At 32.5% G+C, this 72,089-nt stretch overlaps 1 protein-coding gene and 1 non-coding gene across 5 annotated transcripts; one reads left to right on the top strand and one right to left on the bottom strand.

Annotated features, from left to right (window-relative positions):
• Positions 1-14,194: 14,194 nt before the first annotated feature.
• LOC100776966 (uncharacterized) lies at positions 14,195-22,953 on the bottom strand. Of its 4 annotated transcripts, XM_003530117.4 has the most exons (9): positions 22,811-22,953; positions 22,634-22,696; positions 19,089-19,221; positions 18,118-18,382; positions 16,663-16,791; positions 16,534-16,583; positions 16,222-16,319; positions 15,792-16,079; positions 14,195-14,865 (listed from the first exon to the last, which is right to left on the bottom strand). In XM_003530117.4, exons 2-9 carry the CDS (start codon positions 22,682-22,684, stop codon positions 14,383-14,385), a joined length of 1,497 nt encoding a protein of 498 aa, XP_003530165.2. In that variant the 5' UTR covers positions 22,685-22,696; positions 22,811-22,953; the 3' UTR covers positions 14,195-14,382. The 4 variants fall into 4 exon arrangements, with proteins under 4 accessions (XP_003530165.2, XP_014633404.1, XP_006583545.1 ...); XM_014777918.3 differs by lacking the exon at positions 22,634-22,696 and having other exon boundaries at positions 22,811-22,947; XM_006583482.4 differs by lacking the exons at positions 22,634-22,696; positions 22,811-22,953 and adding an exon at positions 18,782-18,863 and having other exon boundaries at positions 19,089-19,132.
• A 29,785-nt stretch (positions 22,954-52,738) lies between these two features.
• Positions 52,739-62,556, top strand: LOC100812781 (uncharacterized). The gene is made up of 7 exons (XR_005892180.1): positions 52,739-53,151; positions 54,640-54,736; positions 55,503-55,599; positions 56,533-56,612; positions 58,446-58,548; positions 61,049-61,316; positions 62,200-62,556. It is a non-coding gene; the product is annotated as an uncharacterized protein (transcript).
• Positions 62,557-72,089: the final 9,533 nt, after the last annotated feature.

Below are 72,089 nucleotides of genomic sequence, written 5' to 3'. Positions count from 1 at the left end.
AGAGATGGGGATAATGAACATAGAAAGAGGATTTCCTCTATTTGAGATACTCGGGCTTAAGATGTATTCATTAGAGAGCTCTGAGTCTCCATGTCTCGGTGTATGTTTCTCCTTTGCTTCCTACTCCTTTTATAGGTCTGAGGTAGCTTAAAATTCACGCGACCACACGCTAAGCGATCCTTTTGGGCTTAGCGAATATGACGGTGATCACGCGCTTAGCACAGGATTCGCGCTAAGCGCACCTTTGGGCTTCTTCGTGGGCTTTCTTCACGCTAAGCATGAGCTGGCCACTAAGCAAGGAGACGCATTGGGTTTGTCTTGTGCGCTAAGCGAGCTGTCCCAATCTCCAACTTTTCTTCAAGGTTTTTTCTTCCAATTTTTGCATCAATTTTCCTCCAAAGCACTTGAAATTTTCTTTTTTTGATTTTTGTTGATAAAAAATTACAATGATATTAATTTCTTTATTATTTCATTAAAAACAAGGTTAAAATGAAGAAATTATAATAATTCTTAGCCAAAATTGACTATCAATTTAACTCAAATTTTACAGTTATCAGTCTCCATCTGGAAAAAAGGTCATTTTGAGTGAGCATGTTGCTTGTGACAAACTTTCTGTGTTGCATTCTAAATCTTATGAAGATTTGGGCAAGGCTAAGGATGTCACTAAGTAATTGGAGTTAGAGAGCCCATAATCAAAAACATTAGTTATCAAAAGTAGTTTGAATTACCTGATGAGATTGATCAGGATCTTCAAATGCACCCTCAACATCAAAATTTAGCACCAGTTAAGGGAACTAACTAGACAAGTCAAAACCATCCGAAGCAACCCTAAACCAAAACACCCAGAAAGTCACAAAGGAAAATCAAAGCTCTTGAAAGATATGACTTTGATATAGTGTCTTATGCACTACATATAGCGTAATAAATCGATTCATTTAAACCAACCACTTATCATGAAGTATTAATTTCTTGTTTTGAAGCTAAAGAATAGACGATGGCTATGAATGAAGAGATGAAATCCCATCAGAAGAACTAGACTTGGGATTTAGTTGAAGTACCTAAAGGCAAACAAGTAGTGGGGTGCAAGTGGATCATCCACTAAAGAAATCTAGATCTTCAAGTGGAAGTATCTTCTAATATGTCACACAATTTGGGATATTATAAGATGTTGGGGTGAAACTTGTTAGTATTAGTGGGAAAGTTGGGCTGGGTTTTGTTTCCATGGGAGGGATTTTCTGGACTTTTCCAGCCTTGTTTAGTTACACACGCACCTTGCACTTTTATATTTTTGTCTATAAAATAATGGTGTCTGCATGTATTTGGTTTGAGACTTAGGTACCAAAATCTGTTTGGGTAGTTTGATAGCCATTATCACCTTATGTGCTATATTGTTTGGGATTAGGCTATATTAATAAATTTGGATGGTTAAAGTGGCAAAGCTTTGGTTCTGTGTTCGATGTTTATATTGTTTTTGGTTTTAAACAGTATCATATCTTAAAGGTTCTTGGTATATTTATTTTGGGATAGGTAATAATGGGTAGCTGAGCTTTTATGTTTTATTGTTGGTTAGACAAGGGACATTGACTGTGCTGAAATATTTTGTGCTCTTTTAATTATCAGCAAATGCCTTTAAAACAAGGTATCTGTACATTTAATACAAGTTTACTTTGCTAATAAAAAAAATAAACTAATATTTTTTTTACAAGCACGGGACGTAAAGAAAGCTTTGGATGTGTCTTCTTGTGCTTAACTCCTGAAAATGGGAAAGCTTAGAGTACAATAGTGTTGGCTTGTATACAATCATTTCTTTATTGTATTAAAAATACTAAACAACTTAGTTTCTTTTAGTGTATTTATTGTTTTTTATTTTGAATCCTCACACATTTAATTATTTAAAGTCACCTTTTCTATTTTGGTTCCGATTCATCTCACACATGAAGGAGGTTAATTAAGAGGTTTTTTTAAATGCATATATATGAGCAAATACTATAATATTTTACCGGGACTCTATCCATTATTGCTCCTAAGATAGAGTAATCTTTGAGTTGGATTCTAAATTAGAGGTTGATAGCATATTATATCCAACTCTGAACCCTAACCGCAAGAGTGGATACTTACTCTTCATGATGATCTTGTTGAGTTGATGGTAGTCGAGATACATAGTCTAATACTTTCGTCTTTCTTTTTTACCAACGATGTTGGTGCTCCCCAAGAAAGGTTATTTCTGAATTTGGTGTCATTACTCAAGAGTGTTGAGAATTTCTTTCTTCGATCTAATACACTTCAAAACGTTTTCCTTAAGTTCCTAAGAAAACAAACTAATCTATCTTGCAAGCACAGCTACATCTTTTGCTAGTCCTCATACTTTCATAATATTTCAACTGAGAATATTTTTTCTACTAAATAAAAAAAAATTGTCACTTTATTTTTTTCTACACAAGTTATTAAACAACCGACAGTGCAAAATATTATTTTTGTAGTAATGATCATTTTCTTTACCATAAATTACTAATGGAAATGTTTATTTTTAATTATTATGCGGTACACTAATTCAGCACAATGTTATTCTTTTTTGGCTGAATGGCAAAAAAATAGGGGGGAATTTAATCATTGAATTAATTTCGTAATACTTCCTATATTGTCCATTTAAAAATATGACATAGAAATAATTAATATCCGCGTTAATAATTATTATTTTTTTAAAAATTCTAATATGACTTCCACTTATTATTTATTTAATTTATAATTAGTATATAAAATATGTAAGGATTCAGTATAAAAAGGGAATAATTAACAAAATAGTAATAAAATATTTTAAACTTTTAAATAGATTAATAAATAAAATATTCTAAAATATATATATTTAAATAAAAAAAACGAATGAATATTACATAATTTAGTTTATTCATGATTCCTTTTATATCCTTCAAAATCTGAAAACTCTTATCAAATTCTGAGGAGTAAGTATCAATTTATGTATAATTATTTTACATATAGTTCCTCATGTATTTTAATTATTATTCCTTTCGTTTCATTATAATTATCATAAAAGAGAAAAACATTATTCTAAAATAATTTTTATTTTAACTTTTTAATATAACATTAATTAATTTTTTTACTTGTATTTCTTATAATATTAATGATAAATAATAAAATTTATAAATTAATAAATGATGGCATAAGGTTAATTCTATAATATTATTATTCTCTATTATTTATTTATTTATTTATTTATTATTTATCTATGTAAAATAAACTAAGATGACTATAATTATGAGGTGGAAGAAGTATTTTTATTTTTGTCAAATTGTCAAGACACAAATTATTGATTCTATTTATACAAATCTTACCGTACTTCAAGAATACCTAACTTTTTCCATTCAAAAAAAAAAACCTAACATTTGAGTTTCAAAATCCTAGAAAAAGTATGTTTCACAAAATCTTCTAGAGATTTATCTCAATGATAAACATAAATAAAATTATTCTCATTTACTATAGTCAAATATGCCAAATTGTTTTTGTTTTTTGTGTGTTAGTTAGTATTAGATATCAATTCAACAAAATAATGAGTACGAGATAGATTAAAAAAAACCGCATCTTTTAAATATTTTTTTCTCGTTTTAAAATAATGATTTATTATAGCAACAGATAATTGTCCCCGCTCTTTATACCTTTTCATTTTTTAAATTTTATTTCGTTGATCTGAAAAAGAAAATAGGAACTTTTATATAGTGATTAGCCTTTTTTTAATTTTCTCCAGTAAAAAAAGCCTTTTTTTTCTTCTTCTAAAATCTATAGTTCAATTATGAGAGTATTTATTGCGCAAGCATGATTCTATCCATTTTGTATACTTGAGAAAGATGTGTACATTTGATATATGAGTATGTAATGATTATGGGCATGTCATAGTGTTAAAGTATATTATAAAAAAAAAATTATCCGTTGTATATTATTAATGTAATAGTACGTACTAGCATATGCTCTTTCATATTAAATTTTTCAAAAAATAAAATTAAACACGTCGACGTCAAAACTTAACATATGTTTGTAATTAAGTTACCAATTTTATCATTTAAAAAATTTCCCAATAAGTTTTTTTTTGTTATTAGTATTAAGATATTAAATTAGTCTTCTTTCTCCATTCGTCTAATAAAAAAAAACGGAAAATCTCGTTAGACTTGTGATCTTTTTTATTTTTATACAAATAAAGTAATTATTTACAGGTTGGGATTGGGGTTAATTTCAAAGTTTAGTTTGGATGTTATGCTAAAAAAACAGGAGGAACAACACCACATATAGTTATTGACTTGTTTTAAATTAAAGCATATTTTATTTTTTGAAATATTTAATTTATATGTAAGAATCCACAGATTCTAAGACCACATATTAATTTATTCATATGATTGCATTAGTTGTTTAGTACTGTAGTAACTAGTAACCATCCAATAAAAGAAATGTAAAACAATGCTTTCCACATAACATGCATATGTACTATGTATTTAATATATTGTTGTAGTTTAAATTTTTCGTACATTTTAAGTCTTCTTATTTAAGATCTGATTTTTCTCCTTTGCCCTATACCTACTAGTCTAGGAATATATTCCAAGTCTAAGATATTTTTAATTTATTTTAAGTTTCGTACTATAAGCACATTTCATTCTAAATTCAAATACTATTTAAATACAGTAAAAGTTTGGGCTAATGTACATATGTAACAATTAGAAACCAAACTAGTTTTTCAAAAACGTGTCAAATATAATTCAGATCCTCTTTGATAAAGGATTGATGTATTTGACGTCTTCCATTCTTTCTGTCTTGCTTCTTTTTTCTTTTTCTTTTTAATAGATTTTGCTGGAAAGATATACCAATAAGGTTAAATGCATCATATAGTAATGATGCCTCTACCAATTAGTTTATAAATTAATCTATCAAACATGATGTTGTGCACTTGTGCTAATATAAATTAGTACCCAGAAGGATCTAGATCGAATAAATTTTTGCTTCTAAGTGTCACTTTTTGCATCATGATTAATCATAAGAAAATTCAAGTCATTCTCATTCTGTATGTATACACATGTAAGAAACCAAAGAAAGAGACAACATCATCTAACCAAAGAAAGAATATATGCAAATAGTGTAAATTAGCATATCCAATGTCATTGTTTCCTATTAGAATCATTCAAAACCACTAAATAGAAGAAAGTGCTAAATGACCTCACTATGAGAAAAAAGTGAGAGAAATAACTATATAATAAAATAATGGGAAAATAACCACTTTTATATATAAATGTGTAATTCGCTGATAAATGAGTCTTAAAAGATGAAAATACAAAATTTAATCCCCGAAAGTATAAAAAGTGTGACAAATACATCTGACTGTTAACTTTCATCCGTCACCGTTAATAAAATAGCCTAGTGGCACAGATGAACAAATTTGTTACTGAAACAATTACTAACGTGACCATCTCCAATTGTCAACATAGAAATATATTTATCATATAATATTTTTTTGATTTTTTATCTTCTCACTCTGCTAACAAATGCGTCTTTGAAAGATGAAAATACAAATTTTAGTCTTTGAAAGTGTAAAAAGTGTGACAAATATATCCAAATGTTAATAATAGATTGTAACTAATTATTATCATTTGAAAAAATTTATAATAATTACGACAAAAGTATCAAATTAGTAATTCAATATTTTTTTTAACTTAACGCATCTCAAATAATAAATAAAAGTCATTATACATTTAAAATTTTGATTTGGTTGTTAAGTAAAATTCAAATCATGGAATTAAGGTGAAATAAAAAATTTAAATAAGAAAAAATATAATAAATAATTATTTTTGTATTTGTTTTATTAACTTTAAATTAATGATAAAAAATACATATTGTAAAGCATTATAGTTAAATTAGATCCATGAATAATTTTTAGGAAAAATTACAATTGTAATGACACTTTTAATTTGCAAAAATACTCACCTCCTTTGGATGATTTTTTTAAAGGTTATGATTTTTTAAATGACAAGTAAATAAAAAAATAATTGCGTATGATTTTAAAATATAATTTAAAAATCAACAAATTTTTATTATAATTTATGATTTGATGTCATTACATATACTAATAGACATACATATTTTATTATGAAAAATTTATTAAAAAAACTAATTAAATACATAGTGTTTCATTAATTAGAAATAATTATTTTTTTTATTGTTTACAGAATTTTTTTTTTTTGAGTGTGTTGATAACTTGAAAATTATATAACAGAAACAAACATGTACTGGTGTAGTATAATTCTCCTAAAATTTTGTCACAATCATTATAAATTTTTCCAAAATATAATAATCAGTTATAATCTATTATTAACGTCTGGATATATTTGTCACATTTTTTACACTTTCGAGAACTAAATTTTATATTTTTATTTTTCAAGGACGCATATGTCAGCGGGGTGGGAAGACGGAAAGTCAACAAAATATTATAGGACAAATATGTCTCTAACAATTAGAGATGGTCACATTGACAATCATTTCAATCACGTATGTTATTTTATTAACGGTGAGAGACGAAAGTTAAGACTGAATATATTTATCGCATTTTTTATACTTTCAAAATTTTATATTTTTATCTTTCAAAGACACATTTATCAACAAATTATACATTTAAAGATAAAATTGATTATTTATCCTAAAATAATTGAATGAACAGTAGTGAGAGGAAGAAAGGAAGGACACCTCACTAGTATGTCTACTACTACTCCCTTGACACAGTAAACAATATAAATAATTGAACACGGCATGTTTTGCTATTGGCCAATTACATTTTATAAATGTCACCATCGGTTAAGGATTCAAAGTACAATGATTATAATTTCTAGCTTTATTTTCATCACATATAAATTCTGCATACACAAACAACAATGCTAATTAACATACTGTATTAGCTTCCAAATTACTAAATAAAATACGAAAGATTACCACCCAAATTAGAATAAGCTTCAAATTCATGAAAGCGACAAAAATTGAAGGAAAATGATGATGTCTATGTGGAGTCAAGCTATCGGTAAGAATTATTACAATCTTTCTATTACGATTATGACAGATAAAGATGAAATTAAGGAATAGTAACATTGTTGATTATATGATAACTGTATTTTACCAAATATGTAATATATATATATATATATATATATATATATATATATATATATATATATATATATATATATATATATATACATATTGAAAACACTATTTAAAAAGCAAGTAAACAGTATGGCTAGAATATTAACCTGTTCATTAATTACAGATTACTTGCAGAAATAAACAAATTTTATATTGGAAATATTTAGTCCAAAAAAGACACAGACAACACTTGGCTTCAAGTTCTTTTTTTCGTGCTATTATTCAGGACATGAGAGTAACACGCATGCAGCAGAAGGTATCTTCATGTTTGGTGATTGGTTACCTTAACACTAGACACATCAAATTTCACATTGTCCAAACCATGTTTCTACGTGTGATGAGGGAGAGGTGTTCATGAAAACGTCTACATATCATAGACCATAAAATTTACTTAAATTGTTATTATTCACGTTGCCATCAAAGTTTAAACTTTTTTGTCCAATTAATACATAATTTTAAAGGGGGTGTGATAGTGCTTCGATTTTTCCCCCATTCTGTTGACTTTTGCATTATGCTCTTTCTCTAAAATTCAACATTAAGGAGAGCCTTCAGCAGATAATAATAACAATAGGAGTTTAATTTATGAATATTATTAATGTAAAATATTTTTATACATATTAATAAAAATATGCTCTTATATCACATCATATTAATAAGTACGGTAACGTGGTAAAGTAGTTAAATCTTATTAGATATGATGTTTGCATAATTTTATACCAAGAGTACATATAAATTAAACTTTAATAACAATAACAGCTCAACAATTTCTATTGAGAAAATTCTTAAAGAGCGCCTAATAATCTTTTTATTGTTATGTAACTATAATTTCTATTAAGAAAAGAGAAGTACAATATATCAACACATTACTAAGCACATTTTTTATGATTGATTGAAATATATTGAAAATTATAATATTAATTTGTGTGGGTCTCATCTCTTACTTAATAAACTTATAATTTTGGAATTTTTAATAAATCTTAAATAGTAATAATAAAATGTGTGTTAAAAAAAAGTACATTAGAGTGTGTTGCTAGCACTCTTAATCATATTCATTTACAAGTTCGTAAAATACAACCGGTAGAATTTATTTCCGCTAATTTTTCAAAGAGAATCTCTTTACTTATAAGGTAAAGGTGAAATGGTTTTAAGATAGGAGATGCAAATTCATCTGTTTTCTTTGCATGTATTCATTCTCATCTGTTTTCTTTGCATGTATTCGTTCTAGGTCATTTTGTTAAGTTGTTTTCGTATTGATCCTTTGAAATGCATTAGAGGTTTTGATGTCTAATTTGGATTTGTGTCACTCATGTGTTGTTAGAGCAAATTATGTGGTTATACTGTCACCTTCGTCATTGATTCCAAATGGTACTGGTTTGAACAATATTACGCGAGTGCGATGTTATAATTAGATGGGTTTGGTTATGTATTAATTATAACTTTGGTTAAAGTTATTTATTCTTTGTGAAATATAAATACGTTTTAACCAATAGATGGTGGCTAACTTGTAAGGATTTTATGGTTCTACTTGTACCATTTCTCTTATATACAGAGAGATCCAGAAATATATTAGACGGGTGGTTGTTTTTTTTTTTTCTTCCTTTGTAATTTTTTAAATATATAACTTTTAATAAATAATATTCTTTAAAAAATATTTATTTTTATAAATAAAATTGAAATAATTTTTTATTTTAAATGATAATAATTTAATTTTAATCATTATCATAATAAAAATAAACACAAAATTAATTTTTATACTATTTTATATTAGTTATCACCTTAACAATTATCGTAATACCAATAAACACAAATAAATTTTACATTAGCCAACTTAAAATTAATGCATATGTATTAATATATATACATAAGAAGAGAGGAGGTCTAGAACCTAAACCCCTGCCAAGGCACCTCTACATCTGTTTATATATATGCTGATAAAAAAAACGTGAATGCGATGTTGTTAGTGAAGAAAATGTAGGGGATTGATATTAATGAATAAAAAAATTTGAATGAAATAAGATTAAAAATTGATTAAGAAATAAAATCAAAATTAGTCATTTTATAGGAACTCAAATTAAAGTCGAATAATATTTTTAGGACAAAAAAACATTTTTAAAATGATACATGCATTCATCGATAGTCAAGTCATAGATATCAAGTGTCAGTCACATGTATCAATGCAACACGAAATGTCACATGATTGCTATGCCATCCAAAATTTCTGTGTGTACAATATTAATATGTACTTTCATTAAAAGCATCTTTGACGCCAAAGTCAGAAACTACTCATTTTAAAAGTCAGAAACTAAAACTATAAATAACTAATTTTTTCAAGAACTAAAAGCACGATTAACCCTTCTTTTTTATTCTTTAAATCAGTATCTTACATCTGCTAATTATATGGTAACTTTCAGCATCTCAGCCAATTGCTAACATTGGCAGGCACATATACGATGTAGCATCAAGCATGTTGTATGCGATTCTTAATTAATCAGTATGACTCAGTGTTACTGTTATGTACAGATATGCGCAAGTGATCAGGCCAAGCACAGAAAATGTGATGTTCCATCCCCGTGTATTGCGTGCACCTATGGGTTTGTTTGGACAAAATTGTAAAAACCGTGTGAAATTAAAAATGATCGTCGAAATAAAATTTGATTTTTAATAATATATGTATCTAAAGATTTGAAAAATGTGCGTGAAAATTTAAGATTAATTAGATATGGTGAAGTTTTGCACAAATTTGGAAGTGTCCTTTAGGAGTACTCAATTTCTTTCCACAAATTTCAATTTGTTTTACTGTTGAACACACGTATCGATTTGTTAGTCAAGAAAGGCGAGAGAAAGATCAAAGAAGAAATATAAAAGAGAATAAAATCTTTTAATTATTGAGTCAAAATACGATGACCACGTGATTCATATTGAATAGATGTTTGTTCATATAATACGATTCCCAATAAAGGAATAGAATAATTTGTATACAATGGAAAAAAAGTTTGTGAAGCTTAATATAAGTGCAACCCAAGATTTGTACAGTGTATATTGTAGATTGACACTAATAAATTAGCAAGTGCAGGAGCAGAACGCATGAAAGATATTGCAATGATTAATTAGAAACCCTAAAATGGTTACGAAATCAGTTGGGGAGATAGCAGATTGATTAATTAATATCTACAGTTAAGTATTCTAAATCTGAAGACCAAAGGGTCACTCGGAATAATGACTTTGGTGTGGAAATTAAAGTATGACTTTGGTGTGGAAATTAAAGTATGACTTTGGTGTGGAAATTAAAGTAGGACAATATTCAGTTTCATTTTTTTCTTTTACGTCAAATGATAAAAATACTTGTATGCTTTTGATGCAAGTTTCTTTCTTTAATTGCTAGTCAAGAGAGAGAGAGACTTGGGGGTATAGAAGTGATGATATGGTCTAAAATTAAAGCACCTGAATATAAAGATATGTATTAATTGAATGTGTAGATGAATTCATACGAAGATGTTTTAATTTTATTATTGTCTCGAATTTAAACTTTAAATATGTAATGGTATATATATATATATATATATATATATATATATATATATATATATATATATATATATAAAAGAATAAAAAATTAATAAAACTTGTTTTTGAAATAATTCGCGAAGCATGCATGAAGAAATAATGTAAAGGAATTTTTTCTAGCTTGTTAAATGATTGACTAGTAAGCTATTAATTACTAAAACCTTGACTTGTGAATTATTCTTAGGTAGTATTTAATTCAGGTTAATTATTTTAGGTTTTCTTCGCTCTCAATGGAAAATTGTGTTAGTCATCTATAAAAAATGTATTAAATTAGAAACATTTACGAAAACTCTAAGCAACAAAATTTTATTAATGAAAAAAAAATAAAGAGCTTTAAAGCAAATAAATTTTATGAGCGTGTCCTTATACTATTTTAAATGCCAAGATTCAATTTTATATTACCAAATAGTTTTTTAAATCTAAAAGTAAATTTTAAAACTAAATAAAATTTAAAGAGAAATTTTCATTTATCTCAGCCAAAAAGATAAGTATGGACTTAAATTTGTGACATGATAGATGCGAGATTTTGTTTTGCTCGATTTAGACTAATTTTTTAAGATTGCTTCAAACTTGCACCTGTACAGTAAATAATAGAGAAACAAATATAAAGAAAATTAAAAGAAGAAAAAATTGAGTAAGCCATATTTCAAAAGGTATAATGAGAGCGTGTGGTTTAATTTAGTTTAGTTCAATTTTATAATTGAAAACCAGAAACTGAATCAAATTACATTAAAAAAATGGCTATTTTCTATTATTTGTTGCTGGTTTTTTTAACATTTATGGGAAGCTTTTCTCTCTCATGACAAACCAAGAAAAGTAGCATGTATCTCAACCTTGTTATTGGTTGAAACAAAATAAAAAATTTGTAATGAAAAGAAATGTTTAATTGTCTATGAATAAGGTTAAATTCATTAGTTTCCTGAATACAACAATAAGCAAAAGCTTTTAGCGTTTCCGTGGCCAGAGAAAATGGATTAGTTGTGTGAGAGAAATTTCATGAGTGTAATAAAATTTTTTGTTAGTGTAATTTTTAATGATTTATAATGTTATAATTGTAGTAGGAGAATATTGTCACACTAGTGGTACTTAATTGTAAAATAGTGTGGATATGATATTGTAATTATTCTTGGTACATTGGATTATTTGTTGAAACTTTCTTCTTTATAATTATCAGGAGAGTTTTCCACGCTAAATATTGATTAATTAGCGTTGTAATCTATAATGACAAGTGAATCACATTGTGAAAATATCATTCATGTGTTCTAATTATCTGTCCAATTCTTCACAAACTTTTTTAGTACGTTTTTATTCTCACATGCACAAGGTATTCTTCTAACTTATTCTGACAACTTTGAATAATGATTTTATTAGTTTTCAGTTACTTAAAATCGGTTCAATGGCCTAAACTAATTGAATCAATCTATGAACACTTTATTTTCTATATCAATTCTCAAAATACTATTCACGTGTCTAATTTCATATTCATCACAAGCTTTGATCAGTACACTTTTGGTCACATGCTCAGGGGATTTTTCTAACTCTAATATTCTAACAATTTTGCTTAATGATTTAATCACTTTTAAATTTTTTAAAATTATTTCAGTGGTTTGATTTAATAGTTTATAAGAATTTAGATCGGTTCATGAATACTTTTTTTTAATCAAAGTATATGAAATACCGTTTATTCTACAGCGTGGCATCTAATAAACTAATAATCAATCAAGACTTTCTTTTTTTAATACGTGTTCTTCTTTTTTCATTTTTTGTTAAACCGACAGAAAAATTAATATATTTCTAAGTAAAAAATTTCAAAATATCGAAAGAACGATGTTTCTTAAAGCTTCTTTTCTTTCGAAGACTACTGATTACTAATGAACGGCAGATTTTAAGTTCTAAATAAACTTGTGTCGGACAACATGTTCAGACATACCTGTCCGATTTGAAATATTCAGGCATTGTCATGATCATTTTGTAACAAAAAGACACTGTCAAGATAATTTAATATCAATGTCTGGTTTTCATAGAATTAATTTCATAGAAGGAAACTTATATCAAAGTTCAAACTTTTACTGATTTTGTTTGTTGAACCAATACCTAGAATGATATTCATTTAACTTACAAAAGTTTAGATGAATCAAATAAGTACTTGATAGAGCATATTTCAATTTCAATATCTTTTTAGACAAATTCATTTAAATAATGAGTCAATAACTTGTTATGTGGTTTTGCTATTAGATTTGATTTGTTCTATTATTAAGCTCTTTGACAGACACATCAATGAATGACCATTTAACTAACAGATATTGCGTGCATTAAGCAGATTTATGTACATATATAAAAATAATAATAAATAAATTTAAAAATATTTATGAATAAATTCTTCAAAATGATAGAAATATAACTTAAAAAGAAAAGCTACTCGTGGTACGTAACTCATCCTATCTAATGAGTGTTTAACATTCGTTTTATCATTAGGTAAGGACAAGATTAATGTATATTTAGTTTAGTTTGTTTTAAGAAAAAAAATATTCCCTTAAAAAAAAAGAAAAAAAATATTTAGATCTATTTCAAAAATTAAAATAATAATGATTGTTAAAAAAAACTTAGTCTTGCTCAAGTATCTAGTTTAGACTTAATTTATGTCCTATCCCAGATTATTTAGTATTTATTTAGATGATATTGCACTTTCGATTTAAACTAAATTCCAAAAGAATTAATTGAAATCAGCGTATACTTTTCTTTTTTCGTTGATAAATTCACAAAATAATTATATTTCAAATATGATTGAACAAAGTAAATATCTCTTACATTCATTTTAAAAAAAAGTAATGAATATACTTTCATGAAAGGTGAAAGCACATGTCGACTAGAGATTAAGTTTAAGAATAATTTTATATTGCGAAGCTTGTAAAAACATTATTGTTATTATTATTATTATTATTTAAATAAACTAATTCAAGTATGCATCATGCATCAACTCAAAAGTTTTACCTATTAAATCATGGTTGCTTCACAGTTGTGTACAAAGACTTCTGTGTATAAGGAGAATAAAGGATTAAGTTGATGTCATATATTTCAAACAAGAAAAGTTTATTTTAATAGGTGGCATATTTATTGTCCTAAAGAAGAGTTGATCTCTTTTTACATAAAAATAAAAAAATAAAAATTTTCACCAGTACCCTCGGCATCAAAGGATATTCTTAGAATCATGATTGAGTCCACTATAGTCCAAAAGGAATGAAAGAATATTTTTTTGACATAGGAATGAAAGAAAATTAGTACCAACAAAAGTTCCCTTTGGTAATTTTAGGAGATTATTATATGAACTTAACTACATTTTATAATTTTGGGCGTTATTTTACACATTGTATGACCTGATTCCATTTCCATCCCATTTGATGTGTTTTAAGTAGGCAAAAGACCAAGAACTGCATTGCATCATCAATTTCTTACCTAAATCATACGAAGGTTTTGCTTAAATATGTTGTTCTACATGTATGAATGTATATTCTTACATGTATGACCTACTTCAACATTTTTATCTAGACTATAAAAAATAAATTAAATATGTAGTTTTGGAGAGAAAAAAGAAAAATATGTACAGGTACAACATAAAATTGGAATGCTAATGCTTCATTCATCTTTCATTGCAAGCTCATGCATCTTTGTTTGCCCGATTTCCACGAGTAGAGTCAAGAGAGCCTCACACACCTGAGATGCATCTCCTTCAGAAGGGTCATCATTTAGTGATGAATAAACCATCCAAGCGTGGTCCAATTTTCGTTTAGGTCGCACCACAATGGATCCAGGAACTTCTGCGTCTCGGCAGGTAACAAGTCCGTCACTTTTCTCTCCATACCTCACCTGCAGCAATTGTGCACAAGCAGCCATAGCAGCACCAAGCGGCATCACCAAAGGGAGTTTTCTAGACTCGCCGCCTGGAGCAACCAGGGGTAGTTCGGCATGTGCAACGTGGGATAACGTGGCTAAAACAGCCGGGGAAATGCCAGCTTCGGTTCGAAATGAAACAATTGGGACTTCTTTTGGCAGATGATGCTCCTTTAAAAACTCTCTCCTCCTTTCGTATGTCAAGTCTTCTAAGGCTCGCATGTCACCCTTCAAAAATAATAGATGATAAGTTGTAGCATGCAAGTTAAATACTGTCCGGACATTGACAGGAACTAAACAAAAATGTCTTTCAATAAGAAGATATAACATAATTATGTAACTTACAAGGCAACATTAAATAGAACAAACTTAATCAAGTTACTACATCAAATAAGTAGAATAATATAATGACACCTTGCAATTTTGTTTGCGTACATTTTCAAATATATAGGTAAGTGGCAACTAGTTGAAACAGCTTGGGCGATATCCTTAGATTTCTGAAATAATTTAGCAAGAACTAAGTAATCCCAGTTTGTATAGAGGTTGAGAAATTGAAAATACAACCTGCATGAATAGACAAGAGGATTCTAGAGTCCTAATCCAGTAGTCAACTCTATTGGACAAAATGCAGATCACCCCTAGAAGGGCTAAGCCATTTTCTCAACTATGTAAATTAACCAGAGGAGGAAGCAAGCATTCGCCTGTAGCTGATCCATCTTCTCAGCTATGCAAAAATATGTTTACTTACTTACAAGATATACATCTTCATAATCATATAAGAAATATATGAAAAAGAAGTATTTTTTTCCCTCACAAGGGACCCTTGTATGTCACTTAGAAAAAATGTCATTCCATTTCACATTGCTTCCATGTTATACCCAAAGCAATCAAACACTGTAATCTGGACTACAAATGACCATTGACTTCTAGCCTATTCCATTAATTCCTATTCCCTTAAACCACAACTCTGCATACCCAGCATGCCGCAAGACTCTGAACTCTTTCCACTGTTTTTCTTAGGCATCCAATATATCCCCCCAACAAAAAAAAAATTGAACTAAGTAGCCTCTCATTCCTATTCTTTCATTAAAAATATTTGCATCTATCAAATACTTGCATCTCTCAAAAGGTTACAACAGAAAAACTTAACATACCTTAATTACTTTACAGATAAGAATCTCTGTAAGTTTCCGTAAATTTACATAATCACCAAGTTGTCCTTCTCGTAGAAGATCTGAAGCTATAGGAGTTCCACCATAGGGACTTTGTGCTAATGCCAACCCAGCAACTTTATCTTTCAAATCAGACCAATACAATGATAAAGCAGCTGCTGCATCTACTCCTCCTTTGCTGTGTCCAAGAAGCATAACACGTTTATTTGAACCCCAATAAATTTCCTCAATGTACTCTTTTAGCTCTTTGGCATTTTTCTCAACTGAAGCCTGATAATAATTACTCAAAATTCAGTAATAGAACATAAAAAAAGAAAAACACCAGTAGTAGAATTTTTCATATGAACTATTATCATCATCGTTTAGTACTCTAATTTATTATATTACTACTACAATGACTATTATAATATACCTCACTATGAATCTTTGCGATATGACAGGCCAAACCCATTTTTGAAAAACTGACTTTTGTACTGACAAAGTAAAGTGGACCATGATTACTGAAAAGACCTGTCATTGTAAAAGGCATGATAGTTAATAGCAAACAAAATATGTTGCAACAATGAACTTCCGAATTTTTGCGGTTTACATCCTATAGACCAGGTGCTAATAAACATTAATCATTCCAGCTGCACCATGGACTTTAGGCTTTTCCTGTATATGAGGACTTGGAAGTAGAGTTGGTCATGATTATCCTGATCATATACATAGTCAGTCACTTTACCTGGAATTAACAAATAAACCACCGAATTTGGTAACCTGTGAACACCATGCCTGACATGGAAAGAAAAACAGAGTTAACAAAACAATGATAAAGAGAAAATTGAGAAAAATAAAATACTAGGATACTTACTTGATGTTGTCCAGAATTTCCAGGAACCTCACTGTTCCATCTTCAACTGACGGCATTCCAGGATCACGTTGAAGCCATCCTATATCATCGGCAGATCCACGCACAGTCCTTCGAGCACGATCAATTAGGCTGAAGTAATAAAAACATAGTTTACCACCCCCATGTTAATTGTCAATAGGGCTTTACAATTCGGAGTTTAGATGGTTCTATAACAAAATTTAAAAATAAAAGAATTGGAGTAAAGAAGGAGAAGCCAACATCATAAATTCCAATGATGTGTACAACAAGGAAAACAGAAGCGTTTAATCTTAAGGTGGCCTTAACAGTAAGCACAGTGGCAGAGCTTAAACCATATCTTTCAATCATTTGGGCACAATATTTGATTAATTGATTTACGATACATTTTAAAATATTTAGAACAGAAAAGAACCATTTTAGAGCCTGTTTGAATACTGTTTTTAAAAAAAAAAAATTTTTTTTTTTTAAAAAAGAACAATAAAACTTGCTCACACAATTTGTTCTCATTTGAAGTTTTGCAAACTGCTATAAGTTTATAACAGTTGCCATTTACTTCTCCAGTATGATAATATCTATGCTACCTAGTATGGCTAATTCCATTCTTTTAACTAACTGAGAAAGAACCTGCAAATTGATAAAAATGATGGACAAATTTTTACTCGTTGAGAATATAGTATCCTACATTCAAATTTTTGTTTTATCTATGATTCCTGGAAAGGAAACAACTTGGAAAAAAACAGCAAAAAATAAAAAATAAACAAATAAAGACTCGAAAATGGCAGAATAAAAATTGAATGTGGATACTTTAGAAAGAGAGGATATAATGTTTTTGTACAAGTAACAGTAACCTACCAGAAACAATTAATAAGAGATACCATGGATTTTTCTTATTAATTGATTTGAAGGTTCCTGAAAGTCAATACTCTTTGAGTTCATGCATCTCAGTGCATTTCTCAGACACAAATGATGTATGGAGAACCAGTCAATTTTCCTGAAAAGTCTAAATTTGTAAACTTACAGTCCACATACCATAGTCTGTATAATAACTTCACCACCAAGCAATGATGTTTCCTATTTTACACCTTTCTATTGCAGCCACAAAATGCTTCCTAGCAGCACTTAAATGTAACTTTTGTTAATAAGCCTTTCCTGTCACTTTTTTTTTATAAGACATTTTTTGAACCCCTTAAAAAGGAAATAAAGAGAAAAAAAAATGTATAGCAACACCTTCACATACTTTTGCCCAAATACATATATTGTAATATAAATTATTTTATGAAATACTCGCAAAAATACAAATCGAACAATAAAATAACTGTACCCTTAATTCTCAACAATGGAAACGATTCAGCTTCATAATTTTTTTCGGTGGGTGGGGGGGAATTTAAAAGTGCTTATCTGAAAAAAATCATATTTAGATGAGTTGATAAACAATACCTTTGTAAAATGGAAATGCCACTTTGTCCAGTACGATTTGATTCAATAAGTGCACTAGAACCAGAACTACCAGTGATTTCATCATGCATATGTGGAGGAGCAGAAGTTGAGGCGCTTGATGATTCAACACAGGTTAAATGGGTTCTGTTTGAAGCAATATGCTCAATTTCAGTAGATGAAGATGCATTAGTTTCAGAAGAAGGAAAATCCACAAGCTCTGGTGCACGAGTGTCAGAAGCACCAAAAAGTCTGGGGGAATGTTCCACTGAAAAATTATCAAAAGCTTTAAGAACAATTTACAAAACAGACATGAAACTAAGTCATTATAAATCAAATGCACAAGTTTGGGAAGAAATCAAATAAGATAACATGAGGAAACGTAATGCCTCAGAAAACTGTATAAGGAATAAAGTCATAAGCAAATTCAAAATTAAGTGTAGATGAAATTTTACAAAGTAGTACAGCAACATATTAAACAAAATCCCAAGTCCTACAGTACCTAGACTAAAGCAGATTTCCAGACTCAAATTAGACCTACAAACAATTCTCAAGTGAAATCCACATAAAAAGTAAAGGCCATATAAATAACAAGGATTTTGCTATAGTTGGGTTTCTACAAGGTTTCACAAGAGCACAATAAACTTCTAACATAATAATTGCATACTTTGTGGCTTCGTCTATCCTTTGAAAGGTATGTCTTTGCTTCCCAAAAGATGACCATAACTCCAAAGCAATCAGATTAGGTTCTTCAATTTTCAACATCCATGTATACATGCAACAGTTGAAGTAAAAAAATTTAAGAGCCACATAACATTTTTAATTTAACCTCCATATATCGAAGATAACCACATTATTATTTTATATATGACACAAAATAACTCAACTTCATTATTTCCTTTTTGTTTATGGAAACTAATGACTGGCTGCATAATTCCTTAAACTTCTAAAAGAAGAATCTAAAAGAAGCTTGCCTGAATAATCAGAGAAACATCCAGTTATGTATGATGTTGTTTGTGCAAGATAAGAAGCTGCATCATTGAGAGCTGGCATAGATGAAAATATCTGAGGAATAAACCCATCATTTGTCAAACCCTCTCCCTGTACCTGAAAAAAGATAAACTAAATTTGATTTTATGTAAAACAAAACTAATAAAATAACATTTATTATTGCTTTAATCATCAAGATAATCATAAAAGGAAGGTGCAGCTACTAGTAAAAAAAGTACAACTAAATGCAATAACAATAATAATTACGCATTTGAACCAAACTAACGTTAACAGCAAGATCCATATTCAAAAACAAATCCCCCTCCGTATAAATCATTAAATGCGGGCCTCAAGAAGCCAAGAATTTAAGTAGAAAAAACAGATCACAAGTCAAAGATGCTTGATCACACCCATGAGGCTTTTTCTCACCTTCCCTTTTTGGCAGGGGTGAGGTGGGAAGAAGGGAATGGACTGTCAATCAATGCAACATAGGTAATATAGGAAATTTACACTTGTAAAGTATTCCTCAGTAAACATTTATCTCATCCCTATGTTTTTTTAACACAGATCCTTACTATTACTCAGAAGAAGCACTTTAGCTAGAATACAGAACAATTTTTTATTCTTCAGTGTGTTCCTCCCCTAATATGAAGATACCTTTGGTAATAAAGCATCTTTCTCCCACTTTTTAAACTTAGCTTCCAGAACTCAATTATTTGTTCAATAACTAACACTTGCACACACATTAATTATCTCACTGTTCATTCACCTAGCTATTTGAATTTAACTTCACCATCCTTGAACACCCACAAAAAATACACTTGTCATGATAACAAATCCAGTTTATTGGAAAGCAAGGAATGAATTGAGCATAGCAAATGCTCAACTTTCACTCCAAAGACACAACACTTTGTTCCTATAAATTATGAAAGAAATCACAAATACCTGATTTACCACCAATGGGGTGCTTGATTCCCCATTCTGTTGGCTTCGAGCTTGCACCATCGAAACCAATTTAGGCCAAATGCAAGGAATAAAGTTCATGACAGAATTAACAGCATATGCCCAGAAGATCAGACAGAAAAAACAAATCAAAGAAAACTGAATCCAACTCTGATTTAATAAATTGATATCTGATGAGGAATTAAAATGATTGCAATTTAGAGAATGGATTACTGAAGGAGCTGTTAACCAGAACCCTCATATAACTAATACTATGAGAACAATGTGTATAAGATGCAGAAGAGAAATTTGGATTGTAAAGGGTTGTAAATTGTAAGAACCTTGCATACATGGCACAAAGTGATGGAAAAGGAGGTGAATGTGGGGAATTGGTTAAGAATAAGGAGAAAAGGGGAAAAGAATGAAGGAGGAGAGGCAGGAAAGAATTGACTAAGCTAGAGAGATTTTGGGAGGAGGGGGATATTTGGTGAGTCTGCAGAATTTCAGTTTTTATTTCTTTCCTTGTGTTTCCATTATTTCATTCCCTTGACAGAGGGCTACCTCTGCTTGTAAATAGCTTTATCTCAGGTATTTCTACTTATATCATCCTTAATAATTGGTTCATCTTGAACAATCATTTTATTTCAATTATCACTGTCTTGCAAGTGCTGAAATTGTTTTTTTTTTTTTATAAATATATCTTATACCAAATCTGCCTATTTAAATTTAGAATGTTAAATGTTTATAAAAAAAAAAGAACAAAACAACAATATCTTTGATGCACAAAAGTTAAGACTACAAATAGTTAACTCATTTTCCAATGTTGTCATTCGCATATAAGCTATCGACACAATATAAGTGTATAACATGTAACATACAATATGACAATATGATCTTAGCAATCAAATCAACATGCATTAAATGCTATAGAAACAATCTTGGTTCAAATATTGAAAAGCACACTTTTTCCTTTCTTTCTAAACTAGATGCACTTCATATACTATATAACAAATTATGCGAGCTTAAATGCTATAGAAAGAAGCACACTGTAGAAGGCCAACATACAGGCACTGGCCCAAAATCAAATTGTGGAGACCAACATAAAACTCAATCTTGTGACAGGCTGGATTGGATTAAGTCCATTTTCCCCATACTTTAAAGCCTTTTATGCCACCTTAAAGAGTAACAGATTGATTCAGTATAATGGCAACATCTTTGCTTTCCAAAATAAGCTGAGAGATTACCATTCTTTCTCCCCTTTCAAAAGAGATTTTTAAGTACATCGGGTGCATGCTAATTCCTTTACATTGTATCATTAAGCATGTAATACATGAACCATGCAAACCAATATAACCTTCTACTATTAATACACCAAAATCCTGTTTGGTTTAAGGGAACTAAATAGGAATGGGAATGACATATTCCAATTTCCGAGTTTGGTTTAAAAATAAGGGAAATGCATTGTATTGTTAATGGCCATTCTTTTCATTTAAGGAAAAGTGATTCCACAGTAGTATAAACGAAGGAATTGCAAGTCCTTCGAGGAATAGCTCTCACCATGCTTGCATGATATGCATAAATGCACCAATACCAACCATTACCATTTCAGTTATGAATATATTAACTAGATATTTTTTATACCTATATTTGTATAAATAGAGGGCAAGCCCTGACACGGCGATAAAGTTGAACCTTGGTGACCGGTTGGTCATGAGTTCGAATCCGGAAACAACCTCTTTGCATATGCAAGGGTAAGGTTGCATACAATGACTCTCCCTCATACCTTCGTATAGCGAGGAGCCTTCAGGCACCGATGTACATTAATTTAGTTTTTATTTCTATAAATAGTTCTTAACATGAGGTCTAGCCGCTTACACTTGATACATCTGTCCTTTAACTTAAAGGACAAAGTTCTGTTTAATCAAGACACGTGAGTAACTGAATATCAACACATTTAGTTTTATAGAGATCAGGTCTGAGCATCAAAATTTTGTCACTATTCACTTGCTGCGATTAACCTAACTCAGCAAATTCCATATAGCATGCTTTTATCAGCATCTCATCTTCACGTTTCACATCAAACTCACATTAAGTTCATAATAAAACCCAAAAGCTAGTATTGGTAGCTTCTGCTTTAACAGACGTACATAATCATGTGGCACGGATCCAAACACGCGAATAATTAACCTATCTCAGCATATCTCATAATTAGTTTTGTTTAGTCATAACTAACTGTGATTGATTAGAAGCAGGCAAGCAGCTATCTGTCCCCCAACACAAGTGGACACATCGCAGCTGTATCTTATAAATGTTGCACACCAGATTCACCCAAAGATCATGTATGCATTTCCAAACTTCAAATAAACTTCTGATTAAAACTCTAATGTATAGTGGTAGGAAAATAATTTTACCTAGTAATATTTATTTACAAAAAAAACAAAATTAAGCAAATAAAACTATTTCCAATACAAAATTCATAAAAAAATATAAACACATGAAGCATGTACTTCGCAGTTTTCGTCCACGAAATATCAATTTCGTATCCATACGATCAGGAAAAAAAAAAAAAAGCAAATACGTGACTCACGACAAAGGGCGTGGTCGATTCCCGATGCTCTGGATTCGGAGCTCGCACCATCGAAACCAGTTTCTGACCAACGCGAAAATCAAGCTCATGATTATATTTAACGAATAAAAAACGCGATAATTGTAAAAGTAAAGAAAACTAAAACGAAAATCGGAAGCATGTGTTATGAGATTATACCTTCCGAATTGTGATGCGAAGAAAAGTGGGAGCAACTTTGAGGAAATTGATTCGAATTGAGGACGAGGGAAGGAAGCGATGCACAGAGATATGGCGTTGTATTGATTAGTTCGTTCGTTCGCTTCGGTCGTTACTTCCGCGGTAAGAAGAACAGTGCTTTTCATTCAGTTTTCACCAACAATTCAAAGTGGGCCTTTGTTAGGTGCACCACGCATATTGCTTATGCACCCAGCATTAAAATAAAATTCCAAAAATACCCTTAAGTGTTTTTTTTACAGATTACATAATTTATATTACTCATACGGATTACATACTCATATGGATTAGGTGATCCGTAAGTATTTTTTTAATTTTTTAATAAATTAATTTTTTTAATAGCAAATATTTTTTATTTATAAACAAAATAACAGATTAAATAATTTGTATGAGTTATATCAAAATTAATTTACATGCAGATTAAATATACATTAGAAAATTTAGTGTTATATATAACAACATTATTTATTTTATAACATAATTGGGTTATTAGTTCAGTTGGTTAGAGCATCATATTAATAACCTAAAAGTCACAGGTTTGACTCCGGGGAAAATCACAAAATTACTGGGTGTACCAGCAATTTTGCTGGGTGCACATAGCAATGCGCTTCAAAGTGGATATGTTTCCATTTTGACGGCCCAAAGCCCATCTCCATATTCTTTGTGCTGTGTTGATTAATTTTGTTTCTTCTTTTCCTTTTTTTAAGGACAAGCTGATGATAAATCTTTAGTGGTATTTTGTTTTAGGAAAGAAAGTGAAAGAAAAGAAATAGAAAAAGAAATTAATTTTTAAGTAGTTTGAAAGAAAGAAATGAAAATTATTATTTTCTATTATTTGGTTTCATAGAAAGAAAGGAAACTTTTCATTACTAATAAAATGAAAAGAAAGAAAATTTTATTATTTGATTGTATAGAAAGTAAAAAAAAAAAATTGTATAAATATTCTTAATAAAAGAGAAAAGAGTGAGAGAATCAGAATAATTTTCTCTTTATACAAAAAAAAAATTACAAGATCTTTTCCACCTATTTTTATGGTATATTTCATTAATTTGAATTGTTTTTCTCACTCATTTAGTTGAATGTTAACTTAATTTGGCCAAAGTGCGTCTCTGATTTAGGTACTAGTATTTCTGTGAACTCATAATATTAAGTAACAATATTGTTAATATAATGGAAAAAATGCATGATAAAGCTAAAGTTGGATGAATCATGAATGTTTCCATACATTGATTACTTGCTGCATACATGAAGAGCATTGTAATAAGCAGAACCAACAACTGTCCAACAATATAAGAAAACCTGTTCATTATAGAATGATAATAACTTAAATCTTCATATCTTCTAAAAGGCACCCATCTCTTTCACATCTCTAACTTTCTCTTGATCTTATTCTTTCTCTTTACAATTTCATCGTGGCTATTGTTCATTTTCTCTTCAGGATGTTTACTTTTTTGGCCGGCCGGTCTTCTTCATTTTTTCTCTTTTTGTCCTTCCTTTTAGAAATTCTTCTAAAAGGCACCCATCTCTTTCACATCTCTAACTTTCTCTTGATCTTATTCTTTCTCTTTACAATTTCATCGTGGCTATTGTTCATTTTCTCTTCAGGATGTTTACTTTTTTGGCCGGCCGGTCTTCTTCATTTTTTCTCTTTTTGTCCTTCCTTTTAGAAATGAAGAAGTATGTTTGAATTTTTTTTATTTCAATTCTAGTCCCTAAGTATTTGGTTAATAATTGTTTTGATAAGTCCTTATGTTGGGTATGTCGGATTGATACAGGGCGTGTAAAGAAGGGAGTGGCATAATACTTGATGATATTTCAGTGATGTAATACTTGAGTTGAGAGGCAACAACTGTTAATTGTTATGGCATCAACACCACACCTATTTGGAAAAAAAAACTCGGGCATTGAAGTCTTTTTTGTTCATCAGAAAATAATATCAATAAATTAACCATTATAAAATTAGAAGGAAGAACGAAAAGTTCTAAGCCAAGTTCAGTTATATTTCAGTGAAAGCATTTGTTTGCTCTTAAGAAGGTGTAAGTGATAAGTCAGAGACCATTCAATTTCAGGTTCCATGCATGTTTTTGCTAGTTATATCTAAAGAGACAAATTTTAAAAATTATATAGTATTATATCTCTACATTTATTATTTTAGATTTTTTCAATTTATACATTTCATATAAAAAATAAACTTGAAAATAAGAAAATAATTGTTTGATTATGTTTTTTTTTTCTTTGCTTCATATTGATTATGTGAGTAAAAAATTATATAAGTACGAAATTATTCACACTATTATTATGATTCTTTTTCATAATTTTTTTGAATCAAGAAATGAATTAATTCAAAAAAACGATAAACACAAGGCGATCGCAACCGATCCAGCCCCAACAAGCCAAGAAAACAAAAAAACCAAGGAATTGGTTCTAAGCTAAACCAAAACCCCAAAAAAGAACCTATGTCATCAACTCAGCAATATACCTCCTATACCTCTTTCTATCCCACACTCTATAGATTATCGTATTGATAATCGAATCCTCAACTTTCCTGTTATTTACATTTCCACCAAAAACCCTATGGTTTCTATAAGCCCAAATATGATATATTGTTTCAGTAAAAGCACATTTGAGTAACATAGCACGCCATCCCTTTCCTTTACACTTCCTAGTAATCCAATTCAATTCTTCTGACCAAGTACTTGGCATATGAATTATCTGCAACCAATTAAGAACCGCAGTCCAAATAGTCTTCAACTCAATACAACCAAAAAAGAGATGTTCATGGGATTCCATAGAGGAACAAAAAGCACAGTTAGCATCAACATTCAAACCAAATTTTATCAGGCGATCTTTGCTAGCAAGCCTGAAGTGACACGCCTGCCACAAACAAAAAAGAGCCCGCGGTCTGGCCAGATTGTTGCACATTAGAGTCCTCCAACTCATTTTCTCACTTTCCTCAAACAGAGCCAAATAAATTTTTTTCATTTTAAAAACATCCTGCATTCTGGACTGGTATTGCAGCAACAGGGGCCTCAACTTCATCATGCTGCTCATAATCCAAGAGTGACTCTTCTTCAAAACCATGCTCCAAATTGATTGACCTCGAATATAGTACGTGTGCAACCATTTAATCCAAAGATTATCAGATTTATTACAGACATTCCAAAGTAATTTCAGGATACTGATTTTATTCCATATAGCTAAGTTGATGATGTTCAAACCACCATTAATCTTCGGACTACAGACTTTTTCCCAAGCAATTGGAGACTTCCTAGAAATGTTGCTATTACCTATCCACAGAAAACTCCTACAAATAGCATTTATTCTCATGATCACAAATTTTGGCAGGGGCAGACATTGCATCCAAAAATTGATTGTAGCAAAGATGACACTTTGAATAAGTTGCACTCTACCAGCATAAGAGAGAAGACCAGCACTCCAATGAGTAATCCGACCAACAATTTTATCTATAAGAACTTGATAATGCTTTATGTTGAGTTTCTTGCTGGATAAAGGAATACCAAGATACCTAAAGGGCATTTTTCCTTCTTTAAAACCAGAAATCAACAATAATTGCTCTTTGACATTAATATCAACAGATCCGCAGTATATGTTGCACTTTGAAGGATTCACATGAAGGCCCATAGAACGGAGGAAAGTGTTGAACTTGTCAAGCATAATCTGCACTGAACCGATATCACCCCTGGAAAAAAGGAGAAGGTCATCCGCAAAACACAAATTAGTTATCTTCATCTTCTCACATTTAGAATGATAATTAAAGTTAGGAATTTTATCCAGTTGGCTTAGAATTCTGTTGAGATACTCCATAACCAGGATGAACAGCAAGGGGGAGATAGGATCCCCTTGTCTAATTCCTCTCCTAGCCTCTAATCTTCTAGTGAACCTGCCATTGATATTAAAGACATAGGTGACAGATCTGACTGCGATCATGATCCACTTGATAAACTGATCAGGAAAACCAAGCTCTCTCAAGATATGCTCCAAAGCATCCCAATGCACCGTATCATACGCCTTTTGAATATCAATCTGCAACATACATTTAGGAGTACCATGTTTCCTCTCATAGCCCCTAAGAAGCTCAAAAGCCAGCATAACATGATCATGAAGTTGCTGACCTGGAACAAAGGCAGCTTGATTCTTTCCCACTAAAGTGTCAATAACTTTACTCAATCTATTAGTTAACACTTTAGAAATAATCTTGTAAACAGTAGAACAGCAAGAAATAGGCCTAAAATCTTTAATCATCTTAGCTTCCTTATGCTTGGGAATAAGAGCCACCACAGAACTATTGAAACCTTTATGAAGCCTATAACGAAGGAAAAAGTCTAGGATAGCTTCTCTCACATCACTACCAACTATGCTCCAAGCATCTTTGAAAAAACCCACACCATAGCCATCAATTCCTGGAGTTTTATTCACATCCATACCTTTTATAGCTGTATCAATCTCAGCATTCGAAACAGGGCCAATGCGCATATCTCTTTGAAATTGATTTAGAGTATTGCCATTCCTAATGGCAGGAATGTTCAGACCAGCCAGATTGCTCTCTCTAGAACCCAAAAGAGCACTGTAGAACTTTAAAACTTCTTCCTCGATATCCTCATGAGAAGTTATGCAGCTCCCATCCTCTTTAATCAGAGATCTGATAGCATTATGCTTATATCTACCTTTGATAGTAGCATGAAAGTAGCTGTTATTACCATCCCCCTGACGAATCCAATTAATCTTAGCCTTTTGTCTCAAATCACTGTCCTCCAACTCATTAAGTTGAAGAAGCTCAGAAGTCCTGTCCTTTACCCTGTTAATGTTATCCACATTGAATCTATCTCTGCATAGATCTTCATGAGCTTGCTGCAAGTTTCTTCTAGCTTCATCAATTTTCTCCCTTAGGCCATTTAGAGGACTGCTGAGGTTTTTCAGAACAGATTGAAGTCTACTGAGCTTAGTCCAAAGTTTATACATAGGATTACCATGTACACCCAAGTTCCAATTCTTCTTAACTTCATCATGGAAACCATTCAACCTAGCCAGACTGTTTCTGTACTTAAATCTACCCCTGAGCCTGCTACTTTGATCTTTACAACTGAGAAACATAAGGGCATGGTCTGAAACACTAGGAGCCAAAATTTTTAAAGTGGAATCAATATGCATTTGCAGCCAATTGAGATTACCCAAAAATCTGTCAATCCTAGAGTATATGGTATTATCAGCTTGTTTGTTGGTCCAAGTAAAGAAATCTCCACAAGTATCCATTTCATACAAACCAACTCTAGACATCATCTCTCTCAAATCAACATATTCAGACTCAGTTACATCTCTGCCACCAATTCTATCTTCAGCCTTTAGAACATTGTTGAAATCGCCCAAAAGACACCAAGGATCAGCCTGCTGAACTCTGAGATCTTCAATATCTTTCCAAAGCTTCCTTCTATCATCTAAGTGATTAAGAGCATAAATAGCCGTGCACCAATGCAAGAAATCACCATTGGGATTATAGACACCACAGTGAATCAGCTGAGAAGTACTACAAATGTGCTTGATCATAACTTTGCTATCATCCCAAATAAACCAGATTCTCCCATTTTCATGCTTATCATAGTTATCCAGATACTTCATATTCAGATTGAGTTTATTTCTAACAGTAAGAGCTTTATTCTATCTTACTCGAGTTTCAAGAAGAACAATAATAGTGGGGTTGAGACTCTTGAGACGGGAACTGATCTCTATCGTCTTACCAACCTTATTTAGGCCCCTAATGTTCCAAGAAATCATCATGGCACTTTCTCCTGCACTACTAGAGAGTCATTCACAACTCCTAGTAGGCCAAATCCATTAGAGCAATTCAATTCAGAGGTACCTGTATCAGTAATTATCTTCTTTCCAGCTTTCTGCATTGTACCTGTATCAGTAACTGTCTTTTTTCCTGCCTTCTGTACTGTAGTCCACTCTGAAACCAGGTCCTCAGTATTAGTAGTGTTGATCATCTGTGTCTCCTTATTGCTAGGCCCCCCTTCCTCTTGCTCATTACTTTTCAGAGTAGGTTTTGGTACCCAAACTTTCTCTTTTCTGACTTTAGGTTTTTCACACACATGTCCAAACTTTTTACACTTTCCACAGTACTTCGGTTTCCATTCATACTCCACAGCTTGAATTAACTCATGCCCTTCATTATCAGCAATAGTGACTTCCTTTGGCATTTCTTGGGTGATATCAATCTCCACTAACATTCTAGCATAAGAGATTCTCAGCCTTTGAGCTGTGCATTCATCTGTAACTATCGGTTTTCCCAGTATACTACCAATTTTCCCCATGGTTTTCGCACCCCAAAGGTATAAAGGTAATTGAGGAAGCTTAATCCAGATAGGGATTGTTTTCGCACCCCAATAGGGATTCTTTTTCATAATTATTATTATTATAATTATGTGTCTTATAAAATTAGATTCATATTTTTAATTATTTTAGAATTAAATTAATTATTTTATATTTTTCTCTTACTTAAATATTAATTAATATGAAATATATAATTAATAAGAAAATATTTAATAAGTTACTTTAATAAACTATATAAAATTTCATATATTTTATTTTATAATGATAACCTCATGAAAAATTAACAATCAATATGTTTAATTTAAAAAAAAAATACACATAATACTTTAAAATACCATTTACAATTAATTGTTAATAAGATATTATAACATGGTAACTTTAATAGGCTTAATACCTTTGAAGATAGTATTTTCTCAATTAAAAATATAATTAATCTTTTTACTCAATTTTAATGTAATTATATTTAATATAATGATAAGGAGTTAAAAAATGATATATTTATTTATTTATTTTCATATATTTGTAAATAATATTAAATACAATGTACAAATTTAAAAATTTAAGATAGTGAAAACTTTAATCAAACTAGTGCATGGTATATGTATAAATCTAGTATATACAGTATGAAAGTAATCAAAGTTTTTGTTTATAATCTTTTTAAATTAAATTAAAATAGTGAAAGCTGGTTGGATGAAATGGTAAATTTCATTTAGGTTTTCATATATAGATCACCCACCAATTAACCATTGTGTGCAGAAGCTACCTAATAACTAAGTTTCCCTTAAACTCTCACACAACACATACTCACTAATCACATCCTTTTAGCAATAGGCAGAGTCTTAAACCCTAAAATGATAGATCAAGAGAAACAGAGGAGGGAAAGCTACAACAACATAAAAAAAAAAGACTTTAGTATGCACCCTATAAAACCAAATTTCACAAGTGAGGTTGAATTGTAGTTTTAGAAATTTTAAAACATTTTTCTTAAATAATAAGGTTATTGTTTGATGATAAAACCTATAAATACAAATATCAGATGAAAGCCTTATACTTTGTAAAACAAACAGAGTCTTTCAAAAACAAAAATCAAATTCGACCGTGGGTTAGTTTAAAGTACAAAGGGGAAGATGAGAAAAGATAAGACACAGGAAGTTATACAGGTTCTTCTCATCCACCAAGGTTATGTCCAGTTCTTGACAAACCACCAAATTTTACTAACTTCACAACAAATTACAAGTATTAATCATTGTCACTTCTAGCTCTACAACTCAAGATCTATTCCAAATTTGTTACAACCAATATTCTTTGTCCTATCAAGTCACTGGTGACTCTAGTGCAAATCAAAGGATTTGTTGTTTAGCTTCCACACTAATTAATACCCAATCGTCTTACAGACATATATAAAATTTTAGTAATTACTTTTTTTCTCTCAAGGTGTTCAAGGTGATTTCAGAGCTCTTCAAGAATTTACAAAAATATAGTTTTTTTACAAAAAGAATTTGAACATAAACGTGTAGGTTAGTTTTTCATGTCTTCAAAACTTCTGGTATTTATAAGCCTTCTTCAACAAGTCTATGTTGTCTTTAAATGGATGGGTTTCTTCACTTTAGTTTGTGTCTGAAGAATGTGACTGTTAAAACATTTAATGCTTGCAATAAAATGCATGTACTTCTTCATGCTGGAAAACCATTCTTCTTAGCTATTGTGTTGAACACTTCAGTAGGAAACCACTTCCTTTTGTGTCAAAGCATATTTTCCTAGTAGAGCACATCTTTTGATGAAGATTGATAATTTTCATATCTTGAACTTCATTTATTCTTCATAGGATTTGACAAATCTTAGGAGATTGTCTTTGCAAAATAGATCTCTGACACAAAGTATTAAATGAAGTCTTAAATGTCATCTTTAAAATGCTATATCAGATCATGACTTTAGCTAACTATCACTTGATACTCATAGATAGTGATGCAATCCTACCCCGCAATGGCATTGGATAGAAGACTCCAAGTAGATTAGGCCAGAGATGCAAGCGAAGGCCCTAAGGCTCAGAGAGAGGAGACGCCACTTCAAGGAGAAGATGAGTCTAGAAGAAACTCACCATCATAGGAGGCCATGGATAAGAACTTGGAGGAAGAAGGAGATGAATGAAAAGAGAGGAAGAGAATAGCACAAAATTTTGTGCTCTAAAAGAGCTCTAAAATCTGAAGTTTAATTTTCAAATGATCAAAGTTTAAAAAAATGCACACACGTGACCTCTATTTATAGCCTAAGTGTCACACAAAATTGGAGGGAAATTTGAATTTCTATTCAAATTTCAATTGGATTTGAAATTGAATTTGTGGAGCCAAATTTTGGAGCCAAAATTTCACTAATTATGATTAGTGAATTTCAGTTATGGTTCAGCCCACTAATCCAAGATCAAGTCCAAGATTCTCCACTAATTGTGCTTAGGTGTCATGAGGCATGTAAAGCATGAAGGACATGCACAAAATGTGACTATATGATGTGGCAATGGGGTGTAGCAAGCAAATGCTCACCCCCTCTAAAATTTAATTGGATTGAGCTTCTCTCAATTCAATTAAATTTATTTTCCAACACACACATCAAATATTCACTTAATGCATGTGAAATTACAAAACTTCCCGTAATACAAAAACTAGTCTAGATGCCCTAATTAAAATATAAGGGCTGAAAAATCCTACATTTCTAGGGTACCCTATCTACATTATGGAGCCCTAAATACAAGGCCCGAAAATAATAAAACCTTAATCTAATATGTATAAAGATAAGTGGGCTCATACTTAGTCCATGGGCCCGAAATCTGCCCTAAGGCTTATGAGAACCCTAGGGCTTCTCTTGCATCTCTGGCCCAATCTACTTGGAGTCTTCTATCCAATGCCCTTGCGGGGTAGGATTGCATCAGATAGACTCGCGAAGCATGTTCTAATATCGTATAAGACATAAATTTTAACATTTGTAGTTGCATCTAATCAAAATAATTATGGGTTGTAATTCATCTTAAGACACAAATATCTTTTGACTTAACAATTTCTCCCTTTTTATGATGCTAAACAAACACAAATGTAAAAGTTGAAGGCAGGCTTATAAGATTGTTCATTAAACTGTTAGTCGGTCTTACAAAATGCAGAGAATATATATTATAATCCAAGCACAAATCATCATAAGACTTTGAGGAAAAGTCTAAACAGATAGTAGAAAACATCTCATTTTATTCTTTTAAGAGTTTTGACATCAAGAAGATGTGTCTTGAGTACAAAATAAAATACTTCAGGGCAAAAATAATAAAGACTTTAAACATAAAGCTCCCCCTGAATCGATACTTTCTTCAAACTTTGGCTCTCCCTCACATGATGAAATTAGCTTCAACTTTTACTTTTTCTCTCCCTTTTGTTTGGCAGCTTCTTCATCAAGGTTCCTCACAAACTCATCACCATAATCATCAAATGAGAAATTAATAGGAAAGATATGACTTCCTAGAGGCATAGGGGTTCTAGGAGGCTCTCATCCAATGATTTTTGTAAAGTAGTCCCCAATAACAAACCCTTTTTTAGCCTCTTTCTCACCATGAGCACAATCTTCCAAAGCTTGAGCAAGTAATTCCTTTGACTTTAATAGTTGAGCCTCTTCCAAACAAATATACTACATTAAGGGTGAAGGATCATACACTTCAGCAACCATGACATCAAGAGCAGCTTCAACTTCAACATCAGAATCTACTTCTTCAATGATAAGTTGTACATGATGAGTGAAAGTGAATCTAGAGTAGGGCAAAAGCAACATAAAGGAGAAGGTACAATTAGACACAATAGAGAACTCCCTTGTCCATGGGCAAACCATGTTGAAAAGAGTTTCTTGAGTGAAGCTTGAATGGTTCAAGGTCTAATAACAACGCCCTATCTCATGATGAATTGCATCTGCATGAGGCTTCGCATCAGGTTCCAGACCAGAGAAATGATATACCTTTCTTATTGTTAGCCTATGCTCAAGTATAAATTTTTTGGAATTGGAAGCAGTAGTCTGCCTGATGGGAAACTCTTGAAAAGCTAGTTCCTTTGCCCCATAACACCTTAAAGCATCAACTTCTTCATTAGGATTTACTTCCCTAGTGTAGCTGTAGGGATAATGGAAGGGATCTATCTCAAGGAAGTCTTGTTTCCATAGGTTCAATAGGCTAAGCTTAGCAAGCTCTACCTCTTGGATTTTTGGATAAAGAATGTAAGAACCAACTCCACTTTTCTCATTCAAGAACTTTGTATCCTCTAAAACCAGGATACAATCTTGAATGAAGATTGGGATGCACAATAATGTTTGGTTGCTTCTAAACAAGTGGTCTTGATGATAAGATCCACTCTATCACTCGTTTTATCTAGCCTCATCAGTCTTCTGTCAAGCCTATTGAAAAGTTTTGTCACTCTAATAGGCTTTTTAATTAGCATCATTAACTTCCTTTAATCCAAATACTCAGTCATGATTGCTATGGAGACAGATTCTGGCGCTCCATATATCTACTCTAAGCGTTTGAGTCTATCAGCATCCACTATATCAGGCTGAGCAACATCAATAACTTTTTCATCAGCATTAGACATTGGCTATGGTCGAACAGGTTCAGTTATAGAGTCTATTTCAATAATATTTGTAAGAGATGCTTCAATAATAGTCTGAAGCATGGCCTCCTTAAGAGCTTCCTTTTCTACAGGATCTATGTCTTCAAGAACAATGACATATTCCATCTCTGCTTGTCTTTGAGCAACATCCAAAGACAAGATCTTAGTTGCATATTCTGCTATAGATTGAACTCTCTCCAATTCATTCATCTCAACTTTCTTCATCCCTTGTTCTGACCGTGCTTGTATTAAATCAACAACAAATTCAAAAACCAGTTCACCATCTATGTTCATCATGGTAGCCTTTTCAGCATTTTGCCTATAAACTTCTGCAACAGACAATGTCTTTAGAGATTCTAGAATAACTTCATCGGAAATTTCTTCAAATAACTTGCCCACCAATGCAGCAATCATTGCATCTTCAGCCAGCTTCCTTTTCCGCTCCTTAGATGATAAAGCTTTGTTACATGCAAGGACACCTTCTTCCAACTTCAAAGCCTACTTTCTTTTAAGAGTATTATCTATCTTGGCCTTCTTGCATGCTTCAGCCAAAGACATCTTCTTAGCCTTAGCAAAGGCAAAAGCTTCCTTTCTGATGATGGGAGAAAGACCAATTTTAGGTTGGGTATAAGAGGGTGGATAAGGTGGTGAGAGCTATAGAGGATGAGGGTTAAGGAGTAGAAGTCTCAAAAATATCAACATCAAATTCTTTGTCCTTTAGAAGTGATGTTGTTGAGGATTGGGAGATATAGAAATATAAGATGCATATTCTTGCGGTTTGGGTGGTGAGCGAGATGTAGCCTAAGGTTGAGGTTGGTGGTGTTTGATTTTGATGGTTGGTCTTTTGGTTATTGGTTGTGACTCAAGTTCAGACTTAAAGTCTGGGGTTAGGTTTTGAGGGTGATTGTTTCTTTGGATTTTTGGCTTGGTCTAAAGGTTGGGTTTAGATGATGGTTGAGGGATCTTTTCTTGTTTTTCTTAGGTAGTTTGGGTCTTGGTTGGTGGGGTTTAGGTTGGGCTTGCTCCCCCTGTATTTGTCGAGATGTAGATCTAGACTCAAGATCTACAAGTTAATCCTGAGCACCCATCGTTAGACCAACCATAGACTATGGTTCCTCTTTCGGCTCCATCTTGAACTTTCACTATATATGATTCTAAGAATACTTTGGTGTTTTAATTATGACAGACCTTCTAAACATAAATCATAAGCCTTCTAAGGTTATGCCAACTGATGAGTTTGCTTAAGTATATCTAGAAAAAAACAAGTTCTGTAAAGAACAACAATTGAAGTAAACTCAGAGTTATTTGAGTCACTCAAAAAGGATGACAAGCTTGAAAACTCAAAAGAAGACTCAAAGTGTCCTTGGTTGTGTACTACAATGAAGAAGTCGACATGTTCATTGGATGAAGAGAAAAATTTCAAGCCATAAGAAGTAATCAACAACTAAAGGACAAGAAAAATGTTGTAGACATGAAGATTTGCATAACGAACATGACATGAAGAACAACATTGTTGCAACACACTCAGATTTGAATTTCATCAATAGGATGAGTTCATTCAAGAGTTTGTATCCGAAGTTCCAGAAATGAAATTGAGTTGTTCTTTGTGGCTATGGAAATATTGAAAAAAACTCTTCAACTTTCATAAACAAGTTATGGTCTAATACAAGTTGGATCATGGACAAAATTGAGCCTAAAGTTGTAGGCATTGGTTTGCCTAGATAGTTTGATATGTGTGCAATAATTTGAATATACATCTTTCATTTAGAAGTTGTGGGATAAGGCTTGGATCTTAGAATAAAGTGATCATGAAGATAAAGATGTCATTTTGTCCTACAAGATAACACAGATGCAATACTTTGAAGATTTCCTATGTTGTACTTGTTCAAATTACACGAGACTAGTGCCTAAATACCAAGGATAAAATTTTCTATAGCTTTCATGAAGACATAAAAAGCTAGTTTGGTCATTCAAAGGGTCGTAGAAATCAAAACAATAGCAAGCATAACATGCTACAACAAGCTTACACCAAAATGTTTGGGATACAAGTCTATCATGTCATCTCATCAAAGTATTCCTATAAGAAGAACATTCAATGCCTTTCCATCTATATCAAAGAACTATCTCTATGCAAAAAAGTTATGCAACATATATGCAAATGATACACATACAAAGAGTAAAACATAACAAATGTTCTGATGAGTTTAGAACAAGCTCATAATAGATATCTCAACTATGCTTTCAAGTGAGAAGCTTCAGAAGATTTAAAAGAAGCCCATATGTTGATGAAGCCAATGCTTCCCTCTGAAGATCTCAATCTTATCATGTTGCAAGGATATCAAGAAGGTTTTACTCAGAAGATTTATCAAAGGTTACATTAAGCATACAATATTAAAATGAAGATGTACCAAAGTCAACATCATAATGGTGTAATTGAGGACTCTAAGAATGAGAACACTAGAATACTACTTTGGTGAAAAACCAAAATCAAGACAACATATATTATGAGATGACTACATCACAATGATGTATTGTAATCAAGATCATCCAATATCTATGCATCAAAATGAAGCTACACCAAAGTTTATATCAAAATGATGAAGATTTTAACTCAAAAGACTGAACTTCAAAATGGCCCAGAATGTACCTTAAAGACAACATTAGTTATTCCATATGTTGCCGCACAATAGAGGGCACAATAGAAAACTTAGGTTAGAAGCATCTCACTTTCCAAATGTTTCCACACACATTGAGAGCACATCAAAAAGTGAATGCTACCTAGATTAAAAGGTGCACAGGTGGAAAACTGAGAATGTCCTTGAGATGATCTGGTGTGCAATATTAGAATGAAGATTGAAGAGACTTTGTGAAGTTTGGACCAAGGACATAACACTAACACAACAACAACCTTCACATGTTACTTATGTTGAAGTATGCTACTTCAAAATGATCTGTGTTGCAATGTGTTTGGATTCATACACCTGAGCTATTTGCATTGTCATATCATGTTATCTTCATTAGAATGAACCTATATCATAATAGGTCATTCCTCAACAACATCATCATATATTTCTGAGAGACAATAAAAAATCTGCTCAAAAACTAATCTTAGAATGGCAACATCTTTATAGACTGATCAGAAAGGAGCTGACAACTATAAAGTTAAAAGTAGTCTATCTACTTAAAAAATAAGTCACATAATTGTCATAAAAATTAGATAATGACTAGTTTGACATGTTGGGGTTTATAAAAGGATAGAAGATAGCTGCAAAATAGAAGAGAAATGGTAGGAAACAACTTACACTATGCATAAACAAAATTCATTTCCTCTTTCCACCCCCAAATGGGTTCCGAGCTCATAATGGTTGCAACAGAAGTGTATACAACTTAGAGCGTCAAAGAAGATTCACCCCAATGAGTGTTTTAAAGTTGTAAAAACCCCTCAAACACATTCTCCTTGTTTATAATTTCTGTATCCCAAATTAACCATGTGGGCTAAGTTTGGATATGAGAGAAATGATAAGGAGAACCCATGGAAGGTGGGTAGCTTAGATAGAGTCTCTAAGATGGCAGCCTAAAAAGGCTAGAGTGAAATAATACTTGGGTAGCCTTAGGTGAAAGAAATACTTGTATTGTCTCTCACATGACCAAGTTGATGTCGTGGTTGAGTGGGTTTTTCTTCCCAACAATAAGGAGAATCATTCTATGGGTTAAGCCCACCTGAAGAGGTGAAGAATGCTTGAATTATCTCTTCCATGGTGTTGTGGTTGAGAAAGGTTATCTTCAAGTTAAGACCAAGTGTGGTGCTATGGTGAGGGAGATGTTAGTGAAGTCAAACAAGTAGCAGTTGTAAAAATCCAGCATGTTGTTGGTTGTGTTAGTGGAAATCTCATCAGTTTGGGAGAGAATTGGATGTAGCCCAAGTTTGGGGTGAGCCAGTATAAAAATCTATGTGTTGAATCTCCTCTTCCCTTCCTCTTTCCATTATGTTATTTGTTGTCTTATATGTTGTATCTGGATCAAAACATTCTCAGCATCAAAATGACATATATCATAATGCATACATAAGAAGGTTTTCATAACAAGCTTAACTATTTTGTTAAATGACATATCTAAACTAAATCATCTTTGTGATAACAAGATCCATTTTAAACTAGTTCAATCATATGTATCAAAGTATGAAAATTTTCAGAAAACATGAAAATGATATTGTGCATGAAAAGCTTTAAACAGTATTTTCAATAATGTCTTTCTGAGTACAACATTCTAAGTAATAGAATTCTAAGTATTGCAGTCAGCACAACAACTTTATAAGTGTTGAATCATTATTACATAATATTTGTTTTCATAACAACTAAGATATATTTATCTATATAATGATCTTTTTAACATGAGCAAATGCATATTGACATTAGGTTCTCATAATCATATCAAACATTTAATAATGAGTGTTGTGACTAACCACTTAGAAAGTTGAACTCTCTAAGTGCTTGAATCTTTGTGTCAAGACCTTCTAAACACCAAGGTTATCTTGAGTAAACGTTTAGAGAGATTACAATTTTAGGAAAATTTGGCAAAGTCACAATTCAACCATTCTTCTTGTGACATTCTTATCACTTCAATCCCTTTAAGTTGTGTTGCCCCTCCAGACAGTGCCATACCAAACATGTCAACACTAACATCCCTCATAATTTGGGTGAAAAGCATACCATAAGGAACAAGGTTCTTATTCACTTTGGGGTTGAATTTGTCTTTGAAGGCTGGCATCCAGTAGTAGAAAATGACTTTAGGCAGATTCACCTTCTCCCCCACCATTACTTTATACATGCAAAACCTATCATGTCACTGACATAGTCTTTAGACCCTAGTAAGGGCATGACCATGTTGAACAGAAAGTTATGGATAAGTCTGCACATATAGGTTAGGTTTCTGTGCTTAGGAAGATGATCATTTCCTTCCTATCATATTTTTCTAGCCTAGGTTTTCCATATAGCATAAAATCAACAGTTTTTTTTAGAGATATCCTTTTCCTAATCTTTGTCAAAAGTAAGACCCTTTTCAAGACATCCAGATGTAGTGGTGATGGTTGCTAGAGATATCACTACCTATGTTCCTCTAACAGTGCCCCTAATACTAACTCTTTCTTGACAAGTAGTCCCCCAGAATAAAGTGTAGGGACCATAGTGCAAAGCACTAGACTTTTGCAGAAAACTTGTTCATCCAACATGATCAATGAGACCTTTGACAGTAAATCCCTCTTCTTCTAGAATTTGGAAGTTCAGCCATCGTCCAGGGATGAAAGAGTCTTTTAGAAATGCATTCTTGGCATATTCTTCATTGGTGATTGTTGGAATCACAACAACTTTGTTCCTCTTGGGTGTCATTGTTCACAAAGATTGAAACTTTTTAAGTGAAAAGATGAAATTTTTTAATTTCAACTTCTCAAACCTTTTAGTTACAATCTTTGAGAACATGTTTCCCCTTCCATCTATACACTTGAGTGCCCATTAGTCAAAATAGGTTAACAAAAATATATAAGATGATACAACCATCTGAGAATAATAAAGATGTATCATTACTTTGATAGACCAATCATATTTAAATGTTCCCTAATACAGATGAAACAATCTACAGACAAAGGTTTAGTTCAGATATCAGCCCATTAGTGATATGTGTCTACAAACTTTTTGTTAAAAACACCATTTTGCACATATCACGAATGAAATGATATCTTATCTCAATATGCTTGAGATGTGACTACTAGATAGCATAAGATCCTTTTAACAACCTTGAGATGTGACTTTCGAGGATCAAATTGAAATCTAGCACACAAATATACACTATAAATAATATCATGTCTACTAGCAATCAGACACAGAAGTGAGCCAATCATACCTCTGTAGATCGTATGATTTACTAGTTTACCTAATTCGTCTTTGCTTGGAGGATTGGAAGCATGCATAGGTGCTTTAATTAGTTGTGCACACTTCATCTTGAACTTCTTCAAAAGCTCTTTAGTGTAGTCTTATTGATGAATATACATACATACATATACCTATTGTCTTGCTTGATCTGAAGTCCTATAAAGTATTTAAGTTCTCCCATCATGCTTATTTCAAACTCAATTTTCATTAGATCAGAGAAATCCTTGCATAAACTTGAACTATAATGAAATCTTTGCAAATTTCTCTTCTGAAAAGAGTTATATCTACTTTGCCTCTTATAAAACCATTTTCATATAAAATAATTTTCAAACCATACAAAACCTTTTTAAGTTTGAAAACATGCTCTAGAAGAGTATGATCTTCAAACCCATGGGATTGTTTGACATACACTTCCTCTTCAATAAAGCCATTTAAAAAACACTTTTATCATCCATTTGAAAAAAGCTTTATGTTTTTAGGAGTAGCAAAGACAAGCATGATTATTATAGCTTCAAGTCTAGCAATAAGAGCAAAGATTTATGTGAAATCTATACCTTCTTGTTGGTTATAGCCTTGAGCTGCCAACCTAGCTTTGTTTCTGTAGAAGCAAGATATCATGATGTTTTGATGATGCCAAAGAAAGGTGCTTCTCAAGTTTAATTCATGACAAGACTTCAAGAGATTCAAGATAAATGATCAAGTTGATCTCTAGAATCTTAGGAAGAAGTTTCCAAATTGAAAAAGCAAAAGGTTTGGCCAAAGAATTTCATCTAAATCATTTTAAATTGGGATTTACTCTCTGGTAATCGATTACCAGAGGATGTAATCGATTACCAGTGGCCAATATGCTTTCTGAAAAGGTTTTAAAAGGTTTTAAATATTTTCGAAATCATGTAATCGATTACACAAGGCTTGTAATCGATTACTAAAGGTTTTGAACATTTTAAAACAACCATAAGAAATTTGAATTTAAATTTCAAGTTGTGTAATCAATTATAGTAAGTTGGTAATCGGTTACCAGTGTTTAAATATTCAAATTTCAAATGAGAAGAGTCATAACTCTTCAGAAGTAACTGTGCAATCGATTACACCATTATGATAATTGATTACCAGTGAGGAATTTTCTAAAATAACTCCCAACAGTCACATCTTTTCAAATGATTTTGAATGACCATCAAAGGCCTATAAATATGTGACTTGGGACACGAAATTCCTAAAAGAGTTTTTCTGAACTGAAATGTCTTATCCTCTCAAAAAGATTCCTTGGTCAAACACTTGCATATTCAATAAGGAATCTTGATTGATCTTCAATTGTAATATCCTTCTCTTAAAGAGAGAAATTTCTTCTTCTTCTTTTTATTCAAAGGAAATTGTTTAAGAGACTGAGAGTGTCTTAAGTTGTAAGGATTCCTGAATACAACGGAAGGGTTATCCCTGTGTGGTTCAAACTTTGTAAAAGGAGTTTTACAAAGAGAGTGGAAAATCTCAAGTGGGTTGCTTGAGGACTAGACGTAGGCACGGGAAGTGGCTGAACCAATATAAATCAAGTTTGCATTTCTCTCTTCCCTTAAACTTATTTTATTTATTTCTATTTATCTTTTGCTTTAAAGAAGTTTATTTTGAATTGTCTTTTGAGTAATTCATATTAAGGGTGCATTGTTAATCCAAAAAGAGAGAGTGAAATTTTAATTGGGGAATAGTTTTTGTATCTTAATTCAACCCCCCTTTCTTAAGATAACTGAGACCATTTGTCTAACAGTTTCTAACCACTTTACCTTGTTCATCTAGTTTGTTTTTGAACATTCATCTTGTTCCAATGATGCTTTTGTTTTCAGGCTTGGGAACAAGTGTCCAACCATCATTTTTGGTGAACTAGTGAAGTTCTTCTTCCATTACAATGATCCAACCATCATTTGTTAGTGTTTCATCTATCATCTTAGGTTCTATTTCAAACATGAGAGCGTAAGACATAAGATATTCGAATGATGATCTGGTTCTAACTCCTTTAATCTAACCTCCAATTACCTAATCTTGAGGGTGATAGTTAACAAATTTTTAGTCCTCCGTCTGAGGTTGTTGGCAAGATGACAATCTAGTTTAAGGAAGAATTTCATTAGACTATTTCACTTCGTCTACCTTGGGTGCAACAGACAGACCAATATGCGTATCTACAAAATCATCCTCAAGATCTGATAGCTTTCTATCAGTTGTTAGACCATCATTGAACTTAACATGGATGGATTCTTCCACGACTAAAGTTCTTGAGTTAAAAACTTTGTAAGCCTTAGATGTGTCAAAATACCTTAGGAAGATTCCTTTATCCACCTTTGAATAGAATTTTGCAAGTTGATCTTTGGTGTTAAGGAAAAAACACTTACATCCGAAAGGATGAAAGTATGAAATATTTAGCTTTTTCCTTTCCATAGTTCATAAGGAGTCTCTTTGATCAACGGTCTTATCAACATTCTATTTTGAACATAGCAAGTTGTGTTCACTGCTTCTACCTAAAAGTACTTAAGAAGTGGGTTTTTGCAAAGCATGGTCCTAGCCATTTCTTGTAGAGTTCTATTTTTTTTAACTACCCAATTCTGTTGAGGTGTTCTCAATGAAAAGAAGTTGTGAAAAATATCATTCCTTTCACAGAATGATTTGAACTCGGCATTCTCAAACTTAGTTCCATGATCACTTTTGATGAAAGAAATACAAAAATCTTTTTTCATTTTTAACCTTTTATAGAATATTTCAAAGACCTTGAAAGACTCATGTTTATGTGCTAGGAAGTATACCCATATATATCTTGAATAGTCATTGACTATGACAAAGCCATATTTCTTTCCTCCCAAACTTATTGTTCAAGTTGGTCCAAACAAATCTATGTGCAACAGTTGTAACAGTCTTGTGGTGGAAATAACATCTTTAGATTTAAAAGAAGTTTTGATTTGTTTCCCTTGTTGACATGTTTCACAAAGAATATGGGGTTTCAAAAATCTTAGAAAATCTTTTTAGATAGTTTTCAAATGTGTTTCAAATTGACATGCCAAGTTTTTTTTTGCCAAATCCATCTCCCATCTTCTCTAGAAAGCAAACACAATACATTTTGTTTACTTAGATCTATCAAATTAATCTCATATAGATTGTTGTATTGTCTGGTAGAAAAGGACTTGCATCTTATGTCTTGACTATACATTGGTCTTTGTTGAATGACACAATATAACCACTGTCACAAAATTGACTTATGCTCAATAGCTTATAATTAAGACCTTCAACATATAAGACATTGTCTATGGAGGCTAGAAAAGGAATACCAATTTTACCTATACTAGTGATCTTCTCTTTACTCATGCCTCCAAAGGCAAATACTCCTCCTTCATTTGGCTTTAGGTTGAGTAACATAGACTTTTCCTCTGTCATGTGTCATGAGCAGTCACTGCCAGGTACTAGCTTAAATCCTATCTTTTTCCTACCAAGATGTGTGCACTGGAGGCTACGGATACCTGACGTGACTAGAGGCGTGGATCACTTTTTTGGGTATATCTGTTATGCGCAGATGCTTTGATGCAATCCTACCCCCCAAGGGTATTGGATAGAAGACTCAAAGAGGCTTGGGCTAGAGCTACTAAAGAAGGCCCTAGGGTTCTCATGAACCTTAGGGTAGATTTTTGAGCCCATGGGTCAAGGTTGGATCCATTCTTCTTTGTAAATGTTAGAATTGGTTTTTCCTTCTTTTGGGCCTTGTATTTTGGCCATTCTAGTAGTATAGGGTTTTAGCCTTGTATTTCAAGACATTTTGAGTAGTCTTTGTAATAGGGATTTTTTTTTTATATTTTCATGTATTTTGGCATGGGGGTGAGCTTAGCTATTATACGGGGTGTGTGTAGCTAAGCTCTAGCTTCTTTAGGAATCTTCTCAAGGAAGCTTATCAAGGAGGTGAGCTTAGTTATTAGAGGGGTGTGTGTAGCTAAGCTCTAGCTTCTCAAGGAAGTTTTCTCAAAGAAGCTTTTCAAGGAAGTTTTCTCAAGAAAGCTTCTCAAGGAAGCTACCTAGTCTATAAATAGAAGTATGTGTAACACTTGTTGTAACTTTGATGAATAAGAGTCTTGTGAGACACAACTCAAAGTTCAACTTCTCTCCCTTTTTCTTCCTTCAATTTCGTGTTCCCCCCTTTCTCTTTCTCTCCCTCTTTCTTTTCCTTCATTGAAGCATTCTCTCCAAGCTTCTTATCCAAGGCTCATCTTGGTGGTGAAGCTCCTTCTTCCATGGCTTATTCCTTAATGGATGACGCCTCCTCTCACCTCTTTTCCTTTGTCTTCCGCTGCATCTCCATGGTGGAAAATCACCATTAAAGGACCCCATTGAAGCTCAAAGATCCAGCCTCCATAGAAGCCCCACAAGCAAGCTTCCAACAAGTGGTAATCAGAGCACAAGAGCTTCAAGTAGGTGCTCCTTAAACCTCCATTAATTTTTTGCTTTACCTTCTCTTCCATTGTTGTTTCTTCATTTTTTCTCCATGTATCTCCTCACATGTCTTGTGCTAAATGTTTTTAACATGATTATTTAGAGTTTCCACCGATTAAACTTGCTATAGAAGCTAGATTTGATTTTCGATGGTTCAAATTTCTTGTTCTTGTTCTTGAACCATGAATTGTGTTGAGTTTAGGTTCCTTTGAGTTTTGTCTTGTTATTTTTTGTGGCTGAAACCTAAATCATAAAATTCTTACAAAAATATTAAAGTAGAAGAAAACCTCAAAAATCTAGAGTGACTTGTTCACCTATTGTAGTTTTGTCATAGAAGTCATGTCTAGTCATGAAACTTGTCACATAAGATTTTTTATGTTGTGCTGAATTTTATTTTCTTGTTTCTTTGTCTAACTCATTTGTTCATGAGTGTATGAAATTCTTTTAGCCTATTATTTGATTTGATTCAAATCTTTCATGTTAATTAGTCCTTAACATGTTCATGCAAAATTCTTAGAGAGTCTTTGATTGTGAACCTTTTCTTGAACTTTTAGGTTTCCTTATGATTGTGTCTATTGTGAATTTGAGTTTTTGTGATTGAATTGCTGGCTGAAATGTTGATCCTAAGTGAACATTGAACTCCTAAAACTGTGGTAAACAATACTAGTGAGTTCAACATACATAGGAAGGTTGAAAGTAAGCCCAAGGCAATCAATATACCATGCTTAAAAAAAAAAAATCGTTGGTGCTAGCAGCATGGACATACAAACTTGTAAAAATTACTGAGAATTGGTTACTTCGAATTTTGAGCTGAAATTTTTACTGAATTTTCTAGACATATGGAAAAAAGTTAGAAAAAAAGAAACAAGTGATTTGGATAAAAGGAAAAAATACGAAAAATCACACAAGTTGGCAGGAAAATCAATATCCAGAAAAGAAAAAAAAGGTGAAAGGGAAGTGTGCTTGTTGTTTTGGCTCAAAATTTATTCTATAATTGGAAATTTCAATTGAAAATTAGTGTGAAGACAAGTGCCAAAGCTACACGTTTGTTGAGTCTTTTTTTTTTTAGTTTTTTTACTCTACTCTAGAGCCATTCTAAGTTTCTCTTTGAGTCCTAGCTTGCTTCTATGTCCTTTTCATTGCTTTAATTGTTGAATAATCCTTGAAAAATTGTCTTGTTAAAACTCCATTGGTTTAGCTTTCATTTCATTTTTTTTGGTCTTTGGTTATTGCTTGTCTCTTTGTTTCCTTGTTTGTGAGTTGCCATATAGGGAATTGGAAAGGAGGATTGGTGTCATCCCTTGAAGAATTTGAGTCAAGAAGCAAGGGGCCAACCACTTTAAGAGCTATTGGACTAAGAAGTACTCCAAATTGAGTGAATCACCAAAGAGAGAACAACCACCAAAATTGAGGACATTTTGTAATTTTTTAATTTGCAATTTACTTACCTTCATTGCTTTCAAGTTTTGTAACAAAAAGGCCTTTCATTGGAAGTGTGTTGGGAGCCTCCAATAGGTTACCAAACTTTCATTTGTGTGTAATAATTTTAGGCAATTTTTCCTTAGGATAGTGAGTGTTTTGTTGGGAACCTTGAATGTGGTCATCCAAACACTCTTAGGATTCACCTAGTTTACTTTTCTTGCTTACTTTCATAACTTATTTCCTTTACCTTCCATTGTCAAACCGCCTAGATAGCTTGCATTTTACCAATTAGTTTTTTCCCTTATCTTTCACACCTCTTTTAGTGTTTATTTTGGCTAGTTTCAACCATAGTTTCTTTTACCTTTTGTTTTCAAACCTCCAACAAGAAAGAACCACAACTTAGGAACCAACATGAGTCATCATTCATCTAGTGTTAATGGCAAGGGTACTAGTCATAAAGACCCTTTATCTAGAATCTTAGATGAGTTGAGTTCCCTGAAGTTATGGAAAGAAAAACAAGAGAGAAAATAAAAAGGAAAAAAAAGAGTTGAAGAAATAAGTTGAGGTGAAAGAAAGAAAATAAGAGAGGAAGAAAGAAGAAAAATAATGAAAGAAATGAAAAGAGAAAAACATGCCTCCTATAGTAGTCATAACTCTTGCAAGAGCCTAAGTGAAGAACTTCGTGACTATTACGAAGGAAGGCATAGGTCACATCTTAGACCTCACTCCCATAGAAGAGAAAAGGAAAGAAAGCCTCAAGAGGCTAACATTAACCTCTCATACTTCCATGGGAAGGACAATGTAGAGGCTAACTTAGATTGGGAAATAAGGGTAGAACAACAACTTAAAAAGAAGTCTACTTCAAAATCTTATGGCTCTCACTCTTATCCAAAGAAAGACCAAGGTCAAGGCATCTTAGGGGTGACACCTTTTAAGCCCAAAGATGATAAGGGGAAGACAATAGAAAAGCAAGCCCCTAAGGCTAGTATGCAAGAGAAAACTAGCTTTACAAAGTGCTTTAAATGTCTTGGAAGAGGACACATTACTTCTCAATGCCCCACCACAAAAACCATGATTATGAGGGGCCAAGACATTTATAGTAGCCAAGATGAGGCTACTACTTCACCTTCCTCTAGTGAAAGTGAAGAAGCAAAAGGGGAAGAATCTAGTGAAGAAATCTACCCCCAAGAAGATGGACAACCATTAGTGGTTAAAGAGAAGTGTAAGGAGGTAAGTATCTCCTCCAAGAGGTTAGCTAAGAAGGAAACTCATTTTACAATAAATACAAACATTAAAGAAACTTTCCCTCTTAGACAACCTCCACATTTTCTCTTTTGTAAAAAGACACTTGTTAGCACTGCCACACCTCTTGGGCTTGAGGTTATTCCTCAAGTAAAGGAGTTGTTGGATGAGGGTTTGGTTCGTAAGAGCTTAAATCCTTGTGCTTTGTTGGTGCCCAAAATAGGTATTATTAGGCACCAAATCCCTACAATAAGTGATATAATGAATGTGTTGAGTGTTGCAACCCTCTTTTGTAAAATCAGTCATGCACCCAACGTCTTCATGATTGATGTACATAGGGACTCATTAGGTAGGTTTGTTCTTATTTTTGGTTTTAATACAAACTTAGGTGCTCATATGGGACACCTTAGGTTTGTCGTATTTTTTTGTAGGAATAATCAACATAAAAATACAGAAAAAGGTACGCTTTATTGCATTACTTTCCTTAATTTTTTAAATAGTGATCAAGGGGTTCCCACGGACCCTAAGAGAATAAAGGTCATTCTTGATTGGCCCCCTCCACCAAGTATAAGGGAAATCTGGAGCTTCCATGACTTAACAAACTTTTACAAAAGGTTTGCCCCATATTTTTCTATACTTGTAGCACCACTCATTGAGTTGGTGAGGAACCATGTTCCCTCATGGGAAGATGTCCATGAAAGGGATTTTCAGACCTTACCCTACTCTAACATACCCAACACCACTAATACATATGTTTTTTTTTACAGGTGTCGAGTGAAGGAGCCTAGAGTATGAAGAACCTCGGGATTTGAGGTCAAATCCTTTCCAAGGTGGAGGGGATGATGCAATCCTACCCCCCAAGGGTATTGGATAGAAGACTCCAAGAGGCTTGGGCTAGAGCTACTAAAGAAGGCCCTAGGGTTCTCATGAACCTTAGGGTAGATTTTTGAGCCCATGGGTCAAGGTTGGATCCATTCTTCTTTGTAAATGTTAGAATTGGTTTTTCCTTCTTTTGGGCCTTGTATTTTGGCCATTCTAGTAGTATAGGGTTTTAGCCTTGTATTTCAAGACATTTTGAGTAGTCTTTGTAACAGGGACTTTTTTTATATTTTCATGTATTTTGGCATGGGGGTGAGCTTAGCTATTATAGGGGGTGTGTGTAGCTAAGCTCTAGCTTCTTTAGGAATCTTCTCAAGGAAGCTTCTCAAGGAGGTGAGCTTAGTTATTAGAGGGGTGTGTGTAGCTAAGCTCTAGCTTCTCAAGGAAGTTTTCTCAAAGAAGCTTCTCAAGGAAGTTTTCTCAAGAAAGCTTCTAAAGGAAGCTACCTAGTCTATAAATAGAAGCATGTGTAACACTTGTTGTAACTATGATGAATGAGCGTCTTGTGAGACACAACTCAAAGTTCAACTTCTCTCCCTTTTTCTTCCTTCAATTTCGTGCTCCCCCCTCTCTCTTTCTCTCCCTCTTTCTTTTCCTTCATTGAAGCATTCTCTCCAAGCTTCTTATCCAAGGCTCATCTTGGTGGTGAAGCTCCTTCTTCTATGGCTTATTCCTTAATGGATGGCGCCTCCTCTCACCTCTTTTCCTTTGTCTTCCACTGCATCTCCATGGTGGAAAATCACACCATTAAAGGACCCCATTGAAGCTCAAAGATCCAGCCTCCATAGAAGCCCCACAAGCAAGCTTCCATCATGCTTGTTGATTTTTGCTTTTGTGTAGTTTTCACACTAAGTTAAGTGTTAGAGATGATTGCTCTGAGTTTATGACCTCTTCTTGTATATGTATTCAATTTGGGTAGGCCTAGGTTTCAATACTTTTGCTTATGTGTATATTTAGTCATCTACCTTGTTATCATATACAATTGTACCTAGAGGTTATACTTATTATTTTACTCAGGGAAAACACTTATGCATATTTATATATTTTGAATTTCGAATATATTTCATTTTTATTATTTGGCTTTAATTATATGAGTAGTAAGCTTCTAAGCGAAACTACACTATGCTTTCTTTTCGAAAATATGAATGTGTCATCTTATTTATTACACGATATCAACTTTAGAAAGTAACTAATGAAATGTTTTAAAAATTTACTAAAATTCGAGTTCATGTTTACCTCCATTTTACATAATTGTGAAATTAAATGGATTAACACATTTTACAAAATAAAGAAATAAAATAATTAAGGTATAATTACAATCTTAAAAATTAGGGTATTATAAATAAACTTTTGACTTTTTAGCATAAATTATAAAATGAATGTAATTGGGTTACAAGACAATGTTAACCTCGTATGGGATAAGATGTTTAAGAAGACCAGGAAAGTTGCTAAAAGAGAATTGGACGAATTAAAAGGTTTTGGTTTGAGAGATAAGGAATCTTGCTGGTGGGATGAAGAGGTTCAAGATAAGGTTAAAAACAAAAAAAAAATGCTTTAAAATCTTGCAATGGTACAATAATGCTGAAAATTGGTTAGGAATGAGACAAAAAATGTAATAAGTGAAACACGATCAATTTTATTTTTAATTGTATTAAATGACATTGTATCATTCATATAATCGACCTTACATGATAAAATAAGAATTTATTGTTGTTACTATAATATACTCGAGTCTATTAAAAGAAGAAAATCATCCTATATTCTAGGAACAACAATGTAAAACTTATGAGATATATGCATATAGTGAAGTTACTAAAAAAAAGGCCAATGGTTTTTCTTTGTTTTTCTAAAGTTATGTATTTGATTAACATTATAACCTAAGGCCGTAATTAAGAATGTATAATGAAGAAACAATTAAATAGAGTATTTATTATATAAAAATGTTATATATATATATATATAAAAGTTACCAAAAATATTTATATAAACTATTAAATTTATTTTAATTTCTTAAATAAATTTTCTAATAAAAATTTAAAATGTCGTTTGAAATGACTTTATTTGTAAAATATTAATAAAATATATATTCAACGTTAACTTAATTTGAAATCTATTGTGTATACCAAAAATTATTATTGAAGTGTTTTTTAATTAATTTATTTTAAGAAAATAAATATCATTACTTTTTTTAGAGACATGCAAATTCATTTAGAAAAATTATTGTATTAATATATATATATATATATATATATATATATATATATATATATATATATATAATTTAATCAATTCCCATTGACATGGAACGGATTTGCAATCTGTTCCTCGTTGTCGTTCATGTTAAAACCTCGCTAGCTTGTTCTGAATCTGATCATCTGTTCAAGCTAATCTTCTGAATCTGAGATTTATTGATGTAATAAATAATTTTTTGTTCCAGGCATTTTATATTTATATACTTTATTAGTTTATATATGTGTGTTGACTAGTAAATAGAATGTTTCAACTTTGAGTAACATATTATTTTTGAATTTCAGAAAATTATAATCTGTTTGATATCAAATCCATGGTTGAGGACCTAAAATATATTTGCATGGAAGCATTACAAGTGCTAGAATTACAATTAATTTTCTTATAATTTCAAGTTCTAGAATTTTGAACTTGTTTATATTTTAATATAAGTTTCTAATATAATATTAATGACAGAAGTAAGCATTATTAATTAAAAATGACATGCATTGATGTAAACAATAGTTTGTCTCTAACTTGTTAAAAAAGACATGCATTGAGTAAGTTCATGAGTTATTTATTTTTATTCATATAAAGTTATAAGAATTGTTACAAAGAAATTAAAATGACATAATATAAGGAGTAAGAACTTGTAACATTTACTTACATAGTTAAATGGTAATAGTAAGTACGATAAAAAAAAATGATAATAGTAAGTTTAGATATAAAGTCTATATAATTCGTGTATCAGCTTTCATGTATTAAAAGGCAATTGTTGAAACAAAACTCCTTGAAGGAGAATCAGCAGATCATAGAAGGGGTTCTTCTAAATTGGTTTTTCAATATGCCTTTACAGAAGAAGATTCCTTAATCAATATTTTCACATCCTCTGTGGGATTAATCATCGATTTTGGATCGGTTGATTTCACATTCAACTCAGGAACATTTTCAGCTTTACCCCAAAGCACCACATATAAGCCAATGATCACTCCAGTTGAGCCTATCAAGCTAACATATATATATATATAGAGAGAGAGATAAAACCGTAGCGTCTGTTAAATAGAATATAGTATATGAATTTGATTCCTGCAAAATAAGAAATTTATTTTAAAAAATAAAGTAAAGAGTTTACAATTATTTATCAAAAATAAGTTTAATTTTTGTGCACGGTTAGTATAAAAAATACATTATCAACCAATCATAAATAATCATCAATATAAAATTTAATAAATTTATGATTTATAATTAGATCATAATATAAAAAAATTCATTTACATTACGGTGCATAGACTATTTACTAAAAATAATTGAGTTTTAACTGAATCTCAATTATTAATTTTTTAATCAATTGTTATAATTCGTTGTTTTATTTCCTGAATGTATTGCGCATATGATCTTAGTTTCTTGACACTCAAGTTAATTGTGTGCAAGTCTTTCAACATTACCTTCCAAAGTATATTTCCTCATGAAGTAATAAAAGCAGCCAATACATGACAATGACTATGAAAAGAGGATTGAACATTGCACAGAAGAGAGGACCTCTCAGCGAAATGCACCATGCTTGGATAAATAATAATACTACAGATCCGATAACTCCCTGCATACATATTATTAATTATATATAGTTGCAATATGAATTAATAAATTAATTAGGACACTATATCTATATATATACATATAAAAGTTTTGTCTCTTGTTATGGGAAAGAAATTAATCATCCACGTACTGGATATAAGGTGCAACCAAATTCCAGTAGAGAATTAATCTTCCATGCATGTGGGTCTGGGTGTCACTAATGTTGTTGATTGTAATGTTGCCATGAAACACAACCAGGCTGAGAACGATAAGTGATCAGAGTGGATTGCAAAGGCTGGAACATGAAGAATACGTAAAGGTAAATTATATATATATATATATATCATAATGGAATGAATTAAGGACATTATATAATTAATTAAAATGATCTAATCAATATAAAAGTATGACTAAGAATATATATATCATAAAAAACTAATTACGTAGATATATGATATTATAATTTAATGAGAGATCAAATTATAATTATTAAATTTGAGATAAATGATGAAAGTTATCAACATAAGCGGACATGAATATTACATTGCATAAGACTAAAATTGAAAGATATTGATTAAAAAAACAAACTCTTTGGATTTTATTAATCAAATTAAATAATTTATGTATTGAATTGAAGTGCTTACATCGTGATCCAATAAAATAGTTTATATATACGGGAAATTTTTTACTTTTATAAGAATTACTTTAAATTAGTTGATAATGTAAATATTTTTACTAAAAATTAAATTATTGTAATTAAATTTATATATTTTTGGATGAATCAAGAATATCTTACATTTAAAAGTTTAAGGACTAATCTCTCAATTGATACATATTAAGTCGGGAAACAAACAAATCACTTCATTCATAAAAGATAATTTTATTAATTAATCATATCACATCATATTAATAATTGATAATATGTGATTTTATCGAAGATTTTGAATTGTTTAATTTCATTTTGACTTAAATTGAATAATTTGTCAATGGAATGAGATATTATTATTATTATTATTTAATTTTAATTTCATTACTTGCTATATATTAAAGTTATTAATCAATAATTAATTCAAAAATAATTTTTATCTACAAAGATTATTATGTGATGCAAATTTTATATCTTATAATTTAATTGTTATAAGTATTGTTTCTATACAAAATATTAAAAAGTAAAAATAAAAAGAATTGGACGGGATCCACTGCTAGAAAAAGCATAACACTTCAGAAATTTCTCACATAGGGTTTGGATTTTTCGAGCAATATTCTCTCTCTGTCACTTCACCTCACACGATCTCGTTCCGATTGCACGCGTTTTAATGATCTTCGTCTTCCACGGCCTCTGATTTGGCTTTGATCTCTCTTGTCGCACCTCTCTGCCAGAACCATCATCTCCGTGCAGGGCGACCACCACCACTACCACCACGAGATTGGGTTTTCAATTAGGGTTTTTGTTGAATCGTTTCTTTGGGTTTTGATTCTGGAATTTGAAAATTGAAGGGAAAATGATGGAAAGAAGAGAGGAAGAAGAGGGAGAGCGTATGTAGTTGTTTTGGGGGACATTGGAAGAAGCCCTCGAATGCAGTACCACGCTCTTTCACTCGCTAATTAGGTTTTTCTTTCTTTCAATTTCTATAATTTCCTTCAGTAATTTAATTTTTGCTTAATTTTATTTGATTATCCCTTTTTTATGTCGGAATTCACGTGAGCATTTTGAGTTAGTTGTAAGTTTTCCAGGACATGGATAGTGACAAAAGTAGTAGTAGTTAATGGCTTTTGAATAATTCTTCTGTTTCTAGTTTTGGTTTGAGAAAAGTTGTGAATGGTGATGTTTTTTTTTTTTTTTTTTTTTTTTATGTTTGGGAGTAGGATCATACCAAAATTATAATGTTTGGGATTCTGCACTGGGTGTAATAGATGTTCTCTTTTTATGAGCATGATTCTTGAATTTTAATGCAGGCTTGATCAGGTTATGTATTTCTTCAAGTTTTTATGTAATCAATTGAGAGCTCCTAACCTGGTAGCTGTTGCTGTTAGATGTTTTTGAGATTCAGTTGATGCTCATGATTTCATTTTTTTCCTTTTCTTTTTTTGGTAATTTAATGTTTGGGAAGTGCATGATGTTGTCAAATATGGTCATGACTTGAGTATTAATTTAATCACGGTGGCTAACTGGTTATTTGTTTTCTGGAACCTTGTTGGTATTGCCATGCAATATTGAATTATGTTGTTAAATATATGCGTACAATATTGTTTGGAATTTTAATTTCCTCATCTGGGAATAAATGGTCGTTCTTTCCCGTGTAGGCATGATCATTAGGTATTTTGCACATTTAATCATGATTCATGAGCTCCTCGTAATGTTTAAAATTCCTACTCAATTTACTTTTTTTGTGGGATTTTGTGGGATGAATCAATGCCTTACATTAGAGCCCAACCATCAACAAGCATTGACCAATCTTGGAAATATATACATGGAATGGTATGTGATCCCTTGTATCATCATGTTAATGGTAGTAATTTGTGTTGTACATGTAGGAATGAGTTTTCTTGGTTAAATGCAGGAACATGGTAGTTGTTGTTGTTGCTGCTGCTCAATATTATAAAGCTACACTGAATGTAACAACTAGGTTGTCTGCTCCTTATAACAACCTTGTCATAATCTATAAGCATCAGGATTACATACGGGCTATCCAGGATGTTATCCAGGATTACATATGGGCAATTGTTGTCAGGCCCACCATGGCAGAAGCCCATGCTAATTTTGGCTTCTGCTTATAAAGATAGGAACGCTAATTTTTAGTTTTGCTTCATGGTAGTGAAGCCCACAACATACTCTTAAACTTTACAGAATAAGTCAAACTACACTCTTAGCAGCACGAGCTTAAAATATAGGTATCCTTTAGTCGGATATTGAATTTGAGCCTAGAACTTGCATCTTCTACTTGGCTGCATTATTAGTTAAGTTCCTTGTGTTTTCTAGACTTCATATCGTTGCATTGCACTTGCAAAACCTTTATGTGGCTTGTGTAAACAATGTGATCTCTCTAGATACTTGGTTATAGTTGTAAGCTAATCTAAATTATGTCACCTATTTCAGTGGACATGTAGAGGATGCTGTGAAGAGCTATAAACAAGCATTGATTCTTCGTCCAGACTTCTCTGAACTAACTTACAATCTCCTTCATACACTTCAGGTTTTGTCCATTCTTTATTATAATATTATTTATTATTTTCAGTGAGTTTGGCAGAGAACCTTTTGATATCATCATGTTCCTTATGTGTTACATGAATTCATTATCCTATATCCCAATGTACCACCCATATGATTAAATGGCTATTGCATTTATTGGCTTCAAATAGATGATGTTGGTCAGGTCATGTGGTTAGAATGAATAATAAGTATAGCTTTCTGTATGTTAGAGCTGGTTGGACTATATCATAAACTTGGGTTTTTAAAAGCAAAGTGCAATTACTATAAATAATTGAAAGCTTGAAACTGGACCGTAAGTCATGATCCAACAAGCAAATAAATATTGCAAAATCATTCATATAGGCACGACAATGATAAAAATGAACATCATATACACTTATCACAGAGTCGTTCCCAAGAAGTTATTGGTCTAACCTTATATTTGTGTTTGTCCCCGGATAATTTCTTATTGCAGCAGAAACACAACAAAGATACCAACAAAATTAATCACATCAGAATCACCTCTACACAATATATATAATCACAACAGAAACAAAATTTGTAGCTTTTATATTGTTGGAGCCCCTAAACAAGTTAGCTTAAAGTAGTTTAAATATTTTTCTCTTTATTTTTTATTTTTAATTTTACGTGGCACTATGACAATTGATTCCTCCCTTGCCAATGTAAGTGGTTATATCTGTTGTTCAGACTAAGAAGCTATTTACAACTAAGTTATTGTTTGATTTTCTTAATTATTGTTCCTGTTGTAGCTTGAACAAATAGAATGCAGAGTTAATAGTGCTGAGAGAGAAGCAAAGTTGCTAACCGAACAACTGAAACATCTTATATGAGGATCAGCATGATGAGGTTTGGGAGTCTAATTAGCTACTAGTTGAATTTTATTATTCCTTTAAGAATGTCATGTGAACAACTCTACAATATGAAATTTGATTTGGTGTTAAGCCTTTGAAATTCATATGTATGGACCTTTTTCCGGTAGATTAATGTATTGTACTTGCTTCATTTCATTGTTGTATTCCATTTTCGAGTAGGGTTATTGACTTATATAATGTTTCTATAGCGAGTAATGTTTTAGTTTAACATTTGCAACAGAAGCTTCAAAACTATCTTATATATCCTGTCAAGTTTATTTTTTGTTACTGTGCTTCATAGATACTACTTGTTTAACTGCTTTTACTGTAAAAATATCTTAGTTACTATAATAATGCTAATTTCTAATAATTGGTTGAGTATAAACTTTTACAGTGTAGCCAATTTAGATTCATTTGAGATTGTTATTCCCTACTCTTAAAATGCATTTGTTTATTTTCAATGGAATTAAAACTTCACAGTTTGTGATTCTAAAGTCCTTATATCTAGACTTTTTACCTTAATGAAATTGAGAATAAGATTATATTTGTATCTTTTTAGGTTTAGCTTTCCAATTATTTTTCTTTCCTAGCACCAAGAATGACACCTGTATACTAATAGGTCAGGCACTGCATTTTGTGCCATAATTGATTTTAACTGAAGTCAGAAGTTTTTTTATTTCCTCTCTATCCCTTTTGTTGGTTTGGAGAAAAGATTCTCCAAAAGTGAGAATGCATTTCCCTTTTTGTTTTAATTATTAGTTCTTTGCTGGTCAGACTGAAAAAAATGTATTATTGCTCTTTGGATCGATCTTAGATTAGTTTTTCTCAGACATGTTCACTTTAACAATTTATTTATTCATCTCCAGATTAAGAAAGGAAAAGGTTTATACATGCTTAACTTCATTGCACTTCTACATTGTTTTTGCAGCCTGCAAAACTAACATTGCTGATTACATGCTAGCTGCCGTTGAAAATTAAGAGACACATATCAGACCTCTGTTTTCCAAGGTAACTTGTAATTGCATTTTTTTAGCATTTTTATTATTTACTTTTCGTGTTTCTAGTTATTTCTCTAGTTATGGTTTGTTTGTAAGTTTGAATGTTTTGTATTCATTGAGATTTCACTGTGTGAGAGAGATCGATATATTAGATTGATAATTGTTAGTTTATACATTTTGAGGCTTTAGCTTTAGGTATAAGAGAAATCACCCTATGGTTGAGTTTAGGTGATGAAAGTCTCGTGGCGAAATGATCTCTTACTACTACTAGAAGTCTAGAACATATCCTTGCCTAAGAAGTCCCAACATAGGTATCTTCCCCTTTGGCTGCATTCATTATTGAGAATAACTATCAGTTTTCTCTATGATTTATTCACTAGAAATGCATCTGTTAGGCTCAGCATTCATTTTATCTGGGGTCACTAAGTGATAGAAATGAAGTACTAGAAAACTAAGCCACCTTAATCTGCATCTTTTCTCTGTTTGCTTTAATCGTGATTCATAAAATGGAAAGGAAATTAATCAGAATAAGCATGAGAATTGATAAAAATAAAATAAAACTACAAGGTAGCCTTTCATTTATGTATTTAACTTGTGTTGTTGTCAAGTTAACTGGGAATTCAAGGGTGGGAAAAGGAAGTGGAAGGGAACACTTGTTCAACTTGCTGGTTTCCCTATTCAGCTCCTTTTTTCTTCATTTCAGCACCCAAAAATCTCACCACAAATAGTAGCATTCATCGAAAACAACCATCTGCTATGTCTCAATTGGCCTACTTGTGGCATTAAATTGTTATTTATATTCGGTTGGTCTATGGTACCGTCCTGTCTCTACCTATTCACTCATTTGCTCTTCACAGATAGCCTTAAATGCTTTCTTCTCCTACTTAGCCACATTTGCTTTAAGTGTGGCAAAGTAATGCACACATGGAAATTATGCTATGGATGGCTAAAGCTGTCTATTTCCTTATATTCACTTATTAGGCCTATTAAGCTCAGGTACTGATTGATATAGACAGCTATATACCTTCACAAAAAGAGAGTGCAACCACCCACAATTTGTTTTTTTCCTTTCTATTTCTCTTCCTTTTATCTCAAAATGAACAAATTATATTTTTAGGGAACAACGCACCAAAATCTTGTGTTCCTTAAAATCTTGGTGCAACATATTCCAACAAATTATATTTTTCCAGTTCTCTTAATATGAAAGTAGGGAATGCAGAGCTAGAAACTTCTATTGAATAACTATCTCTTGTGCCTTAGGAGTTATGATAGGACATGATTTTGAATTTTATGTAACAAGGAGACTGTCTAGTATTTTTATTATAAAAAATACTATGATCCACCGCTGCCATGCCCCCCCCCCCCCCCGCTCCTGGTCCGATCCCATCTCCACCTACGTCTCCAGTGTTCTTTTAGGTTGTGGTTGTTTGTTAAAAGGGTTAGGTTTGGAAAGAACTTATATTTCCCAAAACGAACCCTTGTGTTGTGCCATGTGTGTGCGGGTCCATTACGCTACGCTTCACTCACATTGCGGTGCTCAATGAATTGTAAGTAACACTGGTTTGTAGACTATTCCTTCATCCTTATATTTGGTTTTCAGTTCCATTTCATAGTTCATTTTTTTTTTTATCAACAAATGTTAGTTGTGAATTGTTAGTTTTTTGTTAGTGGAGGGAATTGAACCCATGAGTCCATGACCTTTCCCTCCCTCCCTTGTCCTTTTCTTAGTTCATATATAAACAAATAGCATTATTTTTCCATTTGGATTCAACTGAATGCTTGTTGTTGCTGACAATACTTTGTGCAAATTTCTCTAGATAATATTTTCTTTACAATTTTACAGGAGTTTCTTTTCTTCAAATATGGATGAGAACATGAAACAGTTCCAAAAGAAATTAACAGAACTGGAAGTGGAAGCTGAGCATCTTCTTTTAGCCCGACATCAGGTAATTCAAATTGATGGTGATTAACGCTTTTACAAAGACTTGGAAACATAATAAGTAAAAAATTCATTAAAAAAGAGTAAATTCTAGCTTCTATTGCTACATTGAGGACAATAGTTGGTGACGTAACTAGAAAGCACATGGTCAAGTTTATAATTATTATTTGGTTCAGCTGTAACTTTTTGCTTGGTTGGTATGAAGTATGTGTGTTAGAATAATAGAATCTATTGCTGCATTCAAATATTCTCTTGGGAACATGATAAGGCTGAATTTGACACACCTTCCTCTCATCTAATATCTCCACTTTTCCATTCCTTATCGCCCATGTTCTTCCAATATATTTCTTTTACACCTGTTTTTATGGTGAAAATATCCTGTTCATCTCATTAGTGAATCAATATAACCAGAGTCTGTTACACAGTTCTTCACATTTCAATGATGTCTAATGTCTTCAAGATGAAATAGTTTTGTAGCATGTTAATCAAGGAAAAGTATGAACCTGGAGATTTGCGTCCTGTACAACTTAGTCTCGAAACATTAAAAAGGTGTATTTTGACCCTTAAGTTTTTTCAATGGGTTCAAAACAACCTCTATGATAATTTTTCCATTAAAATTTGACAAACTCGCAGCTAACTTATGACTAATTTGTTTTCAAAATTACCCAAGAAAAAAATGTAAATTAGCACCTTGATGTTTGAATCATGTAACTTAATCTTAATTATAGGACTTTAAAATGGTGTATTTCTGCTAAGTCACACATGATTCAAACTATAGGGTGCCAATTTGTATTTTTTTTCTAGGGTTAATGTTGGAAACATATTACTCACATCACATGTTATATGTGTGACTGAATCTGTCAAATTTTGATGGAAAATTAATAGAGGAGTTATTCTGCACATACCTTTTTAAAGTTCAGTGACTGAGTCGCTGACCCAAACCTTATGTTAAGTTGCATTTTCCCCTTTTAATCATACAATTTAAGTTTATAAACTTGAATGGACCAAATCTAAATCCTGTGAAAACATCTAATTCTACTATAAAAAAATACCAATGTTTCTTAACATTTTAAAATGTGAATATAACCTCCTTAGAATGCCAAATCCATTCACAAATATTGTGTCAAAAAAACTAGTATGGTGACTGTTGTCACCTTTCTTGAATGATAAGATTTTTTAGGGGTAGACAGCTGGGGAAGTTGGGGGGAGGAGAGGGACTCAGCAAATTACTTAGAATGGCTCACTTGCACTTTTGCACAAGACTCTTATGCCCTTAACCTCGAATTATATGTATTTAATTACATGACCTGCTAGTACTTTTCATTTAACTATGTTCTTATCCCTCCCCCTCCTCCCTCCATGTTGAAAGCTTGCTAAGCTTTCAGCTTGTCCGGAAAGGAAACCCAAACTTACAACCCATTCATTTGTACACTTTTTAAGAAAATGGTGCATTTTAAATGTAAAAATGTTTTGTAATTTGAAAATATATTTTTTTAAAATCCCGGTAAGTATACATGTAGGTGGTTTGGGTATGTATGGAGAAAAACTGCAGGCAAAACAATTAATGAAGATTCAAAGGTTAACCGTTTGTCTATATCAAACAAGATTTACTGCAAAACATAACATTGTTTGATCAATGTATGTAGCCAACCCCACCTAGTGGTAAAAAGGCTGAATTGTTGTTTAAAGATTTTATGGTAATTATAATTTTTTTTAAAGATAAAGCTAGTCTAAAAAAAACCCTGTTCTAGTGCCTCTCTATAAAGTTAGAAAGAGTAGCTTACTAGCTTTTGAAAAACTAAATTATAATAGTTTTTTTTTCCTTTCAAAAAAGCTTATTTAAACTCACCCTTGAATGACAAAAACTATTTAATCTCGACCTATCAACCAAAGTAGTTGGGCCACTAACACTCCTAAACTATGAAACTTTGGCTTTGTCCGTGGTAGATAGTACTCTTAGATTAGATATCTTTTATTGATTTGAACTACAGCAGAATTGTAATCTGTAATTTGTACCTTTAGTACCTCTGGTACTCAATTAATTCAAATAGATTATTTTGGCTGATAAAAAAAAAAGATTAGATGTCTTTGGTGTTATATATATATTTTTTTCCCCATTATCTTTGCTATAGTGCCCATCCTACTAGCAACTATCTTACTATGGCATTTTTGGTGTATGCTGCCCTGTGTTTCTACTAGGATTAATAACTATAAATCAAACCTGAACTCAATCAATTCCATACCAAAAGCTACAAAGAAGCAACCAAAGTGCCTAATGACTAATGCATTCAGTTTGGATACACAAAGTAATTAATTACTTAATCCCAAAGTAATTTCCTGATTAATATGCTATGCCCTAAAGAGCAATCAATTCAATACCATAGTTTCAATGAAAAAATCGTGTTTATTATGCCAATAAAGCCTTTTTTTTTTCCTACTGGATGTTTTTAATATCTTTTCTATGAAATTAAGTTGCTATGCAATTGTCCCTTTTGGTAAAAGTACAGCTGGTTGAGAACGATAGATTGAGAAATGGGAATAGAGAAGCACTTACTGCATTAAGGAAAAGGGCTCGAACAACAAAGAGCAGTGTTCCATCTCCTTTTGAATCAATAATGAAGGGAGTTGCAGGGTCCAGCTCAAGACCTTTGGTGCAAGAGGTTTGCACCACCTGTGGCAAACATGACTCTTCTGAGCAGACGTGGATGATGTTTCCAGGAACTGATCTGTTTGCCAGAATTCCATTTCATGCGGCTCATACTATATTGGAAACAGGTTTTTTCATTGTTGTCCTTCCTATCATGTAAAGATTAAAAAGAAAATACTAATTTGAAAAAAAAGCAAGAAAATGTATTTAAATGTTTACCCATGTTTGTTATTTTTTTCATGTGCTGGGGCATAATGCTTGCTTAGCTATTGCTTATTACTCCTGTATTTGTGGGGTCATTCTATGGTAGTAATGTTTGACCATAACCCCTAAATCCTACCATATTTTCTACAGTGCAATGGGAATACTTGTGAGATAAATGTTTTCCCTCTCTTATATGTTTTCCATATTATAGTGGATCAAATAAAAAGTTTGGAGTCTTGGTTATCAACAATTTTGGTATTTGATGTGAGAAACGATATGCAATGCAATCATGTCTCGCTGGTGCTTTTGACTGTGTCACTTTTCTTGTTCGTAAATCTTTGTAAGATATTTAAATTGTCTGCCTGTCATACTATTTATTTGTTCTACCTGATTGTGAGAGGCAATTTCTTTGTGATTGCAAACCCTGCTACACTGAAATGAATTTAATTTTACCTAAATGTGGCCTTATCTAGAACTAAATCTGAATTGTTGACAGAGGAACTTTCTGATGATTTTTATAATTGATTTTTCATCCTGGAAGGCTGGAACAAAGAATATGTACTTAGTTAGATAAGCAAATGATTTAGTATGGATGATCATTATTATGCACCAACTTTATAGTTTGGGTAGAAGTTCTGATGAGACTGACTATCTGCATTCCTATTCTTTAATGATCGTTATTATTAATATTGGGACTGTCCTCAGTTTGAATATAGCTATGCTATGAGTTCTTGCTTTATTGAAAAACTAATTTCTGATAACAATTAGTTGATATTTCCTTTTTACTGACCATGTAATTATGTACAGATCAAACGCAGCTTGACTTTGAGTCAAAGAGACTACAGAGCATTGTGAAGGAAAAATCTTACATTATATCAGAGGCAGGTGTTCTTGCAGACAAAGATAAGTCCTGGAGTGCTCAAATCACTTGTATCCTTAAACGACAAGCCAAAGTAAGATGCTTTGAGCTGACTATTTAGTGAGAAACCTTGTGGTGGCAGTATCAACTGGGTGGAAAATGGCAAGTGTTTTCTGGAAGTCTTTCATGAGGCATTTAGGCTGAGGTTTATCTATTCTGTTGCTGTGATTGTGTAAAAAAGTTCCCATGTTTATACTATGGCTGCTACATTCAATCCTAGAAATGGAGCAATTGTTACACATTCAGAGCATGGTTGGTTTTAACTTTTTTTTTTAAAGAAATAACCATTTATTTTTACAAACTCATATTATTTTTTTTTCAAAAATAAGCTATACCAAACTTGGGCCTTATTCTTTAAATGTTATGTGGGCCATGCATTTCCTCTAAACTTCCTGAGCCTAATGTGATGTCTTTATTATCCAATGGTGTTAAACCCAACCTCACCTCCAACCTTCCGACCAAGTACTTAATTTAGAATCAATGGATAAGAATGTTCATGCTCGGGGCTTATGTAGTTATTGCTTGGTTTATGCAAATCTAATAGTAGTGATGGTAGTTGGAGTGTGTAGGTGGGGACTAACACGAATTGGGTCGAGTAGAAGGGACTAATTTATGATCATGTGGCAAATTAAGGTTTAAATCTCTACGAGAGATGTTTACTTTTAGTTTTCAGTTGTATCTCCAACATAATTCTCTCTGAAATTGGATACCTAAGGGAAACAAAAAGGGGGTAGGGGTTTGTTAAATTAAGCTTAACCATTGACTTTGATAAGCTAAGACGATCTGGCATTCAGCAACCATGTGCTTTCCACGTTCACATTTCTTTGTGGTCCCCTTGTGAGAAAATGAGTAGAACAATTGCATTGGTACGCATGTTTCACCAAGAAAGATTTTGTTGGACAGTCTGGAAAGGATAGCAATATAACCAAAGGGATTGTGATCTTACAAAGTGTTTCCAGAAAAGTAAGGTGTGGTAGAAAAGAGAGGAAAAATTAAAGTGTTGGCATAATTCCAACACTTCATGCAATTGAAGTTTTAGGGGGTGACTGGCTTTTCCTGTTACTTTATTTCCCGGTGAGGTGGTCCAAACCTGTATCTTAAGTTAGGGATAAAGATATGTGGGAACTAAACTAGTTTGGTTGTACGAACGAGGCAAATAACCCTGTTCATAATAAACCGATTTAGGGAATAATTAACGCTATATCCTTTTCGTCCACTTTCTCTTACTAATCTTCCAATTACCTTAAGAGAGTTGTAAATGAAAAAAAAATTGTATTTAATGTCTTAAAAATATGAAATGCATTTAGTATTTGTCATACAAAGGAAGTAGGGAACCGGTAACAGGATATTGTAGGATTTAGAATTAGTTTTAGGGAACTCAAAGTGTTCAAGTGCTTATCAAGATTTGTGTTTGTTTGGTAAGTAAATATGAAGTGAAATTGTAATGATTCACACTAACATTCTATTTTGAGAAAATATTTAATTTTAATAAGACTAATTAATTTTTTTGGCAAAAAAATAATTGAATTGTTCTGTAATAATTAAAATTTGTGTAATTTTCATTTCCTATGTAAATTATGTAATATTTTTCTTATGTAAAATATTTAGATTGTAGTATTCTAGTTTATTCTAAGTGATTTTATATGGATTTTTTATAGAAATTTATAAGGCTAATATATAATAAAATGGATTTATACAAATAATAAATTTGTAAATAATTTATTATAACATTTTTATATGTAAAATAAGATATATTTGAAAATTGATTTTGTCAAATTATAGGTTTGGATAAGTTTTGTTGTAAAAATAATTTTTTTGTAAATTTTTAAATAATAAAGTATATTTTTATTATTAAAATTTTTTATTTACTTTTAACATCATATTTTAAAGTCTCTCTACTTTGGACCTTTTTTTTTTTTCCAATTTTTACTTGAATGCGCTATAATAATATTTATGCCTTGAAAAATTTTAAAGAAGAAAAAACAAAAACATTTAAAATTATTGCGTTTAATATATTAAAAAATTAGTAAAATATGTTATAAAACGTTTTTATTTTTAAAATTATAATAACCGTACTAAGCATATTTATCAGTACCTCCTATTCTAAAATTTAATTATTTATCTCATTTAACAAGAGAATATTTTCAAAACTTTATATAATCATATTGAATGGGTAAATGGAAGGTATTGTGTTCTTTTTCATCATTAAAACTTAAAAAAAAAACCCTGTAGGAAACAGCGTTTATGTGATTTTTTTTAATATCAAATATGAGAAAGTAACATTCTCAACTTTAAATTCTTGTGAAACTAAAAACTTTTCTTCTACCAAATGCCACCAATCAGAAAGGAGGAAAAACACTACTTTCAACTAAAAAATTATCATTTTAGAAAAAAATGAAATACTAGTACGTGAACATAGCTAAATCTCAAACTGCATTTAGTTTAATTGGAATCATATCTATATTTAGTAAACGTCTTTTTTTTTATAATTAATTTCGATACCACGAATCCAATGTCTATCTATATCCGATATGGGAATGAAGTGTCCATGCTTAAGATTTTGTTAATGCATGTCTTAACTAGATCAATGAAATGCTAAAACATTTTTTTTCTTCTTCTTTTTTGGTACATAAGAAAGAACTTATTCTACACATGAGAAATCATAAAAGATTACAAAGTAGAGGGAATCCTTGTACAACTTTCCCAGAAAAAGGAAAACAACCAAATGAATGAGTTATATTTAATGTTTAGTCAATACTTTAGACATTTCAAAATCACGTCCGTGGCAAATTTTGATTACACAGTAACTCATTAGTATGGTTAAAAGCTTATATTCTTTAAATAAAATTAATTCTCGGTATAAAAACTGAAGCTTCTTTTAGATGAGTTCTATTTACCCATAACCTTTTAATTTTTCTAGCTCGACCCCTTTACACAGAGTAGAAAAACGCAAAATTGGGTCAAGAGACATACCTATGGTCCATAAAAGAAATTGGGCTTACCTTATATTCAAGAAAGCCTAAGCTCAGCCCTTCTTTACTTGTCTCATGGGCTAGGTCATTCTTGTGTTAATATCTAATGGGTGTTGCTAGGTGCAACCAGTACCATTGCTTGTGCACCCTTCATTTAAGTGAAGTGACAAAAATGCCCTTCAATTAAATCTTATAAACCCTCCATCTTGTGTGTTCGTTCATTCGTCCCAACAGCCCACGTTCTTCCTTTGTTCTCCGTTTGGCGTCGTGTCGCCGCCATCCTCCACTTCCATTGCCGCCATTGAGGCCGTGTCCACCACCGTCGTGCCATTTCCGCCATCAAGTTAAGCTTTTTGATTGATTTTAATGGCTGAATGTGGGCGTTTGGAATCCGTATAACGCATACAAATATGTTAATCTGCATGAGTTATATGAATTAATCAATCCGTATGTTTTTTTAATTATTAATATATTAATTTTAATTCTGCTTTTAATTAGTTATGGTTTATTTTTAAATAAAAATAGATTATTTTAAATTTTTTTTAAATAGTTATTGTTTTTCTAATTGTAAACATATTAATTTTCTTTTTGTTTTTAAATAGTTATTGTTTATTTTTTAAATAAAATAGATTATTTTGAATAATGTTTTTACATAGTGATTGTTTTTTTTTAATTGTAAATATATTAATTTTATTTTTGTTTTGAAGTAGTTATTGTTTATTTTTAAAATAAAAATAGATTATTTTGAATAATGTTTTTAAATAGTGATTGTTTTTTAATTATAAATATATATTTTTTTGAAATAGCTATTGTTTATATTTTAAAAAAATAGATTATTTTGAATAATTTTTTGAAATAGTGATTTCTTTAATTGTAAATATATTATTATTATTTTTGTTTTGAAATAGTTATTGTTTATTTTTTAAATAAAAATGGATTATTTTGATTTATGTTTTGAAATATTTATTTTTTTAATTTTAAATATATTAATTTTTCTTTTTTTGAAATATTTATTGTTTATTCTTTAAAATAAAAATATATTATTTTGAATAATTTTTTTAAATAGTTATTGTACTTTTAATAGTAAATGTATTAATTTTTTTTATGTTTTTAAATAGTTATTTTTTAATTTATAATATATTATTTTGAATTATGTTTTGAAATAGTTATTGTTTTATTTTTAATTATAAATATTGAAATTCTGATACTGGGGACAGATGTCGTACAGGATGTCACGACATCACGCTTCAGAACATGCAGATTATCTTTGACTGTATGAACAGATTAAACAAGTAAATAACACAAGAGAATTGTTAACCCAGTTCGGTGCAACCTCACCTACATCTGGGGGCTACCAAGCCAGGGAGGAAATCCACTAAAATAGTGTTAGTTCAAGGTCTAACAGCCCTGTTTACAACCTTCTCACCTAACCACTACCCGTGCGATCTCTACCTAAGAGCCACTCTTAGATATGAGAACCCTGCTCACTCCCTCTCACTCACACTCCCGTGTTTACAATTAATCAAAGACACACCAGAGATCAACTCTGAACAAAAGAGATCAACTCTACACACTAGAGATCAACTCTACACAAGAGATCAACTCTACACACTAGGTCCAACACTTGATGTTAGGGTACCATCAAGGTGGCTCACAAAAACTCAAGTCCCAAAACTCACAAAATAACTCTTCAATCCCGGACTTGGTACAGAACTCGTGCAGCCTCCATGATTATATAGCATGTGCGTTTCTGGGCTGCAACTCTTGTGCTGGAGAGATCTATCTTCTTCTGAAAAATCTGCAGTTAAAGAACTAAAAGATAACGTTTGATCTTTTAGTTTGATCTTTAATCTTTAATCTTTAATCCCTGAACGAACTCTTCTACTTTGAAATTCGAACTTTAATGATCTTTTAATTCGTTCCTAAAGATAGATCTTCTAATCTCTTGCTAACTGCACAATAATCTGTTAAAGATATAACAGATTTATATGTCCAGTATTTTCGGGCCAGATGTCAGGACATCGTATCCGACATCGTGGATCCTGCAGCTTCAATGCTTCACTTGACTTTTATCTTGCATTGTACAGCAACTCCAGTATTCTCGGGCAGGATGTCAGGACATTGTATCCGACATCGTGGATCCTGCAACTTCAATTCTTCATTTGACATTTTATCTTGCCTTGTGCATTGTGCAGCCCGATCTTATTCCTTGACATAACGTTGGACATCATGTGCAGCAACTCCAGCTTTCCTTCATTGTCTAAGTGCTTATGTTTTAACAAAATCTTAGCCAACTTTTAAACTCAGTAGTGCTAAGCACTAACAATCTCCCCCTTTGGCAAATTTTGTCTAAAACATACTTAGACACTTCCTGAGCAGGTACGAGCAGTTATGCAAGTGGGATCAGCAACTTCCATTATCAGAGTAATCAAGCACAGCGGAAATTCTTCAAGTTGCAAATCTACAAGTCTTCTCCAGGATGTCAAGACATCTCGCGTGACATCAGCTTTCTGCTTCTGCTCCCCCTGTCTCCATGCTTACTGCAGCATCTTCTATCAGCTACTAGTCTTTTCCAGGATGTCGAGACATCTCATGTGACATCCGCTATCTGCTCCCCCTGTCTTCATGCCTTACTGCAGCATCTTCTAGTAGCTTCCATCAGTCATCATCAGCAGCAGCAGTAGTCTCCCCCTCAAAATCGTATACATACAACTCCCCCTCAAAATCATGAATCATGCATACATCGTATCAAACTACTATTGCATACATAGTATCCTACTACTCAAAATCATGCATAATAGCAAGCATAATACTATTACTCCCCCTTTTTAGACAGAATTTGACAAAAGTAGAATGCATGAACTTAAGGTGCAAATATTACAGACCGATAGTAATCAATTGTTCAAAGGGACATGCCCCTTTAGCTAGTAAAAGTAAAAATAAAGGTCTGATGATCATGGGGTGGCTTCAGAATCTTCATCTGATTCAGTATCCTCTGCTGCATCTTCCTCTTCCTCAGCAGCTTCTACCTCTTCCTCAGCTGCTTCATCTTCTTGCTCAGCTGCTTCTTCTTCTTCCTCAGTCGCTTCACCATCATCAATGCCACTTTCTGAGAGCCTTTTGATCAGCCGTTCCAGCTCCATCTTCTTCTCTGTGGTGGCTTTGTTGCTTCCAGCACCTTGCATGTGTCCTTGAGTTCAGCAATCAAAGCATCCTTGGACACAGCACCTGAAGCAGCAGCTTTCCCTGATGTCGAGACAATGTCTGGGACATGTGTCCCCTCAAACAGTTTGTAATGCAGGGATAGAGGAGATTCTCTCTTCATCACAGAGTCAGTGTAGTTTAAAATATTGGGATGTTGACTCAACATAATGCCACACAATACAGTTGGGAAGGCAATGGGTAATTTGACAACAAATGATTCTGAATGCTTAACAGTTTGATCAAAAATGTAGTTTCCAAAATTAAATTTGGACTTGGTTCCAACAGCATACAGAAATTTACCCAAACCTGTGGCAACAGTGGAAGTATGATTGGTGGGTACCCAGTTTGCAGCTCCAATCCTGTGCAGGATTGCATATTTCACACTCAGCTTCCCTGCAGACAGCTTCCCTTTCTTTGGCCAATGCTGGACTTGTTTGACAGTGATTTCCTTGGCAATTTGATGCTCAGAGACAGCAATATCCACCACTCCATCTGTTGGTCTGTCCAGGTATTTGTTGATCACAGCAGGGGAGAATCTAACACATTTTCCTCTGACAAATACTGTTTGATACTCATCACTCTTTCTGTTTGTTATGTCAGAGGGAATGTTGACAATGAATTCCCTGACTAGACTCTCATAGCAGTCTCCCAACTTGGTGACAGTCTTCAGCAGTCCAGCAGTCGTGATGAGGTCCATGATCTCCTTGCATTCCAAGGCATTTCTTCCCAGTTCTCTTTCCAAGGCAAGTCTGCGTTGATACACGAATTTCCACCTTTCAGCATTGCCAATGGAGTGGAATGAGATGTTGTCCAATGGTGCATCAGGGACATTTTCAGGCACCTTTCTCCCAGATTTCTTGGCCCTCTTTGATGTCGAGACATCTAGTTCGACATCATCATCAGAATCAGATGAGGAAATTTCTTTCCTCTTCTTGGAGGGGATTGCAACTTTGCTCCTTCTGGATGTGGTAGGAGTGATTGGAGTGCTTTTCTTCTGGGCCATAGTCTTGATTCGTCCAGACCTCTTAAGGGGGGTTTTTCCTTTTCTGCTTTGTAGTCTTTCCGCAATGCCAGGTGCCAACTTGTTGGCAATGGGTTCCTCATCAGATTCTACATCTTCGAGGTCAATGAGGTCACCTGGAGCAGGTTCTGGTGCCTTTGGTGCAGGGGTCTCTTCTGTGGTTTGATCATCTTCTTCTGTTGATTCCTCTTCACTGGGTGAAGGGAGGACTTCAGCATTTGGAGCGGAAGATGTTGGAACATCTTTATCAACATCAGGCACAGAAACATTTGGGGTGGAAGATGTTGGGACATCTTCATCAGCTTCAGGGACAGACGCATTTTTCAGAATGTTACTCACAATACTGCGGATCTTCTTGTCCATCTCCGGGTCTACTTCCCTAGGACTTGTTGCAGGGCTAGGGTTTTCAGCAATCTTCACTCCCTGTTGTCGTTTGGGACCCAGTTTTTCAGGAACAGGGGCTTGACCAGGAATCATCTGTATGGGCTGGATATTGAATTCAGGTCGTTCCTGGTTTGATTGTGCTTTGATGGATGATGGAGATGATGGTACAGAGGGTGAGCCAGGAGCTGAAGTTTCTTTTGGTGAGGTAGCCATGGAAATGCAGAGCGTTTGGAATGGTTTCGCAAATTTCTGAGAGCTGTTGGGGAATGCTGAAAACGAGATTACCACGAAAATATAAGTTTGAATGAGGAATGTAGAGGGACGTGTGAAGCAACGGTCGAATTTGCTTTGGTTCAGTAGTGAACGTGCTATTAATGTTAAGTGAGACGTTTGAGCACGTTCAGATAGCAGTAGCTGCTATAATTCCTCTAGCAGACAAATGCCCAGCTTGCCCCTCAGTTTTTCAAACCGATTTGCATCCAATGCCTTTGTGAAAATATCTGCTATTTGTTCCTCAGTGTCAACATGCTCCAGTGTGATAACTTTATCATCAACAAGCTCTCTGATATAGTGATGTCTAATGTCAATGTGCTTGGTTCTGTTGTGTTGCACAGGATTTTTAGAAATATTAATAGCACTCAGGTTGTCACAGTATAATGTCATGACATCTTGTTCGACATTGTACTCCTTGAGCATCTGCTTCATCCAAACTAGTTGTGAACAGCTGCTTCCTGCTGCAATATACTCGGCTTCTGCAGTAGATAGGGACACACAGTTCTGCTTCTTGCTGAACCATGAAATAAGATTGTTGTCCAGATAGAAGCATCCACCAGACGTGCTTTTTCTGTCATCTGCACTTCCAGCCCAATCAGCATCACAATACCCAACCAGCATTGAATCTGAACAATGACAGTACATAATCCCATAGTCACTGGTGCCATTTACATATTTCAGAATTCTCTTTACTTGAGTCAAGTGACTTATCTTAGGATTGGCTTGATATCTTGCACAAACACCTACTGCATAGGTGATGTCAGGTCTGCTAGCTGTTAAATATAGTAAGCTCCCAATCATGCTTCTGTACAGACTTTGATCAACACTGGTGCCAGCTTCATCTTTTGACAGCTTCAAGTGAGTAGGTGCAGGTGTTCTTTTATGGCTGGCATTCTCCATCCCAAACTTCTTGACAATGTTCTTTGCATACTTGCTTTGTGAGAGGAATATGGAGTCTTCCATCTGCTTCACTTGGAGTCCCAGAAAATAAGTCAGCTCTCCAACAAGACTCATCTCAAATTCAGATTGCATCTGTTGAACAAAATGTCGAAGCATCTCATTCGACATCCCTCCAAACACAATGTCATCAACATATATCTGTGCTACCATCAAGTTTTCAGCATCTTGTTTGACAAAGAGAGTCTTATCAATTCCTCCCTTCCTATACCCTTGCTGAGTAAGGAACTCTGTTAGCCTTTCATACCAAGCTCTTGGAGCTTGCTTCAATCCATAGAGAGCCTTCTTGAGCCTGTATACATGATCTGGATGAGTTGGATCTACAAATCCCTTTGGCTGCTCCACATAGGCTTCTTCATTCAGGTATCCATTCAGAAACGCGCTCTTCACATCCATTTGGTACAGCTTGAATTTGAGGATGCAAGCTACACCAAGTAACAATCTGATGGACTCAAGTCTAGCAACTGGAGCGAAAGTTTCATCAAAGTCTACACCTTCAATCTGAGTGTAGCCTTGAGCAACAAGTCTGGCCTTGTTTCTGGTTATAACACCTTCTTCATTGGTTTTGTTTTTGAAGATCCACTTGGTGCCAATCACATTAGTTCCCTCGGGTCTCGGAACTAGCTCCCAGACTTCATTTCTTTTGAATTGCTCCAATTCTTCTTGCATAGCATTGATCCAGAACTCATCAGTCAGTGCCTCTTTCACATTCTTGGGCTCAATTTTGGAGACAAAACATGAGTTGGAGACAATCTCAATCTCCCTTGATCTTGTAGTGACTCCTCTGTTTGGATCTCCTATAATCAGCTCCTTGGGGTGCATCTTCTGGATTCTAATGGAGGGTCTCTTGTCGGGTTGGTTGATGTTTGATTCTTCTGTAGCAGAATCAGAGTTTTCTGCATTCTCTGCACTTTTAGCTGTATCTGCTACATTGTCTCCCGATGTTCTGACATCTTCTTCGACATCC

Source organism: Glycine max, chromosome 7 (genome assembly GCF_000004515.6).
Source record: "Glycine max cultivar Williams 82 chromosome 7, Glycine_max_v4.0, whole genome shotgun sequence".
In the NCBI taxonomy this organism is placed as follows: Eukaryota; Viridiplantae; Streptophyta; class Magnoliopsida; order Fabales; family Fabaceae; genus Glycine; species Glycine max.
The sequence above is the reverse complement of the archived record's forward strand: the minus strand, read 5'-3'. Positions and strand labels throughout refer to the sequence as shown.

Coding starts and splice junctions, on each gene's coding strand:
- LOC100776966 (XM_003530117.4), bottom strand. CDS start 22,684: ATGGTGCGAGCTCCGAATCCAGAGCATCGGGAATCGACCACGCCCTTT. Junction 18,383..19,088: donor ATGTTTCTCTGATTATTCAG/GCAAGCTTCTTT, acceptor ATAATTTTTCAG/TGGAACATTCCCCCAGACTT. Junction 16,320..16,533: donor GGTTTATTTGTTAATTCCAG/GTAAAGTGACTG, acceptor TTACAATGACAG/GTCTTTTCAGTAATCATGGT.